This window comes from Mus caroli, unplaced genomic scaffold (genome assembly GCF_978045245.1).
Source record: "Mus caroli unplaced genomic scaffold, Mus_caroli_1 scaffold_8, whole genome shotgun sequence".
Lineage (NCBI taxonomy): Eukaryota > Metazoa > Chordata > Mammalia > Rodentia > Muridae > Mus > Mus caroli.
The window spans coordinates 58,227,524-58,299,612 of NW_028227263.1; the positions used below are offsets into that span (position 1 = coordinate 58,227,524).

General features: G+C 38.4%; 1 protein-coding gene across 1 annotated transcript; it reads right to left on the reverse strand.

Annotated features, from left to right (window-relative positions):
* Positions 1–6,455: 6,455 nt before the first annotated feature.
* On the reverse strand, positions 6,456–39,392 carry Ctsc (cathepsin C). Its single transcript, XM_021168580.3, has 7 exons — positions 39,098–39,392; positions 35,582–35,727; positions 19,968–20,134; positions 17,604–17,756; positions 14,917–15,032; positions 8,646–8,777; positions 6,456–7,371 (listed from the first exon to the last, which is right to left on the reverse strand). The coding sequence occupies exons 1-7, from the start codon at positions 39,267–39,269 to the stop codon at positions 6,869–6,871; spliced, it is 1,389 nt and encodes a 462-aa protein (XP_021024239.1). The 5' UTR covers positions 39,270–39,392; the 3' UTR covers positions 6,456–6,868.
* Positions 39,393–72,089: the final 32,697 nt, after the last annotated feature.

A 72,089-nucleotide genomic window follows, 5' to 3' on the forward strand; every position in this document is an offset into this window, starting at 1 on the left:
ACCTATGAAATAGAATTTCTACAAACAAGTAGTCTTTTAGGAAACAAAGTTCAAAAATTTAAAAAGTGCATGAGCTTGGCAAGCTCAGAGTTGGAGAGGGAGAGGTTAGATAAACTAGTTCTTCAACTTATTTTAAATGTCATTGGGCAGAAGGGATCTTGATAAATACGTTCATGAAGGGAAAAAAAAAAGCCACAGACGAAAGCATATGTTGCATTTCTGTCCTAGGACTAGAATATCTTTTGTGTTTCTTGATGCTGTCACCAAGCATAAAATGTGGCTTTACTAACAAGAAGGTTGGCTGAGGTTCAATTATGGTATAGTCTAGGCAATTTCATGCAAATGTGTACTTTGCTTCAAAATTATGATTCCAAGGGGTCATCCTATTCCAGCTAACATTTCATTAGGTACAATGGCTGCTCAGGAACCACATGTAATTTCAAGGTCATATAAACTTGAAATATACATATTGAAAGATATAAATATATATTCAATTTTAGTTTACATCATCTATATACTTCATCTATTATTTGTGTATGTGCAGGAATTAATGTATAATGGCAAATATGTGGAAGTCGGATGATCGCTTTCAGACATCTATTCTTATCAGAGGCAGGGTCTTTCTTGTTTCTGCGGCTGTGCTGGGTAGTACTCCAGCTTAGCTGGCAGAGAGACCATCCACCTAATTCTTTCTGTCTCCCACCTCTCTCAGAAGCCCTGAAATTGTAGATGAATTTCATCATATCAGGTTTTTATGTTGACTCCAGAGATTCAACTCTAGTTTTAGCCTGTGTAGCAAGCAATTTACACCCTGTCCCATTTCCTTTTCCCCAAGCCCTGTATGCTGGGTACCAGCCTCAGTTGAGGGCAGGGTCTGGAGAAGGGTGGATGCAAGAGTGGCAATGTAAAGGAAGGATCAGACATGGAACGTCATTCTCTTCATGAGAGAAGGGACAGAGAGGAAGCACGTTTCAGTATGGCTTTTCCTACTCTGACAACTCTTGTCTCTTTCAGGCTTTATTTATACACAAAATCATTTCCTCAGAAATTTTATGCACTGATTACACAGCTTTTCAAAATACGTATTCTTCAAAAGTCTTCCTGATTACATAAGAATATTAAAAGACAAAGCAAGCAAACTGCAATTTTATAGGAACTAAGAATTAACATTTGATAAGATCAATTTTCTTTAAACTCAATATCTTCTTCCTTAAGATTGGTGTCATAAAGCGTTGCGGTTACAGACATGCTTGATAGGATGACTCTATTTAAATTCAATTCTGTTTCAGTTTGACATAAGACTAATAGATCAAAAGTGATTTCCTACTACCTAGTATATCATATTTAACTTTTCACAGAAGTTCAACCTTTACTCAATTATTCCTTTCCTTCCTCTATATTTCTTTTATATTTGACATAAGACTACCGTCCCCTTTCTTTGATTCTTAAAATATTGTTCAGCCCCTTTGCTTAAGCAAGGCCAGTCATCAGTGAAGTTCTCGTCTGACAGGTTTGTTCAGGAAGGCAGGCAGTATTGAGCCAAGATGCCTTCCTCTGTGTCTCTGTCTTGAACCCTTGTTTCTATTAATATGACTCCTATCTTTATTACAGTTCTGTAAAGAACAGGAGAACACCAGGGTCCCTAAAACTGCTTACATTTGCCATTAGGAAGGTACCAAGGCTTGTCATAAACTTGCATGATCAAAGTCTCTTCCTATAATACAAGTTCCTTGTTTCTAAAATTAAACATAAGAAACCTAGCAATTCAATTACAGCTTGTCAGTTCCTAAAATTTCCCTAAGGTTTTCTTCTTAAATAACTCTTCTCAAATCCTCTTTCTCATACTAACAACACTTATTAGCATCTGTATATTCATTTAAATAATAAGTTTTTAGGACAGACTCAATTTTCAGTATAACTGGTTTTTCCAGGGAACTTTTGTTGATTTCATTCTCATATTCACTAGCTTTTTGTTATTGGAGAGAGGCCTCTAACAGTAAGAAGCATAAGTGTAGCAAAGGGTGTGCAGCCAGTATCCATCAAGAGTAGTGAAGGATCAGTCCAGACTGTCCAAGCACTGGAACTTTGTCAAATAATGCTTTCAAGGTGCACCAAAAGAACTTTGTCACACAGTGCCTTCAGCACACTTGGCATCGCCACCTGTAATTTTACTCAGGAACTTTCTTCTTGACAGCGTTAAAAATATAAACATTAACATCAGCATATTTAGAGGAAACCCATTCAACTAAGCTTTCTAACTCTCATCTATGGGTTGAATATACTTGAAGCACTTTGCCTCAAACAAAATATAAATTGTGAGAGCTAAAAAGAATTTTAGAAATGTGTTTACAGATAAGGATTATAAAAACCATTTGAAAATTCTGAACACATTGAGGTCTAATTGCCTTTCTATCAGGAACCTCCTTAGGCCTGTTATTTTGCCTCCCATAAACAACCTCCCTCTTTAATGAATTAATTTTATCTATTCATTTTACATCCAGATTCTTCTCCACCCTCCTGCTGGTCACCCCCTCACACAATCCTTCACCTACTTCCCTTCTCTTCTGAGAGGGTGGAGCTCACAATGCCCCCCACCCTCCTGTATATCCACCCTCCTTGGCACATCAAATCTCTGCAAGGCTAAGTGTATCCTCTCCCACGAGGCCAAGACATTTTTAAAGACAGAGGTGAGCTAGAAAATGCTTCAGTGCTGTAATGTGTTCATCTTTAGAGTATTTTTAGAATCTACTTGATGTTGGAACCTAAGAAGGAAAGTTATGAAAATCTTAGATTAACCTTAGCTTGCTCTGATTCAGTGTTGCTCTGCAACACTTTCACCGGTTTCCAAAGCCCCTTTACTGCCACACTTACTGTTTCCCTGGGTAGGAGCAAGCACCATAAGGGTGAAAAATGTAAAAACCTTAAAACAACAACGAAAATTAACCCAAACTAATTCAAATCAATAGCATCTCCTTCCCTAAGTTAAAGGTTAAAAGTCTTTTGAAGGTTTCTCTGTGGCTTCTTTCATTACTTTTTTGTGGATTCTTAAATAAGATTTAAAATTCACATGAATTCTCCCGTAACATTCTTTTGTTTATAGAATATATCTTAGCTCTTTTCCATAGCAAATTATTTAAAAGTTCAATTTGTAGGAAGATAGCTTGAAAGGTAACTAATATTTATACAGTCCTTACTACATGTCCAGGACTTTTCTGGATACTTTGTATATACTGAAGAGAGTATGTCAGTCTCGGAGATCTATTTGAAGAAGGTAACTGTTTCTCTTGCTATCAAATTCTACTCAGTTCCCCAGTTAAGTGGTTAGACATAAGATAGAGTTCCATAGGCAAATGCTTATCTAAAGAAATGGAATTACTTAAATCTATTTTAGCTCCCTTACTTGAATAAAATGGTTTTAGGTGAAAGGCCAAGATTTTAAGTAGCAAAGTAGAAAGTTTAATTTTAATTTTAATTTATGTATTTATTTGTTTTTTAACACAGGGCCTCACTATGTAACCTTGGCTAGCCTGGAACTCACTGTGAGGACCTGACCTCAGACTCAACAGAATCTGCCTGCCTTGCCTTAGGAGTGCTGGGATTAAAGGTGTGCTCCACCACACAAGTGCAATTTAAAAGACAAATGAAAACTCTTTCATGCCCTAGGATAAGACCTTAGAAGTAGAGAATTCACAGGATCATCACACATCCTGCATCTGTGTCAGGGAAATTGCACAGTAGACAATGGGATGAGAAGACTGAAGAGCCAGACTACCAATGACTTCTGTCATTGAAATGATTGCAGAAACAAGACTAAACAATGGCAATATCAACAGACGTGCTAATGAGTAAGGAGAGATATCTAACTCAAGGGCTCCCATCTCTAGACAAAGAATTACAGAGAGCTAATGACTGCTGGGAGAAGGGTAATTGACCTGTCTCAGGGATGACAACAACAACAAAAAAGAACTCAGCAGGTTGTATTTATATACTTATACATAAAAATGCATATATGCAACAATAGCGACCAAAGAGAGTGAAGTTATCAATTTGAAAGTTGTGAAGTGTGGTAAGAGTTGGAGGTAGAGAATGGAAGCAGCTGGAGGGAGGACAAGGGGAAAATGGTGTCTTCTATTTTAACTAAAAGTGTATTAAGATTAAAAAGTAAGATAAAAAGTTATATATTTCACAGACATGGAAAATCAGACAGGATAAAGAAACTTTGTAGGATTTAACAAATAATCAGCAAGAACCAGCAGATTCTAGACATAATGGCTCTGGGCTGTGCCAGACTTAAAATGTCCATTTTAATTTCCCCCTTTGTCACATGGACATATTCTAGAGACTTTCTGAGGCTTTGTTTGGAGAGGTTTACCGAAGAGCTCACTCTAGTTTTTCGAGGGCTCAGTGTCAGCAGACTATGATATTATGGTTTATTGGTGCTACTATAAACAATCTACAGACAACAGACCTTTGCTGCATGGTTTAGACTGGAAAGATGGTCCATCATTTTCAAGCTGTCTTTGCTGAACTCCTTTAACTGCAGTGCAGTGAGACAATTTCTGCCTTGTACAGAAAACTACCTCCTAGTATAGACTAATCTTCATTTTGAGCACAGAATAATTTCACTCTTGTTCTTGGCTATTCCTCTTGTTGCCTGAAAAGTTAGTGTCTTCAAACTATTGTTCTCAACTCCGCATGATTGTAAGAAGTGGTGCCCAGAGCCAGCTATGTTCAGTCTATATTATACCTTTGAAAAATTATTAAAATATTTCATGAAAGTCAGAGATTATACCTTATACTTCACAGAGACTTTCACAAAGGCAAAGCATTATATAAGAATAAAATTATATTAGCAACAGTCACAAAACCTTTATGTTTTGCTGAACACCTACAAAGTAATGACATTAGCTGTCTATGGCTGATTATCTGTTTCCTTATCAACACAAGACTGTCAAAGACCTTTGGCAAGCCATTAGATGTTCAAGAAGCTGCAGTCTAAACACAGTATGCCTGGGTTTGGTAAAGCAAATCTACAATCCTAGCACACAGGAGACAAAGTCAAGAGGATTATAAATCAAAGACTAGATTTGGCCACATGGTAAGGCCCTACCTCAAAACACTAAAACCTAAACAAACAAGCAAGCAAAAACCTAACCAAAATAAAAGATGAAGCCACAGTGCACATTTCTAGAGTGTTACTTTCCTTCACAGCAGAGAAAATGGTATTTTAGTCAACTACAATTTTTTAAAACAAGATAGTTGGGAGGCAGAGACACGTAGATCATTGTGAGCTTGAGAGTAACCTGGTCTACATAGCAAGTTCCATGGCAGTCAGGTCTACAAACAGAGCCCCAATATCAAACAAATATAATTATATAGGTTTAACATACCACCTCTGAAGACTCAGAATGCCAAGATACATTGAGCACACAGCTAACGTCTCTGGTGATTAGCTAACATTCTCAGTGCTCTAAGGTACTCTGGGGAAAAAGGAGTTAACATAGCTGGGTCTCAGACATGACTATATCAATTCTCATCTATGAGACTCAGGATAAAGTCCTTTGCCTTTTGTATAAATTCCTGTTTTTACCTGTGTAAGGAGCTTAGGTGATATGATGCTCTGGTTTTCTTGAGCCTCAGAATGCTTCTGGTTTGTCACATTGTTATGTAGCTCCAATGTCATTGCCTAATTTGCCTGTCACATTAATTTTAATAGACTAATATCATCTGTCTATTCAGCAGAGCCATTTCATGTCATTGTGAAATATCCACTGAAGTCCCAAAGAGCTACTCAAATCTCCACAGTTAATATTTCACTCACTATGCAACTGTTATTCATATTTCCACATGCAAAAGACACACAACAAGAAATAGTTTCAACACACTGACATTGTAAAAACTCCTCCTTACTTCCTGTCTGAATTTTAGGGTTCACTAGGTATTGTCAGAAGATCCTCTTTGACAAGGTTAAATGTTCTTGTTTTATTTAGTTATTTAGGTGTGCGCTCATGTGTGTATGGAAGCCCAAGCATAGACAGAAGCCAGGGATCAGAGGTCAACCATGGCTATCGCTTCTTAGGAACAATATATAACTTGATTTTGACACAGCTCACTCATTGACAGGATACTTGTTCACTGAACTATGTTAGTTAACCAGTAGGCTCCAGGGTTCCACCTGTCTCTGTCTCTCTACCGCTAGAATTACAAGTGTGTCAGCATAGCTGTCTTGTTTTTCTGACACAGATCCTGAAGTCTGGCCTCGGGTCCTCATGCTTGCACAGCAAGCAATTTGGCAGGTGATGAATCTTCACACTCCCTTGACTGTTTTATACATGAAATATTTTCATTGTTTTTTTTTTTTCTCCATAAAGAAGTACATCCATGGAGCACAATTGCTTCTAAGGAAAGAATTAGGTGGACAAAAATTCTTGTAAACACACATAGAAAGTCTATGGTACTGATTAAATAAACATTTATTTAAAACTCTTTGTAAAAAATTTAACTATTTTTTTTTTTGCCATGTTTTCGTGTGACTTACATAATTTAAAAATGAGCTTGTGCTTTTACATAGATTTTTAGAACTGAAACATCTGGTTGCATTGTAGATGACCTGCAAAAAATATTGGACAACTGAACCACTATTCATAAAGGTATTACTTAACCAAGTACTTTAAAAAGAAAAGTAGTTTGGTAGTTGATGGGGAAGGTATTAAAAGAAAAAAAAATCAAGGATGGTTTTAAATTCAAAAGCAAAATTCTTTAAAGATCTTAGTGGTAAGCTCCGATATTGCTCTGTAAAAGTCTTCAGCATGTGACTAAATCACTCTGTGAATGATAAAGACCCGTATATAACACTGGGAGCTATGTCCTATAATTTAGGAATCGGTATGGCCGCCACGGCTATACTCTCAATTGCACATTCATCAGTTCCTCTGCGGATACGGAAGTAGCCACTCTCCCCCCAGTTAGAGCCCCAGCTGTTCTTTATAATCCAGTATTCTATCCCAGTAACTGGATCTCTTCCATAGCCCACAAGCAAAACAGCATGATTTGTCAGCTCAAACGGGTTGAAAGGGTCGCTCAGCCCAGTGTGGTGATAGATTCCACTGTGGTAGTGTAGGAAGTCATCGTGGACTTCAAAGGCAACTGCCATGGGTCCATGTTTGACCAGCTCAAGCTTCATCAGAGCTTCATTGCAGCCACCATAGAAACCACCCACATAGTAGTAGTCAGAAGAATAATAACGGAGGCAATTCTCCCTTAGTTTGCATGGAGAATCTTTGGCTGTGTAGGGAAAGCAGCTTTCTTCCACCACCCCAAAATCTTGGGCATACTTCCCTGCAATGAGGTATGGGAATCCACCATCACAACCTAAGAATGAAAACACACATCATTATTACACTTATGTTGGAAGAAGGCAGGCACAACTTCTATACTCTGCTTTTTATTTTCTGTTCCCTGGAAGTTGTTCTATGTTTAAATATCATGTTATTCTTCCTTCCTTAGAAATTCATCTAACAGTTGCTGGCCCTATTTCTTTAACAGGAATTTATTTAATACTTAATAGTGAATATAGCTTCTCTAGCACTATGATTGAGTGATGAAGGCCCTGAGACCAAAATAGGTTCAAATCCAAAAGTGTGTACACCATTTAACATCTCTGTACCACTACTTACTTATATGTCAACTGTAGATGGTGACAACACCATCCTTGAGGTTTAAAATAGTTACTTCACATAAAAACAATCATTTTAGTGAACACTGTTACTGCCAAATACACACATACACACACAGAGACACACACACTTCCCAACTCCTCAAGCAAATCTTCCTTGAGAGCCTCCTACCAATAGACACCTCCCATCTCCCTCTTCACCTAGGACCTATGACACATAACACACCACCCATAGCCTCTTATCATTATAATTATTTAACTTCTGTTTCTGTTGCCCAATTGTACACTTGAGGAGCATAAGGAGAATTTTGATATCTTACAGCCTCCAAAGGCCTACACGTGACAATACAGTATTTAATATTTCAGAAAGAATGAAAATCTCACTCTGACAGTCATTCACCAGCAATTTCACCGGAGATCTGGAAACATCCTAGTGGCTACATCTAGACTGGCATCAGAAAACTTTAAAATGGTAGTATTTTAAAATAGTATTTCCTCTAAATCCTATTTGAGCCTTCAGTATAGCCTGTTCTGAAGTGTACAAAGGCTAAGTACAAAGTGTTAAATTCTCTTAAAAGAATAAATATTACTATAATTTTAGTAGGAACTGGGTTGTGAAAAGAGATGTTTGGAACCTAAAGCTATAATACTTTAAAGCTGTATCATTTTCATAAGATAAATTTGCTTATACTTATTTTTTGCTTTTGAATAAGGTCTATGTCTGCTTTGTTTGTACAGTTTTGTGCACTCTTAGTTGACACTGTAAGAGAGGCAGTATTCCCATGATGTGCTGACATCTTGCTGTGGGATGCAGTAGATTTCCTGAGAAACTGTCCACTGATAACTGATGGGGACAGACTACAGGCACAGCTCTTCTCTGCTATGCTACACCTTTACTTTTGCTAGTGATAGTTGATGATATACAGCCAAATAAAGAGTTCATAATACAGCTCTGAAATAAAACACTTACCTTGGGCATACGGGCTGCAAGATACAACCTCCTGAGGACTCAGGATTGGTGTCTGAGAATTGTTGGTTAATATACGAATTCTTGCTTCTAGCATACCCATAGAGGCAAATGAGTAGCAGCTTCCACAAGATTCTGTAGATAAAGAAAAAAAATATGCATATTATTTATTTAAAATTTCACAAACAGATGAAAATCTGAGTGAGACACCTTAATACAGGATTTATAATTAACATTTGTCATAAAATTCAGCACAGTATAGAAGACTTACTTAATAAGCACTGACCCCTAGGTCCTCAGTGACAACGATTTATGTCTGTGATACTTTCAGACATCAGGGTGAGAGAAATGTGGTGGGACCCTTGTGAGTTAAGTTAAAAAAAAAAAAAAGTAAACTCTAATACAGTAGACTGCTTGAGCTCACCCAAAAGTCATGTTGAAAGTCCAAGCTCCAGTGCTAAGAGGTGGGAGGCGTCACCTATAAAAGATACTCCTGGACCTATTGGCAAGGGCCAAAGGAATTCATTGAAAGCATATTCTTGGAAGCCAGGTGCCATTACAAGAAAAAGGAAATGCCATATTATGAAATAATGCATATGAACAATGTTGTTCTAAGTTTGTTCAGATTGCATGGGTAAAAATAAATAAACATATATAATAAAGCTTTGTAAAGCTGGCCTTCCCTTTGCTATAATTTTTAAACAAATGAATATAGCTTTATCCTTCTATTTTCTCACAACCTCTCCGATCTCGGCAACTGATATAAAGATTACATGGAGATATGCCTATACCACCTCTAAAATAAAGTCACTTCTACACACAATGCCTATCATTCAATTTATTATATTAGTTTACAATGCTATTAAAGTGATAAGCATTTCATTGTGAATGTAAAGATTTATGAAGTCAATTTAACTAATTTTTGAAATAGAGGTATCTTTAATAAATCTAATTATCAATAATTTGGTAGCCACCTTATTTTTAAAAAAAATTATGGAAATGTTTATGCTTTTACATGTTAGCAGGGTTACTGTTTTCCCTTCTCTAGGTAATGATTTATGAAGCACCCGGAAACAAAGAAAAGTCAGGATGCTGTTCACACTCTACTGCTGTAAACCCTATTTAAAATAGTTGGATTGGTTTTCCTCACACTAAGCCCAGCAATTCCTCAAGTGCTCTCTGTCTTGCCATGGGACACAGTGAAGGAGCTCAGTGCATGTTTGTGGAAAGAATGAGTCAAGCCATGATGAATAAGCACATATTTACAACCCAGAAATGATGGAAACTCAAGGGAACTGTCAGCCAACTACTTGTTTCTGAGCTCTAGAGGAAACAGAACTTTGGATGCTGATGCGAACCTCCTTTTACAGGGCTCAGTGCCACAAGACCCTGAACCCAATCTGCCAAGAACCTTTCTAATTAACTACTGTCGGTTCTGATCTTTTTCCAAATTCTCCCTTCTAAAACTCTCATATTTGTTCTTGTTATACACTGCTGCAGTTGATGAATGATCATCTAAATTTTAAAGATGAGAAGATAAACACCTGTAATGCTGACTTAGAAGTCATTACTTTATAATCTAGTCACTTGATATCTGAGGCCTAGAAACTGAGGCAATGACCTGTCTGTCAGCTAACCGATAACAGATGTTAGTATCCTATTGTTTCTCCTAGTGCTGGGTTCATGGCCTTTGCATGTTTTTAAAAATAACTGTAAGTTTAAATTACAACTTTGCTTATTTGGGAATAGAGGATAAAGCTCTGTAAGGGGAAAGACTGTCTATTCTTCTTCTTAGCCACAGAGCCAAACAAACAAACAAAAATAAAAACAAAAACGCACGTGGTTTTTTTTTTCATATTTGGCTTTTGTTTTTTTGAAGTCTATTTCAGCTCTTCTGTCCTTGAAACATAGACAACACACAGAAGATGAGTACCTGACTTGTTGGTTTCTAAAGCATTTAGAGAATACTTCCTCTGGACTATTCCTTAAAATAAGATAAGGTCAAAGAATAGATGTGTGACCAATTAACCAAAGATACTATTGCTCGCAAGAGACACCTAAACCCTATCTATAAACAGTGTAGCTTCTTCAGCTTTTAGCAGCTGCAGAGAAAAAACAAACAAACAAACAAACCTGTAAGTATTAATCATTAAACCCACGTTATCAGACCATCAGCAACAATGGGAGCGACAGGTCATAAGTACAGCCCATGGCTCAGAAAGCGCTTTGTTTTGAACTCATGGGAATGGAAAAAATTGCTTTAGGTATGTGACTTTCTGGGAAGATTGTCAACTGTTAATCAATGACTGCCTCCTTTCAAAAACATAACCTGGTTTAGACTCCCAAACATCCACAGTGTTTAAGATGACTATAATACACTAAGTGAGAAAGGGCCTCACTTACAGAAATCTCAGCAAATGATTCCATCTCCAAAGAGGTAGAACATGGTTTCCACATGGTGCACATCCCCCAGTAATAGGAATCACACTGCAGCCGCACAGAAGAGCCACAGTCCTTGCCTCACTTCTTTGCCCCTCATTAGCCATGTGAGCCAGGGCAAATCACTTAGCCGGTGGCATTTCTCTTCATTCTTGTGCAAGTATAGATTAGGTAGTGTGAACAACCTAAGGGCCTTGTCTAATGAGCAACATTTATAACCAAGACTTAAATAGAGTGGACTCTAAATATCAGGAAAATTCGCCACCATGCTTAATATGACCCCAGAGAGCCACTCTCATTCTCCCAGGAATAATAAGACCTGGAAGAAAAGAAAGTAAACCTATCTCCCTTAACTTTCTTTCTTCAATCCCCATTTATACCTCAATGTAAATCTAGCTATAAGGCATTTTTACAGCTGTTTTAAAGTGGAAACATAAAACTCCATTTGTCTTTCCAGTATTTCCTTTGACTTTAATCTTAATTTGTTCACCGCATAAAGGAAAGCTGTGAATTCCCTTAACTGTGCCTAATTCGGAATTCTGTGTTTCCAAGTACTTCAGTTAACAAGAAGAGACAGCAAGTACGTATTTTTCCCATTCTGAAGTATAAGAAAAGTATCAAAAAGTGAGAAGAGGAATGTCTAATTACATTATTTCCTCAGGCACCTGACATGACAGTGCAGGTGACAGATCAGTTGAAAAGCAATCAGTTCACAGATGACTTCTGTTTTGAAATTTCCATTGTTCTGCAGAAATTATATTTAGAACATACAAAGAATGGGGAGATTTGGGGACTATCAAAGCTTTTATCAATTGTCCAGGAAAGCAACACCAAAGAATTTCCTTCAAAATGTCTCATTCCCTTCCACTGGATTACTCTCATAGCACATGTTATTCTTCCATGTAGAGATAAACTCCATCCTTCTCCACTGAACTTTACAATCCAATTTCTGATGTTTTATGTGATGCTTTAAAGTTTTGCTTGTACATTCTTTTAAACACTAAGTCTTGGTTAGCTACTATTCTTTAAACACTCTGCTATTTAAAAGCTTAGGGGCTGGAGCTCAGTGGGTAAAGTGCTTGATATGGAAACACAAGAACCAAGAATCAGATCCGCAGGACCTGCATGAAAGCTGCTGTCGAAAAACTTTGTAAGCCCAAAACTGGGTTGATGGAATCAGGTTGGAGGCTTGCTGGGTATCACTGACTATAGAGAACACTAGGATAAGTGAGAGATAGTGTTTCAAAGGATAAGGTAGAATGTGATGAGGGAGACACCTCATCGACCTCTGGTCTCCACACACACACAAGTGAATACAACTGCACATACTTCACACATACACAAAAGCTTCCTAACATGTACTACCATAAGTGATGAGAAATGCAGCATCAATGTAATAACTGCTCACATTATTTGCCAGTTGGAATATGCCTGGCTGTCAATAATGAAAACAGAGGACATTCCTTACTTCCCTAATCTTCTTGAGTAGGTCTTGACAGAGATTCTTTTTTGTTAGGGTTTCTATTGTCCTGGTATAACACCATGGCCCAAGCAATTTATGGAAGAAAGGGTTTATTTCATCTTACACTTCCACGTAATGGCCTGTTTTGATGGGAAATCAGAGCAGGACCTCAATGCAGGAACTAATGTAGAAGCCATTAAAGAGGTCTGCTTATTGGCTTTTATTCTTCATGACTTTTCTCACAGTGCCCAGGTCCACCAAGCTCATGGCTGGTACCTCCCAGAGTGGTATGGACCCTTCCACATTAATCAAAGAAAAAAAAATGCCCTAAAGGCATACTCATAAGCTGGCGGAGGCATTTTCTCAACAAGTTTCCTCTTCCCAAAAGACTCTAGTTTGTGTCAAGATGACAGAAAACTAGCTGGTACCAGATGTATTTGACAATTAGGTAAGTTTTAATCCTCTGCAGGCTGGGTGAGTGATGAGAACATTTACAATTCTAAGAAACTGATTGAGAACCCAGGTTCTCTTGGGCTATCTTTAGTGGTCTCACCACTTATTTACATACCACAACTGTATGTGAACTGATATCTTTTGATTATAAGTTAACTACTTTGGAATGTGTTAATTATGTTAATAGTAAACCACTAGCTTCCATCAACCCCAAATCCAAGAATATCAGTAGATAGCACCTGAGACTTGCAATCTTTGCTGTAACCCACCTACTTTATGCTCCCACCAACAGATTTAGCAAAGTGAATTCATTTCTAACTTTTTCTTGTTCTGTGGCTACATAACATAAGATGTAATAATAGATCCCTACCATAGAATGTGTCATTCAGAGAAACCTGAATGTGTCATTCAGAGAAACCATGTCCCAGGCCATGGGCACATGCTTAGTTCCCAATGACCTATTCTCCTTTTATTTTGAGGACAGGACCTTTTTATGTATCAAAAATTTGGTTTATCAATTACTTGCCATTTACTTTCACTTCCCTCTCTAGAAAATGGCAAAGGTAATGTATTTCAGGATTTACGTCTCCTCTAGAGGAAGTGAGTCCCTGAGCCAAAGAGATAACATCATTGGCATCAAATGAAGGGCAGGAGTGTTTGTTTGTTTGTTTGTTTCTTTGTTTGTTTTTATTGTGTAAAGCCAGACCAGAGCAAAGCTTTGTACACTCGAAACCCCTTCAATGAGGATTGATCTGAAAGTACATGGGCTTAACAGTAAAAAGTGGAAGAAATTTAATACAAATATACTTGTAGAAAAGAGGAAGAATTTTTCTCTCAAAATCATACATTTCTAATAATAATCCTCATTTGATAAGAACCACAGATAATTTATTCGATAAGCTGAAAATGTTAGGAAACTTGACTATTTCCCCAAATTTATGAGGGTGTATGCAAAATTAACTGTCCTTTACCTAACGTGCAATGTCTACAAATAAAACCATTTTGTTATTGTTGATGTTTTATATTTCATAGTAACTAGCAAGAGAAATAAATTTTCAAAATGAATGTGTGCATATTTTTGCCAGTCGAGTGTATTTAATTTAAAAAAATCTTCACTCTAACATGTTAACAAACTTTGAAACTTACTTTAAGATCACACAATTTTTCAGAACGTTTCAGATTTGGAGCATTTCAGATCAGGTACATAAGCTGCATTGATGCGTCTCCATACAATTTTTAAGTAAAACTAAGGAAAGTAAGATCATCCACTCTCAAGTACAGTTAAAGGAAGTTTTGTAATTGCAAACTTAAATCAACTCCTGACTTAGGAAACTAAATGAACTGATTTCATCAGAAGCCATATTCTGATATAAAGTTAATTAAAAGATCCATATGCAGCTTAAGAGATCTGAGCTTGTGTAGTAACTAAAGATGACATAGTGGCAGAAATGGAGGGTAAGAAGCAGAAGGGATCCAACTAACCCGTTCAACCTCTTTTGGAAAGTAAACCAGTTTTAATTGTTTACAATTATTTCTTTTCACAAAGTGTCTCCTAGCACTCAAGTAAATGAGTCCTACTGACCACTCTCTTGAAATCGCTGAGAAATGTTGAGCTCAGCTAAATAGACCATGTTTAACAAATTTGGTTCTTGCCTAAAAGAATGGAGGAAGAATTCAAGGGCCTCATTTTTTTGTAATAAAGGACCATACTACATAGTGTAGGCTATCCACCAATGCTGGCTTCAGCCTATACATTGTATGCTACCACACTTGGCCTCCATCTCTTTGCTAAAGTAGAAAGACCATGGCCATTCCTTTCTTGTATCCCTACATCCATCCTAGAGCCCAACACACAATAAGTATTCAATTAACAACAGCTTGTGGTAACTTAATGAAAGCTTAGACATTTGTTAATTTTACCTTGGTTTCGAACAGGGCTAACATAATTGATGCCTTGGACGTTTCTCCAGTCCCAAGATTCTGGCAAATTTAAAATTTGTTGCTGTATTTCATCAGTCATCGGGGCAGGTTTGGGCCTAGAATAGAAATGGATATATAATGCCAATATAAAGTCCTTTCTTAAAAGATGGTCTCCTCACCTCTGATTCTAAGGGGTTGAGAACCAAAGAACACTTGTCCCTTGAGTGGTATGATGTGGCCATTACACAATGTTTTAGCTGCATAATGCTCCCACATAATCTAAGTAGCCTGTAGATTTTCAGGACATAGTCACTTTCCATATACAGTGAGAGTTACTTTTAGTATGCTTGAATATTTACCTTCTGTTACTTGTCAGATTTTAGTCAGGAAACAAGATACACATTAAGGATGCTTATTAGGGACTCTATAGAAAACATGGGACTAACTGGTGTTTGACTCAAGAGGTAGTGATGGTTTTACAATATGTGATTTTCTGCAAAGAACTTTATGTCACAAACTACAGTTTATGCTTATGAAAATAGGTGTGCTTATATATATTTCAAAGAGTTTTGACCAAAATTCAATGTAATAATAACAACAATAATTATAATAACAACTCAATAATGAAGACATATCTGTAAATGGCATCTATGATACTATACTATCACCATTACTATAGATGTCACTAAAAGTACTAAATAAGATACTGGCAATTTAACATACTTTTCTGACACCAAGTAGGCATTGAAATGGTAACTTCCATCTTCCTTCTATCCTATACAGCAGAGTGTTTAGCTACAACACACACATGTACACTAAAGAAAATGAAAGTGGGGAAAGCAGGTTATAAGAGCACAAACAAAGGAGGAAGGAGTTTAGGAGTACTATTGTGAGAATTAGAAACCCTTTTCAGATATTAGTTGTTATCTGGCCTTAATGCCTTGGGCCTCAGTATTTTAGAAATCCAGTGAAATGTCTTCATCAGAGAGCTGCTGAGAAGTGATGTTCGCTCATGATTTTAGCAGTTCCCTGGTTGCCAGCAGTTCTTAAGGCCCAGTGTAAGGATATTTGAGACTTTACACTACACAACCAAATATTTACAGCAGAATCAGTAGGATACAAAAATTCTACCGGAAATCAAGCAGCCAGACTTCCAAATTGGCTTTAATATTTCCTTCTCCATATGACTTCCATCTTATCTTAAACCCTCTATGGAGCACTAGTGGTAATAATAGCTTTCTATAAAGCAGAGACTGGTGTGTGTAGAGTCTAAGAGAAAAAGAGTCCCCTAAAACAAAGCATGTAACATATGACAAAACTGTAGTGTGGAGCACAGAATCTCAGACAGAATGAGCTCTTATCTCCAGTGCTTCTGATTTCTGTTAAACAGGTGTCAATTTTATGTCACAGACACATTAAAACCCTACTTCGTGGATCTAGGAAGGGGACATTGTGATGTATTCCTTGTCCCAGTTTAGACAAACCAGAATAGCTTATGCACTAGAATCCCCTAGAACAGGCTTTAAGAGATATTAGAGAATATTATTTTAAGAAAAAAAAAGAATGTTATTAGTCAGAAAAGAATAAGGCCACAATGTCTCATAATTAAATATTTCCATCAAATTGCATTCATTTGTCCACTGAGAAAAAAATAGAGATATATCTCAGCTAGTTTAAAGAGCTACATTATTATGTGGCTTATTCCAATCATAAAAAAATGTACAATATTCTATAGCTAGCCAGGAATTAACCTTTGAATGCTCTGAAAATTGGAGAATATTTTAATCTGTTAGAGAAAATAATCATCCTAAATAATTTATCAATACCTATTGATCTCTAGTTCCCTTTGGTTTTTCCTCAAGAAAGGTTTGGCATCACAGGAATAGCTTTGGATGCTTAACAAATGCTAAGGACCCACAAATCCACTCCTAAATCCAGCCACAGTTCTAGAAAGATAATTCAGAATACTCAAATCCTTACGCAGAAAAATACAAAATAGTATATATAATTTCCCAAAGCAGGAAAATGCCATGAGGTTACAAACAAAAGATGGCAAATTCTTTGAAAGCTGTGGCTAGGAGGAGATAAAGTGAGAGATGAGTGAGCTATAAGGAATTATTTTTTCCTGAACCTTAAAACACCCAGATTTTCAGATTTTTTTTCTCCCAGTGGCAAATTTAACAGTTACTATAAGCAAGCTGAGAGATACCCAAAGGAGCAGAAGTGGTGATATAAAATAGGAGTAAAATGAAGTTAAAGTTTTTAAGAATGTTTATCATAGTTTTTGAAAACTAGTCAAGTAGAAAACACAGCTATGGACTGATTTATATTACCCGGAATAGCAAGGATAAGTCTAGTCATTAGCTTGTTGTGAGTAACAGCCAAAGCTTGGGATAGGAGAGTGAACTTGCAACATTTCAAAGAATGGCTAAAAATGACGTTAAAGAGAAAAGACAAAACATAGGAATGAAAAGAAATTGAACAGGATGTGAACCAAGAGCATAGGAAAGACTCCAAAATATGACTTGGACAGTATGCACAAATATGAAGGAAGGTGAAAGAAAAAAAGACAACAGTAACAACACCCATTAAATTGGGATGACTGATAAAAAGTTCGGACATCCAGGTTGGGCCAGAAACAACAATACTGAAGTTGTTACTTGTGACAAGGAGAGGCATTGTGTTACCTTGGGATCCTTTGGCTGTGGCCACTTCTCCTTATCAGATCTCGCAGGCTCATTTTCTCATATTCCTTATATGTAGTTGCAGTCCAAGACTTCTGAACGGTATTGATGGCCTTCACAAAGTTGTGGTTGTGAGTGTAGAGCCTTTCAGAATATCTGCCAACAGCAAAGGGACATAGTTTCAGAGGAAGTCTTTTCAGGTAAAGCTAGCCTTCAATAAAACTGATACGCACACTTTGTGTCAAAGTTGGGAGTGGTATAGTCACTCAACACAGTTTGCAACAGAGGAAAGCTGAAAAATGTTATGGTATGTCTTACGTGTAATTTCTTCTTAAAGCCATGTTAATTTTGTAGTTGGCATGAGAGTATTATCTTTTCTGCATGCCCATTTTATTTATTTTATTATCTATCTATCTATCTATCTATCTATCTATCTATCTATCTATCTATCTATCTATCTATCTATATATGTTTCTTTTCAAGACAGGGTTTCTCTGTATAGCCCTGGCTGTCCTGGAACTCACTCTGTAGACCAGGCTGGCCTCGAACTCAGAAATCCACCTGCCTCTGCCTCCCAAGTGCTGGGATTAAAGGCGTGCGCCACCACCACCTGGCTATTTTATATTTTTTATACAGGATCTAGTCTCAAAATCATTATGTATCTAGAGAGGGCTTTGTACTTCTACTTAGTCTCTCCTTCCTAACTGATAGGATTATAGGCATGCATCGCCACATGGTTTATGCAGCATTAAGTACAGAATTCAGGACCCCATGTGTGCTAGGCTACCTGTCAAGCTATGATCTTGACCGCTATGTTGCCCTTTCAAAAGGCACTTTTAAAATCTGTTATATGAACAAAGCGAGTATATGCATACATGTTCTCTAAATAAGCAATTCCTAAGTACTATTCTACATAGGGAGTTTTATGCCCTTATTATTAAAAACTGGTATTAGCAGAAATATCACTGAAATCAGACTCTGAAATAAGTTCTTCATGTGATTCTTAAAAACATTAGCATGAGAATCATTTGTCTACTTTGTGTGAAATGTTTGGCCATGGGTATAGAAATAACACAGAAAGCACATGCTTACAAAAAAAAGTTAATTATCCACTGAATTCCAACATTTGTCAAACAAATGTTGGAGTGCACAGCACTTATATAAGTGCACAGCAATTATATAAGCAGTGCTTGAAAAGGTTCAATCTGGTTCACTAATTCAAAGCACACAAGATAAAAATGCAAGGTGAACTGCTTTTAAGAACCATACCACCTAAATCTACGTAAAGACTGAACTCAAAAGGAAGGGCTGGGTCAGTTTCCATTCTGGTTAGCACTTTGAGAAACAAGCAAACTTTCCAGTCACATCTACCATGAGCTCTCTGCTACAGGCATTCCTTGCTAGGGTCACTTAGTTTGAATGTTTAGTTCATGTGTACTTTTAGTGGCTTTTTCAACTAAATAAAATGGAAAAGAAAATAATACTTATTGATCTCCCTCTTTCAAAACTAATAATGTCTGAGAATTATTGTTTGTTTGGTTCCTTATAGCAGATATCTGAATAAAAATAGTAACTGCACATTATAGGCTGAATTTTATCCCTTGGAAAGAGAAGGGAGAAATATCATAATTATATTATAATCTCAAAAAGAAAATATTAAAAAGCCATAGTTACAATTCTTACCTCCAAATCTTAACCAGAGATTGTATTTACAAACAGGTCTTTAAAGAGCTAATAAGGGCCAAAGGAGGTCATTATTGTGAGCTCCGGTCTAATTTTACTAGAGTCCTGAGATGAATAGGTTAGGATACTTCAGGGAAGTCCAAGTGAGGACAAGGTGAGGAGGAGGAGCCAGCATCAAGTCAGGAAGAAACCAGGTTCTAGCCTTCAAAATCCAGAGTAAAAACTGCCCTTTAGGCCTCCCAGTCTGCAAGGCTTCTATGTGTCAGCCCTAGCAAATAAAAAACTGCAGCAACACCAAGGACTTTCATTGCTTTTTATGCTTGCACTTTGATGAGTTTGTAACTGGACACTAGTTGTAGCATTATCATATGCATGTATTATGCAAGTCACCACTATACCACAACCAATGAAATCATTTTTTCTTTACTAGTAATTTGCTATTTTGTGGTTCCTTTGATCATGTTCCTGTTTATAAGTTTTTCCTGATTCTTAGGTTTTGAAATGAGTTTAAATATTACTTTTTTGTCAATTCAGTCAGTCCACATCATTTCCAGTACAGTTTTATATAACACAGCTACGTTCAATTTACATAACATAGCAAAATTACAATTTCTAAAAGTAAACACACTCATTAAGCACAACATGAAGCAAAGCTAAATGGATACAACCCTTGTCACAACTCACTTTTCCTGGAGACCTCCAAGGTGTGCTGCATTCATATTAACCTTCTCAATGTGACTTTCCACCTTCTTGCCAACAAAGCAAGCCCAGTTCCGGCCCAGCACATCATGGACCCACCCAGTCATGGTCTCATGGCAGTAACTGACAGCTGTGTGGCCTCTGACTTCATACTGCAACCAAGAAAATAAATAAAAAACCAATTACAGCTGTGCTCAGCTCTCAAGTCTGTTTCCTCGGCTCTTATTTACCCTAAAGATGCATTGTCGCCCTCTGCCAACAAAAATAAAAACTTCGTCTAGCTGACGATGTTTTGATAATTATTCTGGAGATCAAAGAAACCATTTTTTCAAAGATTAGCATTGTCGGCCACCAAACAAATGTATTTCTAGGAATGAAAGAATGGCTATGGGAAAAAGCTCACAGATTTAAAGCAATTACCATACCCAAGGCATATTGCATTTAATTCTCCATCAGTCTATGAAGAAATTGCCATCCTATACTTCTGATTTTTCAGCTTCAGGGTATCCTCCTGAAGCTCACAGGGCTGTCAAGTGGTAGAAACAGAATTTTCCTCCTCTGCATGTTTGTCAAAAGAGGCTCCCATCAGTAGATTATAAAAACAGACAAATATTTCTGTATAGCTAAACAAAATCCTTTTTTGCTACTAATCTCCTGGTGCATTAGCATATGCCTATTATGAGGAAACTTAATTATTTGCTACATTTTATTTCAGTAATGTGACTCTTTGCATGTTTCTGTGTTAACCCTGAAGGAATACTGCTGTGATAGACCCAGCTTTGAATTCAGACACATTTGGCTCTAAAGCCCAAAGACTTTCATCCAGTGACAGCTCATTGAGGAGGAGCACATGACCAGAATGAGCAGGAGGGAGGGAGGCAGAAAGAAGAAAGGCATTGGCACAAGTTAGATTTGAAGACACCATAGTTATTTGTAAAACAAGGACATCAGGAATAAAAGAGATTACACACAGAAGTATAATACTGGGACTCCATGATCCAGTGCAAGTTGATAAGCTTGTCCCCAGTGGCCAAACACAAGTACTTTAGACTTTGCAGTGTCAGCACTTATTGTATCTGTTGGGTTCTTTGGCACACTTAGGCAGGTTAAATGTAATAAATGCATTTTTGACACAATTATTTCCCACTCACAGTGTACGTATCAAGATCTGAGCCAAGTTGAAATAAAGACATATTAAACAGTATGGAAACTCCATCATCAGTAGACTAAATGTTGGTGATGTTATCCAACCTGCTAAAATAATCCAGGTAGGCCTTGGAGAACCACTGACTCTTTCAGGAAGGCTGACTGGAAAGCAGCCTTAATATTTCAAGAGAGCTGAAAATTTCCTTACAGCAGAATGTCTTTCTGTCTCTCCATATCTACCTGTAGCAATGTCAGTAAATATTTATGGCAGCAAAATAGAAAAAGAAAAGGTAAAAAAGAAAAGTTTCAAATATGGAAATTGAGAATAATTTTATTAACTCATAATGTTTTGCATAATTAATGAGTTCTCTAAGAAAGGGTGAGGCAATCAAGTTTAGGAAAATTGGGAAATGTACCTCACAGTGCACAACACTTTTCTTGAACCCTGGGAAGCATAGACACCTATTAATATTACAATATCCAACTGCTTTTGTATCACAAAGGCAGAAACTCCCTTATTTATTTTATAGTCACCATACAGAATACTTATCAATACGAGGGGCTCAAGTTAACACAGAAATAATATATTCTCAGAGGGCAGAAATAAAAGACCTATGAGGTTTGTTAAACTAATACCAAGCACTCCTAGAACCAAACACTGGCCTCTATACCGTGCAGTGTTTCTTCATATACAGCTCCTTCAGAAATAGCTGGAATGGAGAATGACACAGAGGAGAGAAGCCCAGAAACTACAGAGCAAAGGCTAACTTCCTACTGATGCTTCTATCTGTATTATCTCGACCTCACAATAACCTCAAGCGATAAGGAGAATAGTTCTCTAATGTGGTACTGGTGTTCCTACGAAGAGTGAGAACGGGCAGCGTTTCACAGTTGACACTTGTTGGTTGTTGTTTAATTTTAATACAATGGATGCTCTAAAAATACTGCAGTTAAGTTGACTCAAGAGAGCTTTACAATGTGGCCCATGACTATTTCTAACTCTGCCATTCTTTGCCAAGGGCTTATTACTGCAGAGCAGAGGTAAAGGATACCTAAGACCTTTGAGGCTTGGAATATCCAGATAGAAGCCAGTTCTGCTGCTTTGTGCTTGTATGATCCTTGGTCAGTGTCTTCCATCAGTACATTCATTGATAAAATGGGGTTGATTGCAGTACATTCCATTCCACAGACTGCTTATGTGTCGTCCTTCAGGTAACCTCTATGAATATTCTTCCCATAAAGACATAGGCATTGTGAAAATAAGATTTTCATTGATTTACTATTTGAGAGCTTTCTGGCAGCAGGAAGCAGTTGATTATTGAATGAGTGAATAAGAAAAGAATAAATACATAAAGAAGAAGTCTTACTAAGAATGATTTCAATGTTGACTTACAGAAAATTCAGCAAAGGTACAGAATTAAAAATTAATAGTAGCACAACAATACCAAGTCATCCAAGTGCCAAGAAGTACACAGTATGCATGTGTGTGTGTGTGTGTGTGCGCACACGCACACATGTACATGTGTCTTCTGAAATGCCCATTCTCCTCTCCAAGCCTGTTTATGATGTAAATTCAGATTCACCTAGAAGTCCCAAATACCCACATAGAACTTCCAACCTGTACAATCTTACATCTGTGCTTCTATATACAATTAGCAAAGTCTGATAAATAATTGTTATTGCAGACACATTCATTTATGTACCTTGGAGTATTTTAAAAATCTGCAAGTTGGTTATTGTACCTCACATCCTTTAAGTATAGTAAAACCATCATTTGAGATTACTTCTGATGTATTAAACTCATGGAATCATTTTCTCCTTTAAAACTATATTTTGTATTATTCTGTAGCTAGAGAAATCTGAGTTTTCTTTTGTTAACCTGGAGTCACCCCATGAGAAGCAGGACAGGGTGATATAGAGCAGACATGTACAATGAGGTCCAAAGAGGTCAAAGTGCGGCATTGATTAGGTTAGGTCAAAGGTCAAGAGCTAGAAACCTTAAGCTGAATGACCTCCTCAGGGTTAATTCATTACTTCCTTTATTGGAAAGTTCTCAGGGACTCTTCCAGCTATAGTGAACTCACACATTTTTGTGAGGATTAAAAGACAGAAATCCTGGCCACATTATCCAGCAATAAATGTAGTCAATTTTTTTTTCTCCCAAAGAATTTTTTCATTTATGTAAACAGTGGTCTCTGAAGATTGGCTTGCACAGATGAGACACTTTAAGTTTCCATTCACTTTTGCCAATTCCTACTGCAAAGAAAAGGAGGGACAGCTACAATTGGAAGACCCCACAACATGTAGCTCTTAAGTTCAGAGAACTGCTGTCCCAGGCACTCTTCTGCTTCTTCAAAGTTCACATTAAATTGTCACATATTCTCCAAAGTCCTTAACCTCATTCCAACCACTACCATCACTACCATGGTTTCATCAACTCTCCTATAACTGCCTGGTAATATTGACCAGCTAGGTATATGCTACAACTTAAGCTATTTATCCTATAACTTTTTACTGTTTTTTGATACTGTAGCCTGTAGTTTTATGCTGTATCCACCTTTACCATGGGAGGCAACCATGCTACCAGGCTCCACGCAGCTTCCCTTGAATCCCTGGAAAGGCACACCCTTAATAATATTTTTTAGACAAAAAACTCCTCCTTTTCTTCCTTTCATCTGCTTTTTTTTCCTGGGCCTCAGAAGTCCAACCTGTACCTTCTGCCCAGCAATTGCCCCCCCCCCCAAGCTTTCTTTACTGATAGATCAAGAACCAATCTAGGAGAATAAGGAACAAGAACCTGTTCAAGGAGAACAGGACCTTAGCATCAGACCTGCCCCCTACATGATACTTTATAGATTTTTTTTAATTACTGTCCTTCCATTGCTTCTCTGTTTATACTGTACAGCAAATATGTGAATGCTTATTTCATCGAGTACACTAGTCAGGAGACACCAACAGTTTCACTTTTTAAATTCAAATTCTGTTGCTTATCACTCATGAAGCTTTGAATAAGCTACAGCTAGACAGCCTGTGTTTTTAACTGAAATGGGCAAGATATTTATGACTGATCATACTTTCCTTGATTGATAATAGTGAAGTTTAAAGAGTTTTAAAAGTTTAAAAATGCACCCCAAAAGTAACAACATAACCATGTACAAACATTTGTAAAGGCAAGAGAAAAGTAGCAGAGACATCATCTGTTGTTCTGAAGGCATTTATGTAACAAGGTTGTTTAACACTTTTTTTTATGCTTTCAGACAACTGACTCTTGGTTTCAAATTATTAATTGAGCTGTTTCTTTATTTCACAGACTGGTAGCAGTGCACACCCAAGTCTCTAGAGGCAAATGTAGGCAGTAAGACATCAACAGTACTTTCAGAAACAAGGTTATCATGACATTTTTCATTATTAATTGTATCTTTTGGAAATGACTTATTACAATATACACTGTTCATTTAATCACTGAATGTCTCATATATGTCTCATATGTGTTATAATATTACTATAGTGCTGCATCCATGTGGTTTCAAAAGCTGTCTACATAAATCATAAAACAAATAAAGATCTGGACATCTAAGTCTCCTTCCCAGAGTAGTACTTCAGAGATGTTTGAGGTCTGAATGATAAACACATGGACATTTGTGGCATCTGAGTAACACTCAAATCTAGGAAAGGGTCACTGAACTTTTTGCTTCTCCACAACCCTTCAGTCTCAATAGCAACATCAATGCAAATTAAAGCACTATATCTGCTGCTATGCTTCTAGTGTCAGGAAAGTGTTAAGAAACAACCAAGCTAATTTGACCAAATCCACATTTGGCTCAATACTGCCAGACTACCATACATTTCTCAGAGAGAAGCCAACTTCCTTAATCCTGTTCCAAGAATAAGCATGGGCTTTCTGCCTATTAACAAGACTAAACAGTTTATTTAAAAGCTGAATTCTAATCAAATGCAAAGCTGCCAGAAGTTGAAACCAAATGATGATACATTTTAAATAGAAAATATTGACATTTAGATTCAAATACAAGAATGGAAGATATAAAATTTGATTATTATCTATGCTTGAAGACACTTGATTTAAGCTAAAACATACATTCCAAAAATAGCTAAAAACCAAATTACTACCTACCACTCAGCAAAGTGGTCAGCATTCTTGCACTCATTCTCAGTTCCTGGTTCACAAAGTCTCAACTGTGAGGTTGGAAGAAAACCTGAAAATCCACTCAACTGTTAATTAGCTCCAATTAATTCTTATGCTTAGTGGCTGTGGAACATAAACTATTCTCTTCAGGCTACTAAAAACACACACACACACACAAAAACAAAACAAAAAAAAAACAAAACCACACAAAAAAAACCCAACAGACCCAGGAAACTTTACAGACATAAAATTCTCTATTTTCCTCAGGCACTAATAACCCCCAAAGCTAGAACTTTACTACTGTACTACTGAAAGCTTAGGCTTTTTTTTTTTTTTTTTTTTTGGCTTTATAAGTGAAAAAGTTTAAGGTATAATGAACACATACACACACAAAATGAGTCTGATCTCTTTTGTATTAAGTCATTTAACAAATGTTCCAAGGGCCTGCCGTAGCTTCTAAGGGCACAAAGGTAAGAACATTCCAGTAACATTAATAAAAACAATACCACAGTGAGGTATTTTTCCAGCTACTTTCTTAATGAATTATTTATTAACTCTACTTTTTCATGCTAGTTGACACATATTGCACAAAACACAGGTAATACAGTATTTTGTAATACAGAGTCAATAATTCCTCTTCTTACAAAGCAGAGTGGAATACAAACAGGCAATTATGACAAACGACCCTAAGCACCAGTGTATTGGAAGTGCTTCTGGCACACATCTACTATTTTGTACCCACTAATTTGCCCTCATAAACATTTATACACAAAACTACACAGAGGAAAGCAATTAAGGTTAAAATATTTTCCGTAGCAAGCCTCTCTCTCTCTCTCTCTCTCTCTGTGTGTGTGTGTGTGTGTCCCATGTCCAACAGCAGTTTTTGACCTTGAAAAGCAGCTTTAAAATATATAACTCTTTAAGGGCTCTGCAGGCAAGAAACTTTTGATAATATTTTTTAGAACAGAGAACAAAAGGGATATACCGCCATCTCTGGCCAGCGTTTCTAGAACCCAAGAAAAATGATGCATTGTATACTGGTTTGAATGAAAGTACTTCCCCTCCCCAGTAGGTTCATAAAATTAAATACCATTGTCTCCACTTGGTGGAACTCCTAGGGAAGGATTAGGAAGTCTGTCCTTGGAGGAGGCATTGGAAAAAGTGTGTTCTTAGAAGTGGGCTTTTAGGTTTCAGAAGCTACGTGATTCCCAGTTAGCTCTCTCTGCCTAGTGGTTGCGGATGAAGATATGAACTCTAAGCCATCCTTTCACCCCTCCATTATGAACTTTAACCCTCTGAAACTGTAAGCCAAATCACATACTTTCTTTGATAAATTTCCTTAGTCATGGTGTTTTATAACAAGACAAGAAAAGTAGCTGAAACTTTGTAGGCTAGTATTACTTATAAAAAGTCTGCAGAAAGAGAAGTGTATTTTACTCTCCGAGACCTATGAAGTGCTATTTGCATTAGTTATTAAAGATAAGGCGAGAAAAGCAGATGTCTATCCCAGAAGATAAAGACACCAGACCGTTACAAGTACAAGCTGGATGCAACTACAGAGGACAAGGGGAATTATTAATGGACTCTCTCTCACCAGTGAAGTGACAAATGCATCCTAGGTGTTGAAGACTATCAGAACCAGAAGCAGGATAGAAAAATAAAAGAAGATCAGCAAATAAGTAAATCTGACAAGGCATAAAACAGTGATTATGTCTCAGATACACCATCTTCTGAGCTAAGTGAACCACAGGAGAAAAGCAAATTGGATGACATGGACTAGGTACAAATGCCTTTTATGTCTCCCAAGTCAGCTGGAAATCCAGTGAGAAGGAAATGACTCTGCTGCTTATCGGGAACAAACTAGCAGATAGCAATCAGGCTGAACAATAGTGCAATTAAACAGAATCCTTTTCACGAGGGATTTCTTTGGGGTTGATACTGAAGTTTTACTGCCTGATTCCCAGTGTGTGAGACTGCTAAGGGGATAACCAAGTTAATGGTATCGGCTGAGTGCAAGAACTCTGGCTAAAAGCAAGAAGGTGAGTGGACTCAGAGGTAAGGAAACATAAAGTGGAAAGGGCCTTTCCTAAGACTTCAGTAACAGTCAATGCAATATACATTCTACCACCCCACTGAACTAATATTCACGGTGCCTCTGTGCTGGAATGTACCAAAAAAAAAAAAAAAAAATACCCAAATGTGGTTCTAGAAACCATCTACTTTGTTGCTCTGACTTTTCTTTACTTCTTAGCCCCAATGAAGTCCTTAGGTTTGAAAGATTAGGATGATCATTTTATAGTCAGAAACTGTAGGAGCTTCAGCTTTATGGGAGACTAACCATATAGATAACTGTAAAATGTGACTAGTTTCACCAGCTTTATAGGGTTTTCAGATTCATAGTATGTCAAAGCTAGCACCTAATTTAAAAACCAAAATGAAGAAACAGAAGAGGAAAAGAGAACAGAAAAAAGAAAAAAGAATAGAAAACAAAAAGTATTAACCAGACCGTTTTTTCTGTCTGGGAGCACTGCAGATTCACTGTCTGCAAGATAACATCTTTTAGTATATGGCTAAGAAAGCATCTTCCTTCTCTGTGGCATCCACAGGACCATCTCCCTTCTAGTAATTAATATGTCTCCAGCTCATGCCATCTCAAAGCCGTCTACCTTTGGGAGTATCTCAAAGTAATTTTAAAAAGTGAAGGCACGCAGGAAGAAACAAATTAACTGTGAGTAAAATTTTCAATGTGACAAAACACAGAAAAAAAGAATAGGTCACAAAATCAAAAATCCAAATTCTGTCCAGTTTGGAGAAATTATTTCAGCACAACAGTATTCAAATAGGAAAAGAAAAAACAAAAACCAAAAAACAAAACAAAAGGAAAAAAAAAACACATGATGTGTTATAAATTGTCCCCTTATGAAAACACTAAATGCTGAGACCCCCCCTGAGGCTTCATCTCTTCCACAATGTTTTTCCTTTATTCTTTGCAGTTTCTGGTGGTTCACATTCCACAGTGGTGATTACTGTTTTCCAAGAAATCCTTCAGGAGGGCAGTTGCCTTGGTAGGTCACCAGGACTCCTCTGCATTTTACATGCAAACAGATTCCAGAAGGGATTGTAGCTGCCATGGCCTCTGCTAGCTGCTAGAGGTAGATCCAACTGTTTGTCTCTTAAGCCAAAGTCTGCTCTTGGCTGTGGTTTTAAAAGAGCCTCTCAACAGACGATCTATTTAATAACTACAAAACAAAAACTAGGGTTACAAGAAACAAAGATCATACCACCTTTTAACACTTTATCATAGTAGCCTTTGTTAATTTAAAAAAAAAGCAATACCAGCACTAATAAATTAGGTGTTGGTAGTTTTAAATTACTAAAGACATTCGCATAAAATTGCTACTGAGTTCAATGCTTTAAAAAGAGAATTACGCATCCAGGCAACATGCTTGCAAAGCACATGCATCTGAAAGTGACTGCCTCTCTACAAAACTATTGTGATTTTAAAGTATACTGAAGCAACAAGCTAAATTCTAGCATCTTAGACCCCTACTACCTGTCTCATACACATTTAAATGTGGTCCTCATGAAGCTTAGATGTTTGCCTAAGTACTAGGGTATATACCTCAGATATGAAACAGACTAAGGTTAACTTTTCTACTGGTAGATGTCTCTCCAGAAAAGTAGAAGGAAGGTTGAAAGATTTAGGGCAGAATTCCATAAATTGTATTGAGAAACTAATGATCCACTTTGGGGAGGTTTCCCATTCAATCTTCCTCCTAAAGTAGCACCCATGCAACAAATTAAAAGTTCTGTGCAGTTCTGAACTTCAGGAAACAAACATATTCTCTACTTATTCAGTTCCCTGAAGAACAGAGACACAGCTCATTTATGTCAATTATGCTCACTCACACTGAGCTGATTTTAGAGGCTTCCTGACTGTCTAAATTTTAAGATCCAGTGATTGAGCAGCCCCGGGACAGCTCCTTTCTGCTCTTATGGATGCTGCAGACCTATTACAAAGTCCAGTACAAAGCCTGAAATGTGGCTATAGAGTGATGATGGTGTTTCAAGACCTGTTCTCACTTCTCGTTTGTATCATCAGACTTTCAGGGATTAGTAACCAAGAAAAAGAAGGGCAAGGAGAACCAATATTGTTTTAAAACCTGATGAAGTTTAAGATATCCCATAGATTCTATTTGCTCTTCATCCGTTATTCCTACCAAATTTTATGTGAGTAGTAATTTCCATATTTATTCTGAAAATATGGAATGAATGAGCCAAAGGGATCATTCTTTTCCCAGTCAACATTCTATGCTTTTAGAAGAAGCCATGATAAAGAAGATGAATGACAATTTGGTGATAAGTGACTAGCATGCCAATTCATTTTGAAAGAGCCATATTCTCTCTAAAAGATACGTTTGAAAAAACTGTGACCTCAGTCTTGCACCTTAGACCCGTAGGTGTGTCTGCTGTCCATGTTAATGTGGTAGTAATGTTGCTTGGATGTATGCGCAGGTACTAGGATATATACTATACATGGTTCTCTCTTGAAATCTTTGGGGAAAAGACTAAGCAAACTAGGAATGCTTAGTAATTTTACAACTGTGAATTGTATGTTAGCCAACCTTTGCCAGGTTGTTCTTCTCCTTTTTGAGTTCATCTCTTCTATGGTTATATTTACGACACTTGGGATTTGATGGTATAAACACATGAGAATGGAACGTTACATAAAACGGCAGAGAAGTTAAAGGAAGCAGAAATGCAAGCTCAAGCAAGATGCATAGGAAATTAACAATCTATGCATTTTCCCTTTCTTTGAAGAATAAATAGGCACTGATTTGCGTATGACGACAGGGCAGGAGAAAGCTGGCTTAACAATGAAGATAAAAGATATTTCACTTGTGCTCACCCAGTTTGTTCCTCAGATGTGGCAAATCATACATTCCTACAGTTCCCAGCTGCATGAACAACTGACTGATAAAATCAGTGACATCCTATAAGAGTTTACAGTGGTAAACTGAGTCATAACAAAATATCAATAAGATCAATAAGAAAACACAAATGAGGCATAAATCAAGATGCTTTTGATACCAAAAGTCTTAAAAAGAAACTTCAAGTTTTAAAACATAAATCTCATGTCTAATATACAGAGTATATATTTTTTTAAAAGCACATCTACTGCAAAAACAATTGTTCTAAAATTGTGTTATTTTAAAAATAATCTCAGGAGGAATAGTGAAAAAAAATGAGTGCACAGCTCTTATACCCTTTATTGTGGAAACACAATTGACATTTCTGGTTGTGGTGAATAGTTTGAAACTTTCAAATTGCTGGCACACAAGTTATGGAATTAAAAACCAGACACTGTTGGCCAAGTTCTAAATAATAGCTTGTTTTATAAACCCAATGGTGGTGGTCTCTTTATTATTGTTGTTAGTCTATAATTCAATTAAGACCGAAGAGCCCAAAAAGAAGCTCAATAATCATAAAATTCAGCTTGACTATCACCAAATGAAATGCAAAGCCATAACAAGGGTTGAGTGAGATAGCTGAAAGCAAGGGTGATTACTGCCAAATCTGATGGCCTGAGTTTAACCCCCAGAACCCACACTGTGGAGGGAATAAACCATGGGTCCCTTCTATAGGCTGCCTTCTGAGTACACTGAAGCTGTGGCTCACAAATAACTCCCCAACCCCCACCACTATCCACAACTCCCACAAATAAAGAATTATAATGCAAACATTTAACTAAAATTAGTCTATTTTCCTCTCTATTTTTTTCACCCTTTGAAAATCTGTCTTCAAGGCAAGATGAGGTTTTTTTCTACCCTTCTCTTCTTCACTGCCTCAGAGGAGATAAATTGAGAAAAAGTCAGGGATTCGTAACTTGTTCTCCTTGAAGACACTGTTTGAGGCTTACTTTGTTTATATGACTTCCTCTGGACCGTTTGGCTGAGGTGGAACTTTATATAGCTTTTCATAAAAGTTAATGAAGGCACATAAAGGCACAAGGAAAAAGAAAGTGGTCACTTACCACTGATCACATAAAGTTAGAGGCATCATCTCAGCTCTTTATATTCTACTGGGTTTTGTTGCCTTTTTTTTTTAAATAAGTAGCCAGCTGCTTTTTAATATGCAGATGCTTCAAAGAGGTGTAAATGTGCCACAGGGACAAGGAGATCCAAATGATTCCTATCATTATAATCCAACAGTGTAGGACATGCCTGCAGAGAGTACCTTTATTCTCCACTGCCCTATGGTTTCAAAGAATATTTTCAAGAAGTTTCCATTTTGTCACAAGTCTAATTACTCTCTTCTCTTTTATAGGAGGCTGTAAAGGCTTAGGTCTCTGCCTAGATGGCAATACAGGTCAGAGATTGCTTTAATGAATTAACGAAAAGAGAACCTTTAAAAATAGATAGTCACTGGATTTCTGTTCAACAGGAACTATGCAAGCTTGAAGGCATACGCAAATCCACAGACTAGCCCTATTTCAACCTACCATATTTTAACTAATTAAAAGCCAAGTTTTTGTCTTCATTGTGTTTTGTTTTGAATGTTTAGGAATCTTAATGTCTTGAAACACATTAATCTTTCAGCTAATGCCTGAATAAGATGTAAATAAAGCAAGATGCCAGCAAAGAGACTGACATTAGTCACCCCCAAGTCAAGCCTGGATGTAGAGAATGAAGGGAAGGCCATGTCTGCTGTTGTGCTATAGGATACAAAAGGAACACGTGATGAGCATTCAACATAATCACCACCTACTCCAGAGACTCGGGCAGGATGACTACTAGGCATCCGAGAAAATACATCTCACAAATCAAATGGGAAGCAGATGGTCTTAGGTGTGTTACTGAAAGGAGGTGTAAATCCAACTGTTTTCTAAAATAATAACGGACAGAACTAAAATGGTGGGTGTACACAGTAAAACTTCATTAGATATTTATGCAATAGTTGGGGTCAGTAAATTTAGTTTACATATGACCTTTAATATTGATGCTATTTATCTATTTTAAGCCAGGTCTGTTGGTCACACATATAACCCCAGTACTTAAAAGACTGAAACAGGATTTCAAGTTCAAGGTTAGCCTGGTACACATGTCAAGACCCTGTCTTAAAAATACAAAAGAAATGAGGGCCTAAGTTTTAAATGTCAGTTGAAAAGATACATTCTATGCCATTAGAAAAAAGTTAATGTGCTTTTTTCAATGAAAAGGTTTATTTTCTATTGAGTCATATATTCCTTGAAATATGGTTTCCCAGAACTGTAGAAAATACCCTAATGCTTGTGGTAAAATCCAACTAGATTTGGGTTAACAAAGTCACCCAAAAATCTTGATTCTCCTTTTATGTAAAGTCATTTCACTTTACATTTTCCATAAAAATGTAAACACTTTCCCCTATTAATACTTCTGTATTTGCCATTAAAATACATTATTTATTTGTTTTTGTTTGCTTATTTATTTGTTGTTGTATAATAAAAGAGGAATGTGTGTAATGCTACATGTGTCAAGGTCAGAGGACAACTTTGTGGATCTCCATGGCTTTTAGGATCTAACTCAGGTCACCAGGTCTGCAGACAGTTTTGCAAACTGCTCATCTGGGACTACCTGATTACATTAAAACATGTTTCAGAAACAAAAAATCTTTTACATACATTGTCTGTTGTGTTATCTTTATCACCAGTCAAATAAAACACATTGCTTGGTTTTTCAGCAGTAAGACAAAGCATGGTTTTCTAGAACCAAATCATTCTGGAAAATGGCTCTGTGTGTGTGTGTGTGTGTGTGTGTGTGTGTGTTGAGTAAAAACCATCTTCCTACTTAGTGGTAGAATAATCATTTGTCTAACAGCATCCAGAAAGGTATAAGACATCTGCCTAATCATTTAGTAGTCATTTACATATACTTTGTCTTTCCTGTAAACTTGAAAACACATTTACCTGTTTTTGGCTTTAAAATCAGTTCTTTTGACCTAATGTGATTAATAGCCTCCTGTTCTGGCAAAATACTCAACTGATTTGAAAAGAAAAGTACTGTGTGCTCCAATCCCTCATTCCACTGTCAGATACTCCCCAGATCCCTGATGATAAATACCGTGCGGAATTGCCATAGCCTTATTTCTGATTGTTATGCCTCTGATAATTAATAGTTAATTTATTTGTTTTCTGGCCAGTATTTTACAGTCTAGATAAATGGGAAGTTTTGTTTTTTAAAGACGTATATAAATTAATAATTCATCTATTTTTATCCCATTCCCAACTTCTTAATGATTTGTTCAACTATTTCCAAACTGAGTTCAAGTTCATCCATTCCATTCATTCTTTTTTTTTTAATTTTTATATTTTTATTGTTTATTTTTTTAGAAAATACCAACTATTTCTTAGTGTGTCAATAAAAAATAGAGGAAGAAGAAAACCAAACAATTAATTATGGCCCATCTCAGGGTTCATAATATAAACTAAGTATCTCTTTTTTTTTTTGCCCATGATTGTCAAGTCTACAAATTTGATCTGAAGGCAAAAAAAGGAATGTGGCTGTACAAGAGGTCTAAAAACCCTCGCCCTGAACATGAGCTGAACACAGACAACAACAATGAATGTGTTGGAGTGGTCTAGGGAAAGGCTCTGTGGCTTCAACTCTATACAAATAACTACAAGCAACTAAGGAATTCTGAGACTGGGAGAAAGTCTTCCTCAGTGAAGGGCACACCAATTGGTTATTCAAAACCAAATGGTCAAGCCTCAAACCATACACATATAGACTGAGGAAATTATACACATACTTATGAACATGTGTGTGTGTGTGTGTGCGTATATATTAAGAAATAAAAATTAGAGGCCATGACTTTGAAAAGGAGAAAGGAAGGGTATATAGGCAGGTTTGAGGGGAGAAAAGAGAAAGGGGGAAATTGTGTATCTCTAAAGCATACAAACAAAAAACAACATAGTCCCATTCAAATACACACTGAGAACTAAATTCAGATTTAATACACCTACCACATCCATCATGTAACTGAAACGAGATTCAGATACTGTTAGGATGGATTTAGTACAGTGCTTAATGTTGATAGTAAAAATAATTAACAGCGGGGCAGTAGTGGTGCCCGCCTTTAATCCCAGCACTTGGGAGGCAGAGGCAGGTGGATTTCTGAGTTCAAGGACAGTTTGGTCTACAGAGTGAGTTCAAGGACAGCCAGGGCTATAGAGAGAAACCCTGTCTCAACACCCCTCCCCAAATAAATAAATAAATAAAATTAACAACTAGTCACACTTGTCCTTGAACTACTCAAATGGGCTCCTAACTAACAATGCATAGACTGATTCTTACTAGCTAGCTGGCTACTAGGTAGGAATTGTGCCACCCTCTCAATCCCTTGTTTTATTTATTTATTTAGTTAGTTAGTTTTAAAGAGAGGTCTGTATTAAAATATCTCTCTGGAAAGTTATTCTAAGAAATATGTTTGGCTCAGAATCCTACATCCTGGTGATGATAAATCAAGTCATGAGAAATCACACTTAGAGGTCAGGCTGTCTGTTAACATTTTTAACAGATATATCACCTAGTTTCCCCGGAAGTGTCTATAATCGGGTCTATTCTTACCAGATGCACCAGACTATGAAAAACTCTCTCTATATATTCTATGTATAATGAGAAACAGCTGCTTCAGATTCCATTTACTTAAAGCATTTAATAATAAACCTATAGGAAAAGTTTCAGCTTCTCCATAAGATGAACACTTGGGAGACACGGAATCTAGGCAGTCCCACCCATTTTAACCCAGAGAGTTGCTTATAGCTTGGAGCACGGTGCTTGAATACAGGGACAGACAATGGTTCTTTACTCGGCAGAGAAGTAAAATTCCAGCTGTGTAGGCTAGTGGGCCATTTGCTTTAAAAAGCTCAAGAAGCATAATGACTTTTATGAATTCTATTTCCCTCTCTAGCCAAATAAATTATTCACATTAAAATACGCAATACATTTTAATACAGCAATGAGTCCTTAAGGCCAGTACAACATGGTTAGAATAGAATGAACTCTAGAAAATGGAATCTATCATCTCCCTATCCTTCCTATAGGTTCTCTACAATGCCAATGATTAAGGGAACACTTAAAATATAAATACAGAATTATGCATTTTTAAACTTACTCAAAGTTTAATTTTTCAATGTCAAATTTACAATTGTTGACTACTCTTAGAAAAGTGAGTGTCTATTCAGGTTATGTTCTTGGTCTAAAAGGAACACTCCAGAGGTTCCTAATCAGGAGAAATTTTAGGTAAGAAATGACTGGTCACAGAAACTAACCTTGAAAAACGCAAACCATTTGTAGTCATTCAACACAATCTCGAAGCCTTGGTTGTAAATGAGGGTAAAATGCCCAGAATTGCCCAGCTCATCGTAGGCAGTATCCAACTTCTTAAGGTGTACCACTACCTTTTCTTCTGTTGCTTCTAAAGAAAACAAAATATATAACAAATCAAAGTTAACCCAACACCCAGTACCCACCTCCTCAATATTCTATCGTAAGGTACTTTTCAACCTTGCAACCTAACTGGGATTCATAATTTGTGTCATGTAAAAAATAAGTCTCTCGGGGCCGGGCGTGGTGGCGCACGCCTTTAATCCCAGCACTTGGGAGGCAGAGGCAGGTGGATTTCTGAGTTCGAGGCCAGCCTGGTCTACAAAGTGAGTTCCAGGACAGCCAGGGCTATACAGAGAAACCCTGTCTCGAAAAAACCAAAAAAAAAAAAAAAAAAAAAATAAGTCTCTCCTGGACCTAACAGGACAAGTATTAAATTATAAACTCAGCACTGGGGATCTGGAGACAGGCAGATTGTTAGGAGACTAGCTTGAACTACATAATAAATTCTAGGTTCTCTAGGAATACATAGTGAGACTTTGCCAGAAAAGACTTTTTTTTTTCATTTTTTTAATTGGTTATTTTATTTATTTACATTTCTTTTTTTTTTCTTTCTTTTTTTTTTTTTTTTTTGGGTTTTTCGAGACAGGGTTTCTCTGTGTAGCCCTGGCTGTCCTGGAACTCACTCTGTAGACCAGGCTGGCCTTGAACTCAGAAATCCGCCTGCCTCTGCCTCCCGAGTGCTGGGATTAAAGGCATGCGCCACCACGCCCGGCTCTTATTTACATTTCAAATGTTATCCTCCTTCCCTGTTTCCACTCCGGAAACCCCCTATCCTCCCCTCCCTCCCCTTACCTCTTTGAGAGTTCTTCCCCACCCCACCACCCACTCCTGGAGTCTCAATTTTGTTCCCTCTGTATAGTGATGAAGAAGCGCTCCTAGCAAGTCTGTGAAGAACATTGTGGTGTCAGTTAGCACATTGGCAGAGAGATCACAGTGCAACCAAACACTTAAAATATCTCCCCAGCTAGGTGTGTTAATCCAGAGTCAGAAGTAGGTGAGTTTAAATCAAGCCTGGTCTACATACTGTTACCTCCAATCCAGGGCTATATAGCAAGGCACTGTCTCAGAGAGAGAAGGGGGACCTGGGAGAGGGAGACAGAATATTTTCTTCTTGTAAAAAATGGGGAGGGGACTGTTCAAAATTAGAGAAATGGGGGCAAGCTAAAAAGAAAAAGAAAAAAACTGATCAAAAAAAAAAAAAAAAAGACTACATAAAAACACTGACTTAAGCGCTTTTAATCCCAGCACTTGGGAGGCAGAGGCAGGCGGATTTCTGAGTTCGAGGCCAGCCTGGTCTACAAAGTGAGTTCCAGGACAGCCAGGGCTACACAGAGAAACCCTGTCTCAAAAAAAAAAGCCGGGGGTCGGGGGGGGAGGGGGGGTGGTGGCGGACGGGACGGAAACACTGACGTAAATGTTACCTCTCTCCTCAAAGATATAGAAATAATTTGAGTTGATAGGTACTAATGTTTAACTTTCATAATAGCAGGGTCTTTTTTGGTTTGGTTTTTCGAGACAGAGTTTCTCTGTATAGCCCTGTCTGTCCTGGAACTCTCTCTGTAGACCATGGTGGCCTCGAACTCAGAAATCCACCTGCCTCTGCCTCCCAAGTGCTGGGATTAAAAGTGTGTGCCACCACTGCTCTGCTTCTGTGTGTCTTTAACTGTTGTGTTAGAGTTAAAAGTAGATTTATAGGCAGAGGCTATTCAGCTGTGTCCATCTTAAAGAGTTTTACACATTAGTCTATTTCTCTCTCTCTTTCTTTCTTTCAGATTAACAAGCTAGATAGAGACTGTTGGATTTCAGCAAGCCCCCCCCCCCCCCAGGGGTGCTGAAGTGCATATTTTACACATCAAGGCAGGCCTGACCTTCAGGTTCTTCCAGCATCCCTATGTCCCTACCTGGTGTACCAAATCTTGAACTTTCCAGCCTAAGGGCTGGGCTGCCCTTCCACCAGAGGCTCTTCCCTTTATAATCCAGACATTTTGGTCTCTTGTCCTTTATTTTTGGTTTTTTTTTTTTTTGTTTTGTTTTTTTTTTTTTTTGTTTTTTCGAGACAGGGTTTCTCTGAGTAGCCCTGGCTGTCCTGGAACTCACTTTGTAGACCAGGCTTGTCTCGAACTCAGAAATCCGCCTGACTCTGCCTCCCAAGTGCTGGGATTAAAGGAGTGCGCCACCACTGCCCCACCTCCTGTCCTTTCTATCTTCAGACCTTCTCTCCCTGGGAACTTTCAATCTCTTCCCCTTCTCCTCTGTCTCCCTTCCCAAGGCTGTTTCCCTGACCAGTGATCTTGCCTCCCCTGCCAAGAGCAGTTTCCCAATAAACCTGAGATATAGATAGATAGATAGATAGATAGATAGATAGATAGATAGATAGACAGACAGATAGGTAGATAGATCCCAGATCTGGCTTGAATTAGCTCATTTTACCGGTGAAGGAATAACTTATCAGAGACTTCATATGATAAGGCGATGCAAACCTTTTCTCTCCCTTCTGCCTCATCTCCATGATCAAATTTAGAAAAGAAACAATTGTAGACACCGCCCAGGATTAAGCTAAACCCAGTCACCTGGAATTTAGTAAATGACTCCTTGTTGGAGGCGGGGGGGAGGTGGGATATATGACAGCATTTATTCTACTCACAAGAAAACTCTAGTTCAGAGTTGAGTTTCTCTGTGCAACTCAGACTGACTGGGGAGACCAGACGTGTCACTCTTCTTATCTGTACTACTGTTTTTCTATATCCGAGGCACGTGGAATGCCCCAGTCTTCACTTACTATGTACTCACTGAGGGCCAAGAGTAGGCATTCCGTTTGCTTCCGTCATTTCCAAAGACTACTGGGTAAAGTGTGACAAAAGTTACAGGAAAAAGCTTTTGTATATCTCTCGCAATTCCTTAAACAGGGCGTCCAGAAATGTCAAGGGAAGTAGCAGATAAAACAGTTCCAGTTTGAAGGTGGTCTCTTCCCACTACCTCACGGGGAAAGAAGGAGCGCCCACATTAGAAAGAAAAAAAAAAAAAAAAAAAAAAAGAGGCTAACTCCTAGAGTCTGAGCTCAGCAGCCCAGACTCTGAATTTTAAAACCAAGAACCTGTCAGACCTGAGTGAATGATCAAGAAAGCAGTTCTCCACTCGCTTCTAAGAAATCAAAGCAAATAAAACAAGTAAAAAACCAGGGGTAAGTTTCCTTGAACATATGAGTTGTGAGATAATCAGGAAAGTAAGTGTAAAGTTAGAAGTTCTCAGCAGCTCGAATTCAACTTAGCGGCCCTGGCTCTGATCCCCCAAGGGACCGGTCGTCAGCTCTTAAGTCTCCAGTCACCCAGAAACGCCGGCCCCAAGGCAAGGACTCAGGGACAGAAAAGGACAACTCGGGACCCTGGGAAGCCGCTTACCCATCACCGAGCAGTTAATGTCGCTTCGGGAACTTCTAGGGCCCACCTGGAACACCCAGGTGCCCAGCAGATCAGGGTAGGTGCAGTTGGCAGGAGTGTCGGAGCGCACGGTGCAGACTCCCAAAAGCACCAGCAGCAGGACGGCGCGCAAGGAGTGGGTCCAGGGACCCATGCTGACGGCGCCCGGGGAGCAGATGGCAGAGAAAGCAAGTACTGGAACACCACTCGATGGGAGTCAGGCGACCCTAGTGGCTCCCGCCTTAAAATACCCAAGAGCCCGGAAACCCAGGGTCCGCGGGGCGGGGTTACAGGGTGGTGAGAACAGAATGAGGTGGGGGAGGAGTGACTGTGAGGACGGGGGCGTGGAGTGACTGAGTTGTGCGGAGGGACAGGGTGTGACTAGGTGAGGCAGCACGAGGTGGCCTGAGGAAGTTAGTGACAGTGTAGGGTGGGGGCAGGCACCACTAGGAGGAAGAAGGAAAGTGGCCTTTGGGGACCTCTGCCTTTCAAGGAACGCTAAAGCTGAGAACTCTGTTGCGGTGTTTTGTAATGCCAGTGTGATTAAAATAGAATCTACCCTGTGCAATACAGGGTTGACAAGAGTCTTAAAGTCTACTGAGGCTAATTCTCTTTCCCTTGTTTTTGGTGCACTTTCCTGCATTTCTGACTCCGTGGAAAAACTTTACTAGCTAACCTAAGATAGTCTTTTGAGAATTTCTGTTCCATTTCCCAAATCTAGCTTTTTATCTTCATGGTTTTGTTTGATTTCCGGTCTGTCTGTTTACCGGAAGATTTCAATTGTAGTGAACATTTGCAGGTTCGGTGAATCTGTTTTGTTTTCCCTCCCTGGAACTTGATTAGGATTAAGTTGAGTGGGGTGGGGGTTGGGGGTGACTGGGGTGATCACATTGTGATCACTTTGCTCAAGCCCTTTCTGTTTTCAGAGTGAAAGCAAGAATTAGAGAAAGAGGAAGTAGCTTGCTCTGTCAGGCTTTCCCAAGGGCGAGCTGAAGGGAGCATAGTTGAACCTTTCCTCCTTTGTCAGTCTTCTTGCCTGCAATTGTTAAGTAGTTATCTTTAGGGAAGCATCCTGCTCTTGTGAGAGCTGTTTTGAGTTGCCTAGCTGCTGTTGGCTGGGATCATGTTCATTCTGAGCTAATTTGAGAATACAGAGATGAACCAGGCAGACTTGTTGAGCCTCTTGGACCTACTTCTTTCTTTTTAAACCCCATCCCACAGATCACAGATATTTATGTGCAGACTTTTTTTTTTTTTTTTTTCCCACTGAGTACATGCAGTCTGAGGAAGCAATGTGGTTGAAGAACAAACCACTTCTGTCTCTGAATTCTTTAAAAACACTCAGGCTTCTAAGCCTGAAGGCACACTTTGATAGGGGTCCTTCTTGATAACTAAGGGGCTAGAGTGTTCTTTCATATGAAATTAGGCTACAAGAGCTAAATGGGGAGGAGCTGACACCTTTTAGATCTCAAAAGCCTTTATAGGATTAAGGCATTGTATAATTAAGCTAGCATTTTCTTTTAAAGGCCCCATTACAGATAGCATCACTTTCCTAGATTTTTACAAAGTTTGTCGTTGTTGAAACATTTTACTAAATGATCCATATCTTAGAGCTAAACGTGGGATCTGGGAATTCCTTTGATGGACATAATCAAAGTAGAACACTTACTTGTTAAAAAGAAATTAAAGCAGCCTTTCTAAAATCAATGACAAAATTGTGGGTCACTTTGGATTAATGAATGCATCCTGATATTAGGAAATGGAGATTTAGAGAGTTGAATCACTTGTCAAATGTCATTGCCAGTTAGGGAGAATCAGCAAGAAACATGTGCAAGTTGCACGCCCCAAAGTTTAGTATATGTTGATTGATATAAGATAATATGAGTTTCTAAGCAATACACACTTGTCCTTGGGCTTCGGAGATGGCACTGTATAGTGTGGCTCAGGAAGTGTAATTCCAGTGCCAGTTTATAAACTAAGCTATGCAAGTTCCTGAGTTTTACTTTATACCTCTGCCAAACTAGAGAATGTTGAAGTAAATTCCAGCATTTTTCTTCAGCAGTGTATTTTTTAACAGTCTTTTAGATGATACAAATCAATTTGAAGTTTAGGGAGCATCTTCAGGAACTTTCTCAGACTCAAGCTTAAAGTCTGGCTGTGGCACAATCTGTAGATCTGTTACTGTCTTTTGGCTTCTTCCTTCCTTCCTTCCTTCCTTCCTTCCTTCCTTCCTTCCTTCCTTCCTTCCTTCCTTCCTCCCTCCCTCCCTCCATCCCTCCCTCCCTCCCTCCCTTCCCTTCTTCTTCTTCTTCTTCTTCTTCTTCTTCTTCTTCTTCTTCTTCTTCTTCTTCTTCTTCTTCTTCTTCTTCTTCTTCTTCTCCTTCTCCTTCTTCTCCTCCTCCTTCTTCTTCTCCTCCTCCTCCTTCCACTTCTATTTCTCCTCCTCTTCTTCCTTTTCTTCCTCCTCCTTCCCCCTTTTTCTTTAATCTATAAGGTGTACGTAATTATATCTCAGCTGGTTTTACAGTGACTAAGTGAGTCAGTAACAGATAATTTCAGGTATCACACACATTTGCCACTATGTATATTTATGGTTTTAGAACCATTTTTCTTCTCTTAAGCTTTTTTTTTTCATTGCACTTGTATATTGATTTTGCATATGTAGGAGATACACATAGTATGGAGTAAATTCCAGCCTTCTACCGAATGGGTCCCAGGTTTAAACTTACATATTTAGGCTTGGTGGCAAGCACTTTTACCCAGTGAGGTATCTACTAAGACTGTCACTATATATCTTAGTTAGGGTTTTACTGCTATGAACAGACACCATGACCAAGGCAACTTTTATAAGGACAACATTTAATTGGGGCTGGCTTACAGGTTCAGAGGTTTAGTCCATTATCACCAAGGCGGGACCATGGCAGCATCCAGGCAAGTATGGTGCAGGAGGAGCTAAGAGTACTACATCTTCATCCGAAGGCTGCTATTGGAATATTAACCCCCAGACAGCTAAGATGAGGGTCTTAAAGCCCACACACACAGTAACACACCTACTCCAACAAGGCCACATCTTCTAATAGTGCCACTCCCTCGGCTGAGCATATACAAACCATCACACTGTATAAATTTCTATTAGACATCTTTCCCCTGTCATTAGATCTCTAAATTCTAGTTTCCAAAATAATTCCTAACATACAACTAATTCTCCACATATTTGTTAAAAGAATGAATGATATAATGATATTTGGCATCATGATTCCACAGTCTGCCTTGTGAATAAATGTGAAAAGCACCATACTTGAATTCACATCAAAATAAAAGAACTTAGAGGCAGAGAGAACATGGGACATATCAACTCTGGATGTGGGATTTGTTGTTACAAATAGTTCTGGCATTGGTGATAACAACAATAATAGCTTTTTTTTCAGTGTATTAAATTTTATTAAGGCAATATACTATCCTATTTAATAAACAGCACCAAGGCAATAAACACAAGCCTTCCTATATAATAGGTATAGTATAATTCTACTCAGTAGCTATTTTGAAATTCGATCTTATTCTTAGTAAATCTGAGGCTTAAACAACTTACTTGAGATTAATGTTTAGAAAAGTAAAAGTGAGAAGGGAATATGTATAGACAGAATCAAGACAAGGCAGCAAAGAAGGTACTGCTTAGAATTGGGGATGAGAGGTGCACAAAAGGAGAAGTTGGAGGTAATCAGAGTCAGTCCAGCAAGGAATTTGGGTTCCAGGACAGCCCATATAGGAGTGCGACTTGGGCAGAAATGGTCAATCTCTGACGTGGGAGCTGTACTTTCAGTGACAGGCCTGAATAGGAATCTAAGATGGATTCTGGAGTCTTGAAGTGAGCACAACCACAGTAGGTACTTGTAAAAAGAAAGGGACTGACTGTGTGTGACCACTGTGCAGGTCATGCTGGGGAGACTGGTTCAAAATTATCCTCAACAAGATAAAAAGAGACAACAGTTTGTTAGAGTGTTATAATGTCCTGCCTGGGTTTGGTACTTTGTTTCTATCCTTATTGCTACACACCTCTTCAAAACTCCTCATCCTGCTGCATTTGTGTGGTTCCTTCTAATGATAATGATTGGCTTTTCTTCCACACGTCATGCTTTTCCACCATAGGACTGTATTAATTTTGTACGTCAAGATTTATCACAAAGCTCAGCCAATATCTTTCCATTCATTTCCTCCATGGAATGGATGAAAGAAAGGAAGGCAGGAGGAGAGAATCATGAACCTGATCTGAACCTGCAGTTAGTGAAGGCTATCTTTGTAATGCTGCCTGGTCCTGGTCCATTAATTGTATTGTTGCATTATTTTCCAAACTCTTCTCATAGCTCAGGGTGCCTTTGCCTTCTTTCTTTTGATAAGATCTCACTATGTAGTCTTGGGTGGCCTCGAACTCATACTCACTATGTAAACCAGGATGACCTGCTACTCATAGACATCTCTGCCTGCCTCTGCTTCCCAAGATCTAGAATCAAAGGAGTTCTGCCATGTTCAGTTTCATGAAAACTCCAAGATAATGCTCATTCTACTATGATTGGAAAGCGTTTTTGCTCTTGTTGTTGTTTTTAAGAAAAAAAAAAAACTATTTATTTAACCATAACGGCAATAACATGAAATAGAACTAGACAAACCCCAAGCATCAATTCTGAGAATGTCTTTGGTAGAGGCCAGAAGAGACTTCTAGTTTTTGTGTCTTCATCTTCACAGTGAGCACTATGCCTAAAGGCTGCACTTAATTACATGACTACGTGACTACTGACTGAAACCTACAAAAGGCCCCTGTACACCTGGTTGGGCCAATGGGCCTGACCAGTTAAACTCCCTTCTCATGTCTCACTTCTGTTTCTGTCATAAGCCCTTTAAGCCTCACTAAACTAGCAGTTCCATGGTACTCTATGTCCTGGGAACCACACTTCTCCATCTCTGTTTTTTTTCTCTCCTACCTATACATCTCTAAAAAACTTCTCTCTAAACCCCATCCTTTATGGTCCATGAAGTTTGTTCTTCAGATTATTGAAAGTAGAACCTGAAAAAACACTGGCTCAGGGCAGTATTGGAGTTTATAGACACCTAGACACACCTGCCCCACCATCCCCTATAGCTAAGCCCCACCCAAGTACTGAGAGAAGCTCTGTAGTTTTCAAATCTTTGCAGTATCCTCCTATCAATAACAGTAAAATGAAGGTGCTAGATGACATACTTTTTTCAAAGCCAGTAGTGTGTCTCTTCACAGTAGTAATGTATCCTGAGATGAGCGCCGTCGAGTTGTTGGCAAACATCATGGAGTATAATCATAAAAGCCTAGTTTATCTAGCCAGATATTTTCAATCTTCCTAGCACTTTGACTTTTTAAAATTCCTCATGTTGTGGTGACCCCCCAACCATAAAGTTATTTTTGCTATTGTTTTGAATTTTATTACTGTTATGAATTGTAATGCAGATATATGATATGCAGGATGCATAATATGTAGCCTTTATGAGAAGGCCATTGAACCCCAAAAGGTTTATGACCCACAGGCTAAGAACCTCTGATCTAGACCAATGACTCTGTATGGTATTTTGCTACAATGAAAAACCATGGTAGATTCAAATTTGACAAAGCTGTTACACTATTAACATGATTGATATACTATACTATGTTACAGTAATCCAATTAAAGAAGAATTGTCTTGGAATGCAGTGTGTTGACTACAGTATCCCAGAACTAGAATGCCATTACTTGAGAGGCTAAAAGATCAAGAGATCATAGCTACTCTGAGTTACAACTCAGACTTCATCTTAAAAAACAAAAAAGATAGTTGTTTACTATCACTGTTAAGTAGCATCACCATGTGGTTCAAAATCTTGGTTTTATATGACTAGCAGCAATGTTGATTTCATGTAACTCCCATAAACACAGGAATAACATACTGTGAAAATAGCTTAGCTATAATAACTTTCTCCCTGACATCCTGTGAAGGAATCTGACTCAAATTTGTGTGTCCTTGCTCAGAAGACAGCAGAGATGCTTAAGCAGCAAGTGGTTATAAAACCACAACATGAATCTAAGAATTGAAGATCACAGAAAGTACACTCCCTGTTAGTTCTGGGTTGATAGCCTCATTTTTTACTATGAAGTATGGGAATACTCTAGTTTTGTTCAAATAATGTACAAGAAATATATGATTATCCTTGAATTTGATGGAATCCTGAGCATAAGACATTTTAAAGAAATATTCTTGATATTTTAATAGATTTAGTTGTATATAATATAGGCACCTTTTAGGTCAATCTGAGGTAATCTCTCAGAATTTACTACTTCTGTTGATAGATAAGGAAACAGAAGCTTAGAAAAGTGTTTTTGTTTGTTTGTTTGTTTGTTTGTTTGTTTTTTCGTGGGTTCACTGCTGGCAGCTATAAACCCAAATGAAGAAATGAGGTTTTACATTCGAATGTTAGAATGCAGCTAAGAAAGTGAGGCGTCTCTAATGATTAATTCAGTCAAATACAAAAGAAGAGAAACAGGTTTTACAAGTGAGCTGTGCAGACTGGAAGCAGCTGAGTTGTGAATTGCTGAGCTAATCTGTATTCTGATTTCACTCCCACTTCTTTATCTACATGTATTGCATCAGCCTGGGCTTTTGAAGCAACAGTTTAGAGAAGCATTTATTCCACCAAGAGTAAGATTTTCCCGTGGGCCACAGAGAGCCCTTGGCTGATCATGCTTCTTGTCCAATGTACCATCATCACTTCTTCCTGTTACCCACAGGTACTACTTCCTATTATCACAAAGTATTCTTTGAACTGATGCACAAGACAAGAACCTCAGTGTCTCACCTCATATTTTCAGCTCCTGTCTCTCCCAGCCACTTTCTCATCCGATCACTAGTGTACCCCAGGAATCCTCACCACTGCACATTTTTCCTTTATCAAGTAACTCCCCTGTTTAAAACACCTTACTGAGTTGTTTTTTTGTTTGTTTGCTTGTTTGTTTGTTTGTTTGTTATCATTTGGGGCAAACTCCTATGATCCCCGTGTGTCTGAACTTACTAACCCTTTAATCCTCTGGTTGCTCACTGTCCTAAAACATTTGACAACCAAGTTGTCCAGATCCCTTTTCTCCACAGTATCTTTATGTCTTTCTGTCCTCTCTGCCTGCAATACTTCAACACATTCTTTTTTTTTTAATTTTTAATATTTTTATTATATATTTTCCTCAATTACATTTCCAATGCTATCCCAAAAGTCCCCCATAGCGCCCCCCACTTCCCTACCCACCCATTCCCATTCTTTTGGCCCTGGCATTCCCCTATATTGGGGCATATAAAGTTTGCAAGTCCAATGGGCCTCTCTTTCCATTGATGGCCGACTAGGTCATCTTTCGATACATATGCAGCTAGAGACAAGAGCTCCGGGGTTCTGGTTAGTACATCATGTTGTTCCAACAATAGGGTTGCAGATCCCTTTAGCTCCTTGGGTACTTTCTCTAGCTTCTCCATTGGGAGCCCTGTGATACATCCAATAGCTGACTGTGAACATCCACTCCTGTGTTTGCTAGGCCCCGGCATCATCTCACAAGAGACAGCTATATTTGGGTCCTTTCAGCAAAATCTTGCTAGTGTATGCAATGGTGTCAGCGTTTAGAAGCTGATTATGGGATGGATCCCTGGATACGGCAGTCTCTAAATGGTCCATCCTTTCATCACAGCTACGAACTTTGTCTCTGTAACTCCTTCCCTGGGTGTTTTGTTTCCAATTCTAAGAAGGTGCACAGTGTCCACACTTTGGTCTTCATTCTTCTTGAGTTTCATGCGTTTAGCAAATTGTATCTTATATCTTGGGTATCCTAAGTTTTGGGCTAATATCCACTTATCAGTGAATACATATTGTGTGAGTTCTTTTGTGATTGTGTTACTTCACTCAAGATGATGCCCTCCAGGTCCATCCATTTGGCTAGGAATTTCATAAATTCATTCTTTTTAATAGCTGAGTAGTACTCCATTGTGTAAATGTACCATAATTTCTGTATCCATTCCTCTGTTGAGGGACATCTGGGTTCTTTCCAGCTTCTGGCTATTATAAATAGGGCTGCTATGAACATAGTGGAGCATGTGTCCTTTTTACCGGTTGGGACATCTTCTGGATATATGCCCAGGAGAGGTATTGCTGGATCCTCCGGTAGTACTATGTCCAATTTTCTGAGGAACCGCCAGACTGATTTCCAGAGTGGTTGTACAAGCTTGCAATCCCACCAACAATGGAGGAGTGTTCCTCTTTCTCCACATCCTCGCCAGCATCTGCTGTCACCTGAATTTTTGATCTTAGCCATTCTGACTGGTGTGAGGTGGAATCTCAGGGTTGTTTTGATTTGCATTTCCCTGATGATTAAGGATGTTGAACATTTTTTCAGGTGCTTCTCTGCCATTCGGTATTCCTCAGGTGAGAATTCTTTGTTCAGTTCTGAGCCCCATTTTTTAATGGGGTTATTTGACTTTCTGGAGTCCACCTTCTTGAGTTCTTTATATATATTGGATATTAGTCCCTTATCTGATTTAGGATAGGTGAAGATCCTTTCCCAATCTGTTGGTGGTTTTTTTTTGTCTTATTGATGGTGTCTTTGCAGAAGCTTTGTAGTTTCATGAGGTCCCACTTGTCAATTCTCGATCTTACAGCACAAGCCATTACTGTTCTATTCAGGAATTTTTCCCCTGTGCCCATATCTTCAAGGCTTTTCCCCACTTTCTCCTCTATAAGTTTCAGTGTCTCTGGTTTTATGTGAAGTTCCTTGAAATGACAACTCATTTGCACTTCTTTGGAAATTCTTTATTGTGAATAATTTACAGCCACAGCAGCTCCTCCCCAGAGCAGAATAAAAAGAGTGTTGCTAGTCAAATTTATTACTTTGCTTTTTTGCAAATATTTCTTAAAGCCATGTACAATTAATCTCTCTGCTTTCTTGGAACAGAGGCAACAAGCTATCTGAGGTTTGGTTGTCTCGTCAACAAGAGATCTCCAGCAAGTATTATTAAATGTCGATTGAGAGTATACTACTTTGTTCTCCAGCTTTTAGAAAAAGATTTGCCAGGAGCAGATTTTTACAGGATTAATATTAACATTAACAAAGGATAAATTTGGTAGCTCTTACTCTATACTGTTTACTTTTAGACAAAGTCATCCAGCCTAAGAGAGAAGTTGTAAAAGTTGACCCCAAACTACTTAACAAATAAGATCGTGCATGAAAAAAACTTAACAACATTGGGCAACAGGACAGCAAAGCTGTGTGTCATCGTTTTATTTTCAAAGCTTTTCAGTGTAGGTTGGCTTCCTTTTATTGTTATAAGCAATGCCAGGAGGAAAAGATAAATTCGACCAAGTGAATTCTGAAATGGCAGAACTACATCTTTACAAGGAGAGACCAGAGCAAAGCCATCTGGCTTACAGTGACAGAAATGAAGGTCAAGACAGTCATCCTTTACAAATGGAGAAAGGCCTTTCCTTTTCAGAATCAGATCCCTTCCTCTATTAATGCCATGGTGAATTTAAACATTTAATTTCCATAGTAATTGAAAGGACAGAGGGATTTATGTGTTCTGCCTCCACATCCTTAAGGTGAATGCGTAGATAGATGATACAGGCTTGATTAGATAGATAAATAGATAGATAGATAAGATAGATAGATAAGATAGATAGATAGATAGATAGATAGATAGATAGATAGATAGATAGATAGATAGATAGAACTTTAGAGCTCATGTTAAAATTAGGAAGCCCTACAAAAGGGCAGGAGAGGTGGCTGCTTACTAAGTAAAGTGCTTGCCATGTAAGCATGAGATCCTGTGTACTCCACAGCCCCTCCTCCATGCAAAAAGCCAGGAGTAGTGATGCCTGCTGTTATTATAGCACTGGGCAGGTACAGAGAAGTACCTAGTGTACACTGGCAGTCGGCCTAGAAAATGGGAAAACTTTTGGTTGAATGAGAGACCCTGAGGTTTTAAATAAATTATTATGTGAAATATTTAGAATGGCTGTGCCATAGATTACACATGGAAAACAATACTTTCTTGATGATGCACACACACTCATGCACACATACATGCGCACGACACATGCACACATACAAACACTCACAGGTTAAGCCCATTAAATGGTAACATGTTCAATATACTTCTCCTCATTCTTATTTTCATTCCTAATAAAATACTTTCATTAAATTAACTTACAGAAAATAATTGTACAGTGCTAAAGATCAATAATAAATCTATTTAACAATTTCCTTATTATTGGACATTTGAGTTTATCTCTGAGTATTTCAGCATTATCATTCTTCACCACTATAAACAATGTCATAATAAAATTTTTTGAACATGTATCTTCCCGAAAAATACATTCATTTCTCTTAAAAAGTAAAAATTGAAAGCCTGTTGTCTTTCTTGGGTTCAGAAGTTTCTACCATCCTCACCATTCTCCCTGCTGAAAAACTCCTTTTTCTGAGTTGTTTTAAGTATTTCAGATTTTTACAGTTTGGTTGAAATATTTCAGATATTTATTTATGTAATTTATTTAGGTTTTTTTGAGACAGGGTTTCTCTGTGTGACCCTGCCTATCCTGGAACTCACTCTGTAGACTAGTCTGGCCTTGAACTAAAAAATTTGCCTGCCTCTGCCTCCCAAGTGCTGGGATCAAAGGCATGAGCGACCACTGCCCCACTGATACTTAATTATTTTATTTGAACCTTGCATTTCTAATTTATTTGTATGAGCTTTTAGTAATAACAATATATTAGTCCCTCCAGTTTCTTTTAACAAAAACTACATCCCTTGGTGCTATTTTTTTTGTAATTTTAAAAATATGGCTTATATTGGATTCGCAACTTCCTCTCTATGTTATTTAAGAGAATCTGTTTCTTATGTTATGAAGTTATCTTTAGTGAAACAATTTGTTATCAAGCTCAGACTGTTCTGGAATGTGGTCTGTAGAGTTTAATTTAAAATTTTGTTAATATCTTCTTTGTGGTTGAGTTGATTTATCAGTTTATAAAATAAACTTATAAAAATCTTACACTCTTTTCTGTTCAAAATAATGCACTACAAATTGAATATGTTCTTTCTGTAACCTTTTTAGGGGCTGGAAAGTCAGGAGAGGGTCAGAATCTAATTGAAGTATTCCTTGTTAATTTCAAATCAACTTTGCAGTTTATCAAATTATTCTTAATATGTCTAGTTACTATGCTATTTGCTGTATTTATCTATTTTATGTTTAAATTCAACAGTGCTTTTAATGTGTTCGCCAAGAAAGATAGATTGCAACATTGTAGAATCTTAGAAGAGCAACTGATGGGCAGTTAGAATCAGACTTGGGTGTAATCCCCCCCCCATTGGTACTCATATATATTACATATTTTTTGAAAATGTGGTATTCGCTTATTCATAAATGTTCTAAAATAGTTTTCTTCCCTGGAATTTCTACCTAAGCTTACAGCTCTAATATTCCTTCCAAGTGCTTGATGGTTTGCCAGTCCCACACATGAGTCTGAGACTAAGTTGAGGGAGTGTGCACAGACACAAACTTTTTTACCACTGGCTGCTTTAATTTTATAATTTCTATTTTTTTTTCACTTTTAGATTTTAACAGAACTTTGTTACAGGGCAAGTCAGTGAGGAATTTCCTCTACCTTGTATTCTTGCTGAGTCCATCTCTAGTTTAACTAGAATCTGATCTTGCCATTGAAAACTACCCAACTCTGTTCTAGGAACCAAAGGTCAGGAAGTCCTAGCCAACTTAATCTTAGCCTTTGTTAAAACTGTCTGTTTGTGCGGAACCCCCTCCAGTGAACTTATCTTATTTTCTACTAAAACTGCTTGCTTCAAGCTGTTTACTTTTGCAAAGACCCATGCAGCTGCTGAGTCAGAGGCCAAGACACAGTCTTTGCCAATACAAACCCAGTGTTCTGGAGACTGAACCCAGATCCTCAAACTCTTGAGTAGGGTTCCAGACTGCTAGATAAAATAAAGACTTTTAATTGGCTATACACTGTGCCTGAGTGGTCATCTCTGGTAAGTTCCCCTTAATATTTCTGAACCATTCAGGGAGCACAGTAGCCACAAGTGTGTTAACAGTGAGCTAAGACCCGAGAAAAGGAATTAAAAATGAGAGCAGTAGGGTGGGAGAGATGACTCTATGGTTAAGAGCAATTGCTAGACACACATAAGACAGCTCACAATCGCCTTTAGCTCCAGTTCCAGGGTATCTGACACAGTCTTCTGGCTTCAGCAGGACATGTACACAGATGGTACAAATTTATACATACATGCAGTCTCTCTCTCTTTCTCTCTCTCTCTCTCTCTCTCTCTCTCTCTCACACACACACACACACACACACACACACACACACAAGAAATATAAAATATTTAATAAATGAGAGTAGAGAGTCAGAAAGTCCTAATAGTGATTACCAGTTATTGAGGGTATGAGATATTCAGACACTATGCATGTTCACAGTATGTAATCCTTAAGTTGCAAAAATGCATTTATAAATGCTAAGGGCTGGGAGTTTTGCTCTGTGTAGAGGGCTTGGCAGAGTGCATGAGAGTAGAATTTAGGTATGAAATGTTCTAACAATTCACACCCCTGACAGTGTATTTGAACACTTGGTCTACATGTGGTTGAGCTATTTTGGGACACCATGAAGCACTTATGAATTGGGGGTGAGGGTTGTCTCTCTGAAGAAAATGGGTTGCTTTGGATAGGTATTATGGATTCTAACTCAGTCTGTGTTTTGGCTTGGGTTTCTTCTCTGATTTCTGACAGCTAAGGGGATAGATAAGGCTAACCACTCTACACTCACAACCTTATAGCTGCAGGCTGTGAGCCACTCCTAGCACCATGTTTTTCCTACTGTGATAATTCTATCTTCTCAAACTGTGATCCAAAGGCATTCCTCTCCTGCCTTAAGATGCTTCTACAAGATCTGGCTACAGTAAAATAAAATAGAAGATTAGTGCCAAGAGTGGGGTCACTGCTATACTAAAACCACACTGTGGTTCATGTAGTTTATGTGGTTCATAGACCTTGGAACTTGCTTGTGGAAGGAATGTGGAAGAATGACTGCTGGGCATGTGAAAAACAGTAGTCTGCTGATGAGGTGTCTGGGGGGTTGTTTCTGAGGGGAACGTAGACTCCATTGGAACTAGCCTAGAATGGAACAATTCATGTTACATCTTGACAAACCAGCTAGCTACATTCTACTCAAGCCCTCAAAATTTAAACCAGATTGGATTAAAAATTATGCCCTGCTTTGTTTGGCAGATAAAATTCAAGGGAGTATAGCATGCAGGCTGTGGCATGGCTATTGCTCACTACCTTTATCTGGATTTGCAATGGGGGAACAGAAGCTGAATCAGAAAGATGTGGAACACATGTGGTTTGTTGAAGAAAAGAGTATGAGTGATAGCTGTGAACAGGTCAGATAAAATTTGTGCAGACAGAATGGTTTACACAGTTCATGAGACGCTGTGAAGATCACTGTAGGAAAATAGGGTTGGCCCTTGACACTATACACTGAGGCCTCTAGAATTTAAAATGGGAAATTCATTTGAAAACATTCAGGTGAAATAAGACTGTCTTAGCAATGGTAGTCTGCTTGACTCATGAATTTACTGCCTTCAGCATATTTTAGTGTATGCACCAGCACAGCTGCCAGAGGTGCACTTTTGGAAAACAACTGTCTATGGAAATGATTTAACCAGCTCAACTACACAGTCAATTGACTACTGCTGCTTTGGACCAAGAGGTTCCAACTACACCTCAAACTGACAGCAGCACTTCTTGGTGGTTTCCATGAAAGGTAAGTTTTAAAGAGGGTTTTGAAAGACAAACAAAAATCCCATTTTGGAATGAATTGCAGCAAAGAAAGAACGGTGTGATATAAGTATGGAAGAGGAAAATTTAAGTCTAAAATTTGATGAATAATGTGTGCTCCCAACTAACCCCAGCTCCATCCAAGTTAAGAGACAACTTTTGACTTCTACCTCTAAAACCACTTCCAAAGTGGGTACTATTCTCTTGGACTCAAAGCAGATTCCCAGTTTAGTGAACACAGATCTTCAGTTGACAGTTTCTAAACCAAGAGACCTAGAGGTCAGCTGACACTGTAGTGTGGCCACCTTGCTGGACATCACTGTGGGAACAGGCTCTTTTACTTGTTGGCTCTGTGGCATAGAAGGAGTAGAACTGATAAGGTCCATTAAACCGTTATACCACAGTGAAGCACACCAGGATGCTTTTCAACTTAATCTGATACGAGCTTGTCATTTGGTCATCCTTAGCAAATGATACAGAAATTAACTATCTCAACTTTCCGGTTCCTTAGAATTTGAGTAAAGATGGATAAGACAGACTTATTGTGGCACATTGGCTGTCTTCATTGTTTGCTTTTTCTTTTTCTTTTTTTCTTTTTTTTTTTTTTTTTTTTGAACACTTACATGTTGTGGGCAACATATGTGTTGCCTAATTACAAGGGCTAATGAAAAACTCATCTGCATCTGATTTCATTTATGGCAGCCGAAAGAAAAACATGACTTAATTATTTCTCTTGCAGAGTCAAAGCCCCTTGCACATCAGGAGCTGAAGCTTTGTGCCTGCATTCACTTCTCACCACAGGGTTCTGAGGGGAATCAGTCACAGAATGTGATCTCTGAAACGGAACTAAAGCCAACCTTTTCTTCTGGTAATCTTATCAGTGTCCGGTGTGTGTGACAGTAACAGAAAGGAGATCCAAACCTGAGAAACTCTCAGATGAAGATGCCTGATCTTCTTCCAGGCTTTCTGGTAAACCTGTGTGTCACCCCTCTGTAAATAAACATTAACCCTACTCCTGTGGAATGTTTCCAGGAAGCAGGAAGTGCCTCTCATTTTTATCACCTTGTTTAGCAAATACATGTGTCTTTTGACCTGTGGAGACAATGATTAACTTCTTAGAGACTTTCTGTCATGAGGTGAACAAATGAAGAGAGATGTTTCCTCAAAGGTTTTGTTTTTTTGTTTTAGTTTAAATGACTTTTATCTAGTAAATACTAATATAACTTCAGCAGTGATTATGATAGCAAGAATACAATTGAATCGAAATTGAAATCTGGCTACAAAATAGCTCAGATTGCCTTATCCCATCACATATAAATGTTAATAAATCTAGAAATCTTCCTACCATTAATTAGATGTAGCAACTTCCCCAGCCCTGAGTTTTTATTAAATGACATGGCAACTGTCTAAACTCTACCTTAAGTTACATGGTTAATTACTTCTTATGTAGGAGGAAAAAGGTTACACATATGTGACTAGAATAATCAAATTGTTTTATTCAAATTAGTTATATAACCATGATATTGATAGTCTATAAACAAGTGTAAGCAAATGAAGTGATCTAGTATATATATATATATATATATATATATATATATATATATATATTGATAGTGTGTGTGTGTGTGTGAGTAAGAAGGGCTTTATAACTAAGTTTTAAAGTGAAACTGAAATATTTTGATTCTATTAATTACTTCAAATACTCTTGGAACAAAAACTGAGCTGTAGCCTTGGAAAAAATTATTAATACAATTTGGGAAATAATAATCAGAAACTTTAATATGTAAGAATAGTTGTGACAAAGACTTAAATGTGAGGAGGTCAAGTCAGTCTTTTAAAGTGACAGGTTTTATTAAAAAGAGGGAGGTGGAGTAGAGGGGGTAATAGAGAATGAGAGAGAGACAGAATGTGTGTGTGTGTGTGTGTGTGTTTTGTGTGTGTGTGTGTGTGTGTGTGTGTGTGTGTGTGTGAGAGAGAGAGAGAGAGAGAGAGAGAGAGAGAGAGAGAGAGAGAGAGAGAGGCATCTTTGGTAGGATGGAGGGTGGCAAAACTAGTGAAGATATGAAACCTCTACTTTCTGTACTAAAGTTTCAGTGTAGCAAAATAAGCTATAGTGGGAGGTCTTAATATCAGGATTACCAGTAGCTTATCACTGATGGTATCATTTCACTCTTAGGATGAATTCCTCTGAGGTATTGAGAATGTCCTCATTTTAGTAGAACACAGACATCCACATTTTCATATGCATGGGTACATCATCCAGTCCCACCTCCCACCCCTCTCTGAGTTGTGTGATTTATTTCACTTGTTTATTTACCTGTGTCCCTCAGTGGACTTCTAGGTGGTGGACATGCAACCAAAGAGTTGTAATTTGTTGTATATAGGGTGGGGATAAGTTTTAATTGGTGTTTATAAATCAAGTTGCTTTTGGTTAATTCTGCATACTTCTGACAGCTGTAACAAAATACACCTTCCTTATCACCTTTCCATGAATAAAATGAAAGCCACTCTGATTTCATCACCTATAATTTCCTTATGCAATCCCTTAGTGATTCGGTGAAAGCAGTAAAGAGAACATGCTACAGAGGGAGAGCCCTGGGCCCTCAGTGTAGGAGCTGTCCTGCGATGGAGACAGGAGAAAAAGTTACTGACTGCTTTTACTTTTCCAAATACTATTTTTAGCGTCTTCCTTCTCTGTCTTCAAGAGATTGGCAGTATTTTGAGAAGAAAAGTATAATAGGAAAAACCAGAAAATTAGAAAGACATGGATGTCCAAGTCTTTCTAAGATATTGTATAAAAGTGTTTTAAGGAGTAGAAGAAACAAAATGTTCAGACAAGGGCAGACAGGGAAAGGGCCTTGTCTGATGATATTTCTTATGTATATATTGATACTTTAACATTGTGAAATATAAGATTAGAAGATAAAATAGAGTTGATTGTGTCAATCGTATCCTCATACCTCCCAAATTAAATAAAACCAGGAGGCTGTGAAGAATGGGTTCCTACATTTAATACTTTATACTGTGATGTAAGACAGCTACCAAAGTCATCTTAACTACGTACAATGAGTACTTGTGTAAAGAAATGAGCCAGGGACTGTTCTTTCAGCCTTGGATGCATTCCACTCTCATTTTTTCATTCTTTATTAATTATGTTTATGTTCAGAGACGAGCATCTATGTGTTACAATGTGCATGAGGAAGTCACAGGCAAACGTGTGTGTGTCAGGTCTCTCCTTCTACCAGTGGCTTAAAGGGATCAGACTTGGTGGCAAACACCCTCCCTACTTACTGAGACACTTCATAGCCCCTCCTACTGTGATTTAAGAATCTTTCCTAAGCTGAGCAGTGGAGGCACACAGCTTTGATATCAGCACTTAGGAGGCAAGAGGCAGGTGGATCTCTGTGAGTTCGAGGTTAGCCTGGCTTACAGAGCAAGTTCTAGAGCAGCCAGGGCTTCACAGAAAAACCCTTTCTCAAAAAACAAAAGCAAAACCAACAACAACAACAAAAACTTTATCAGTAAAGAAACATGTGTCAGAAAAAATTCAAAGGTTGTAGCTCAAGGCAGAGCACTGTCTACCACATCAAAGGCCCTATGCAAAACACTATTCCTATTAACTCTGAGAATTTCCATGAACATCTGAATGAGAATCGCGGTGGTGGTCTGTCTCTGCAGTAAACAGAGGCATAAAAAGGACAGACCAGAAGGTCAGGGAGAACACAAATACATTTTGGTGGCTTTATAGTACCTAAGTACTGTTTCCACTGTGGCTTAACATGAGTCATTCAGACACATTAGTAAGCACCACAGTTCGCTTTTGTTTTCTTTTCATTTTTTTTCCTAGAAGTTTTCTGTTTTTAAATTAATTTATTTTAATTAATTAATTCACTTTGCATCCCAATATCAGAGCCCCTCTCCTCTCAGTACCCCTTTCACAAGTTCTCCCACCATCTCACCTTCCTCTTCTCTTTTAGGGGAAGACCCCTCTGGATGTCATCCCTCCTGTGATGATTTGTATATGCTTGGCCCAGGGAGTGGCACCATTAGGTGGTGAGGCCTTGTTGGAGTAGGTGTGTCCCTGTGGGCCTGAGCTTAAGACCCTCATCCTAACTTCCTGAAAGTCAGTCTTCCACTAGCATCCTTCAGATGAAGATGTAGAACTCTCAGCTCTGCCTGCACCATGTCTGCTTAGATGCTACTGCCATACTCCCACCTTCATTATACTGTACTCAACCTCTTAACCTGTAATGAAGCAGTTAAATGTTGTCCTTTATAAGACTTGCCTTGGCTGTGGTGTCTGTTCACAGCAGTAAAACCCTAAGACAATGCCTCCACTAACTCCCCCTCTCACTAATCAAGTTGCTGCAGGTCTAGGCATATCTTCCACTGAGGCCAGTCAAGACATTCCATTTAGGGGAGTAGGATTCACAGGCAGTCAGGGATGCCACAGGCTCAGGGACAGCCTCCACTCCAGTTGATGGGGGCCCCATGAAGACCAAGCTGCTCATCAGCTACATATGTCTGTCCATGACAGCTCTTTGTTTGGTGATTCAGTCTCTGAGAGCCTTCAAATGTCCTAGGTTTTTGACTCTATTTGTCTTCCCATGGAGTCCCTGGCCTCTTCAGATCCTTCAATCCTTCTCCCAAACTCTTTATTAAGACTTCTCAAGCTCCATCTAACGTTTGACTGTGAGTCTCTGCATCTCTTTCAATTGACTGCTGGGTGGAGCCTCTGAGAGGACAGTTATGTTAGGTTCCTATCTGCATGCATAAGAGCACCATTAATGATGTCAGAGATTGGTTCTTGCCCATGAGATGGGTCTCAATTTGGGGCAGTCATTGGTTGGCCATTCCCTCAGTCTCTGCTGTTTTATTCCCTGTACATCTTATAGACAGGGTACATTTTTGGTGGAAGGCTTTGTGGGTGAGCTTCTGTTCTAATCCCTCCACTGGACGTCCTGCCTGGCTACAGGAAGTGGCTACTTCAGGATCCATATTCCCCACTGCTAAGAATCTCAGCTAGAATGGCCACAAAGACCCACTGGGGTCATCCTCTATCCTAGGTTTCTGGCACATCCTAGAGTTGCTTCACTGAAGTGGAAATTCTGATTTCTTTGGAAATTCAGTTATGTCATATGACGTTGGCTGGGGCAGGCAGGTGAAAGAATGTTTTGATGAAACAAACACAGGTAAAAGGTTGTTTTTGCTGAAGGAGACATGTGATGTCTAGAAAGATTATAAATATTACCCCACAGACAGTGGGAGGAGGCTCTGGCATTAGTATACCTTGCTTTGCCTTGCTAGTCTTTGGTAACGATGCTCTGGCATTGGTTTGCCTTGCATTGAATTGATGATCTTCGCTTGTTGTGACTTAGTGAGTAACTCTCCAAAGAATTTCTCATGATATTCTGGCAGCTTCCTGCCCCTTCTGAGGACTTAGGCTGATTGGTGGAGTCTCCACCTCTCTTCTGGATCAAATTGCTGTTGCTGGTTTGTGAGTGGTGATTGCTAAGAGGACTTCACTTGCAGCGGCTGATTAGTGTTGGTGTTTTGCTACAGGACTGGACTGCTGCCAATGAAGATTGGAATAACCTTAAAGAATGACTTATAAACAGGTTCAGAACTCCAGTTTCCTATTAACATTTCTTTTCCAATACCTCTGGTGAGTGGTGGACTAGAAGGGTGGTTGAGGCTTTTAAGAACATTTATTAAAGTGGGGTTTGAAATGGAGGAGTTAGGGGAAGGAATGAACCAGATGAAGGTATTTGCAACCTGAAGAACCACAATATCAACCAGCCAGACCCTAAAGCTCCCAAGGACTAAACCACTATCCAAAGAGTACCCATGGAGGGAACTGTGTCTCCAGCTGCATATGAAGCAGAGGATTGCCTTGACTGGCATCAATGGGAGGGGAGGGAGGCCCCTGGTCCTGTGAAGGCTTGATGCCCCAGCATAGGGGAATGTTAGAGTAGTGAAGTGGGAGTGGTGGGTGAGTGAAGGGGGGAGCACACTCATAGAAGCAGGAGGGAGATTTTAAATTGTTAAAATTTATTTTAACAATAAAAACAGAAAAGATTCTAAGCTGACAGTCACCCCACAGTTGATTTCCCTTCACACTCCCTTACCCTGCCATACTCCCCTTCCTGTCCCCTCTTCCAACCAGTTGTCTCCTTCCATCAACCTCTGATAACTATTTTGTCTCCACTTCTGAGAAAGAATAAACCATCCTCCTTTGTGGCCTCCTTGCTATTCAGCTTCTTTGGGTCTGTTGATTATAACAAGGCGAGCTTGCACTTTGTGGCTAATATCCACTTATAAGAGAGTGGATATACATACATATTATACATATTATACATACCATGCATGTCCTTCTGAGTCTGGGTTACCTGGCTTAGGATGATATTGTCTAGTTCTATCAATTTGCCAGGAAAACTCATGATGTCCTTGTTTTTAATGTCTGAGTATTATTCCATTGTGTTAATGAATCACATTTTCAATATCCATTCTCCAGTTGAGGGACATGTAGGTTGTTTCCAGTTTCTGGCTATTATGAATAAAGCTGCTATGAACAAAGTTGATCCAGTGTGTCCTTGTGGGATCTTTTGGGTATATGCCCAGGTATGGTATAGCTGGGTCTTGAGATAGAGCTATTCCAAATTTTCTGAGAAACTGTCAAATTGATTACTAGAGTGGTTATACAAGTTTGCACATCCACCAGCAATGGAGAAGTGTTTCCCTTGCTCTGCAACTTTGCCAGCATGTGCTGTCCTTTCAGATTTTTATCTTAGCTATTCTGATGTGTGTAAAGTGGAATCTCAGAGGAGTTTTGATTTGCATTTCCCTAATGAATAAGGAGGTTGAACCTTACTTTAGGTACTACTTGGATATTCACGATTTATCTGTTGAGAATTATCTGTTTAGTTCAGTACTCCATTTTTTTTTATTGGGATATTTGAATTGCTGGTGTCTGTCTAGCTTCTTGATATATTTGTATATTAGCGCTCTACCAGATGTAGGGTTAGTGAAGATTGTTACCAATTTGTGGACTCTCAGTATGCCTTAATGATGGCATCTGTTGACTTACAGATGCTTTTCAGTTTCGTGATGTTCCATTTATTAATTTTTAACCTTATTGCTTAAGTCATTGGTGTTCCATTCAGGAATTTGTTTCCAATACCAAGAAGTTCAAGGCTATTTTTTCACTTTCTGTTCTATTTGATTTAGTGTATCTGGTTTTACATTGAGGTCTTTGATCCATTTGGAATTGAGTTTGGTGCAAGGTTTTAAATATGAATCTATTTGCAGCATCATTTATTGAAGATGTTTTCCTTTTTCCATTGTATTATTTTGGCTTCTTTGTCAAAAATCAAGTGTCCATAGGTTTGTGGGTTTATTTCTCAGTCTTTGATTTGATTATACTGCTCAATCTGTCTGTTTCTATACCAATACTATGCAGTTTTTATTACTACTATTCTGTTGTACAGCTTGAAGTCTATGATAGTGAAACCTCCAGAAGTTCTTTTATTGTTCAGGATTGTTTTAGTTATCCTGGGTTTTTTGTTTTTCCATATGAAGTTGAGAATTGTTCTTTCCAGATATGTAAAGAATTGTGTTGGAATTTTGATGAGGCTTTCATTGAGTCTGTAGAAAGCCTTTGGTAAGGTGCTCATTTTTACCCTATTAATCCTACTGACTCATCATAAGAAATCTTTCCTTCTTCTGATATCATTCTCAACTTCTTTCTTCAGAGACTTGAAGTTCTTGTCGTACAGATATTTCACTTGTTTGGTTAGAGTTACAACAAGATATTTTATATTATTGTGGCTATTATGAAGGGTATTGTCTCTCTAACTTCTTTCTCTGCCTGGTTATTGCTATATAAAGAAGGGCTAGTGATTTCTTTGAGTAAATTTTGTATCCATGTACTTTGCTGAAGGTGTTTTTCAGCTGTAGGAATGCTCTGCTAGAATTTTTAGTTCCCTAAAAATTTGCTTATGTATACTATTATATCATCTGTGAATAGTGATACTTTGACTTCCTCTTTTACAATTTGTGTCCCCTTGATCTCTTTTAGTTGTCTTATTGCTCTAGCTAGAGCTTCAAGTATATATTGAAGAGACAGGGAGAGAATAGGCAGACTTGTCTTGTCCCCAGTTTCAGTGGAAATGCTTTATATTTCTACCCATTTAATTTGACGTTGGTTATTGGGTTGCTGTATATTGCCTTTAGGAATGCAACTTGTATCCATGATCTATCTCTCAAAGACTTTTAGTATTAAGGAATATTAGATTTTGTCAAATGTTTTTTCAGCATCTAATGAGATCTTTTGTCTTTTCCGTTCAATTTGTTTATATGGCGCAATGTGTTGGCAGATTTTCATATATTGAGCCATCCCTACATCCCTAAGATGAAGCTTCCTTGATTATGGCGGACAATGTCTTTGATGTGTTCTTGGATTCAGTTTAAAATTATTTTACTGAGTATTTTTACATAAATGTTTGCAAGGGAAATTGGTCTGAAATTCTCTTTCTTTGTTGAGTTTTTGTATGTATTTTTGAGGTATTAGGGTGACTGTGGCCTCATAGAATGAGTTTGTTAATGTGCCTTCTGTCTCTATTTTGCTGAATATTTTATAGAGTATTGGTATTAGCTCTTCTTTGAAAGTCTGGTAAAATTCTGCACTAAAACCATCTGGCCCAGGGTTGCTGTTGTTGTTTGGTGGGAAGGTTGGGAGACTTTTAATGACTGCTTCTGTTTCTTTATGAATTATAAGACTATTTCAGTAGTTTACCTGCTCTTGAGTTAGCTTTGCTAATTGGTATCTTTCCAGAAAATCTTTCCTTTCATTTAGATTTTCCAATTTTGTGGATTACAAGCTTTTGAAGTAAGACCCAACGATTCTTTGACTTTCCTCATTGTCCATTTTTATGTCTCCCTTTTCATTTCTCATTTTGTTCATTTGGATACTGTCTCTCTGCTTTTTTAGGTAGTTTCACTAAGGGTTTGTCTATCTGGTTGATTTTCTCAAAGAACCAGCTCTAGGTTTTGGTAATTCTTTGTACTGTTCTCTTTTTTTCTAATTGATTGATTTTAACCTTGAGTTTGGTTATTTCCTGCTGTCGACTGTGTCTATATGTATATTCCTTTTTTTTTCTTGAGCCTTCAGATGTACTTTGAATCCATTAATATGAGAACTCTCCAATTCCTTTATAAAGGCACTTAGAGCTGTGAATTGTTTCTTAGCACTGCTTTCATTGTGTCCCATATATTTGGGTATGTTTGCCTTCATTTACATTAAGTTCTAGAAAGTCTTTAATTTCTTTCTTTCTTTCTTCCCCTACCCAGTGATCATTGAGTAAAGAGTTGTTCAGTTTCCATGAATATGTAGGCTTTCTGTTATTGTTGAAATACAGCTTTAATCCACAGTGATCTGATAAGAAGCAAGGGGTTGTTTCAATCTTGTATCTTTTGAGGCTAGCTTTGTGAATGATTATATGATCAATTTTGTGAAAGGTTCAATGAGGTTCTGAAAAGAAGGTATATTCTTTTGTGTTTAAAGGAAATGTTCTGTAGATAGCTGTTAAGTCCATTTGAACCAAAACCTCTGTTAGTTTCATTTTTTCTCTCTTTAGTTTTTGTCTTGATGATCTATCCAGTGGTGGGAGTCTTTCACTATTTCTTTTGTGGGGTTAAATTGTATGAATTAATCTTTAATAATGTTTCTTTTACAAATGTGGATGCCTGTGCATTTGGGACATAGATGTTCAGAATTGAGATATGTTCTTGGTGGATTTTAATTTGATGAGTATGAAGTGTTTTTCCTTGCCTTTTTTGATTGCTTTTAGTTGAAAGTATATTTTATTAGATGATAGATTGGCTACTCTGGCTGGTTTTCTAGTTCTGTTTGGTTCAAAAAACCATTTTCCAGCCAAAGATGACTATCTTTGTTGCTGAGATATGTTTCTTTATACAGCAGAATGTTGGATTGAGTTTATATATCCATTCTGTTAGCTTGCATCTTTTTACTGGGGAACTGAGTCCATTGATATTGAGAAATCAATGACCAATTATTGTTACTTCCTGTTATTTTGATATTGTTGGTGGTAATGTATGTGTGTTTTTTTAATTGGTTTTAATTGTGTGAAACTATATATTGTGTTTTCTTAAGTGTACTTAGCCTCATAGTGTTGGAGTTTTCCTTCTAGTATCCTCTCTAGGGCTGGGTTAGTGGGAAGGTGTTATTTACATTTGTTTTTTGTCATAGAATATCATGGTTTCTCCATCTACAGAGATTTAAAAGTTTTCTGAGTCTGGCCTGACATCTGTGGTCTCTTTGGGTCTTCTAAACTTCTGCCCAGGTCCTTCTAATTTTGGGAGTCTTAGTTGAGAAATTGGGTATAATTCTCAGAGGTCTGCCTTTATATATTACTTGGCCTTTTTTTCCTTTCCAGCTTATAACTTTCTTTGTTCTACATATTTAGTGTTTTGATTATTGTGTGGTGGGAGATTTTCTTTTCTGGTACAATCCTTTTGGTGTTCTATAAGCTTTTTTTTTTTTTTTTTTTTGGTTTGGTTTTGCAAGACAGGATTTCTCTGTATATCCTTGGCTGTCCTAGAACTCACTTTGTAGACCAGACTGGCCTCGAACTCAGAAATCCGCCTGCCTCTGCCTCCCAAGTGCTGAGATTAAAGGCGTGTGCCACCATGCCCCGGCTCCATAAGCTTCTTGTATCTTTATCTCTCTCTTTTTTTAAAAAAAGATTTATTTATTTATTATATGTAAGTACACTGTAGCTGTCTTCAGACACTCCAGAAGAGGGAGTCAGATCTTGTTATGGATGGTTGTGAGCCACCATGTGGTTGCTGGGATTTGAACTCCGGACCTTTGGAAGAGCAGTCGAGTGCTCTTACCCACTGAGTCATCTCACCAGCCCCTATGCATCTCTTTCTTTAGGTTAGGAAAATTTTCTATTTTTTAAAATTTATTTATTTATTTATTTATTTATTTATTTAATTTTGGTGGATATTTTTTGTATTTACACTTCAAATGTTATTCCATTTCTTGGTTTCCCCTCCAGAATCTTCCTATCCCATCCCTCCTCCCTCTGCTTCTATGTGGGTACTCCCCTCCAACCTACCCACTCCTACCTCACTGCCCTGGCATTTCTCTACACTGAGGAATCAAGCCTTCACAGGACCAAAGACCTCTCCTTCTATTCATGCCAGACAAAGCCATCCTCTGCTAAATATGCAGCTGGAGCCATGGGTCCCTCCATGTGTACTCTTTGGTTGGTGGTTTAGTCCCTGGGAACTTTGGGGGGGGGCTGGTTGGTTGGTATTGTTGTTCTTTCTTTGGGGTTGCAAACCCCTTCAGCTCCTTCAGTCATTTCTCTAGCTCCTCCATTGGGGACCCTGTGCTCAGTCCAATGGTTGGCTGTGAGCACTTGCCTCTGTATTTGTCAGGCTCTGGGTTAGCCTTTCAGGAGACAGCTATAACAGGCTCCTGTCAGGAAACACTTCTTGACATCAGCAATAGTGTCTGAGTTTGGTGTCTGTAGATGGAATGGATTCCCAGGTGGGGCAGTCTCTGGATGGCCTTTCCTTCAGTCTCTGCTCCATACTTTGTCCCCGTATTTCCTTTAGACAGGAGTCATTCTGGGTTAAAAATTTGGAGATGAGTGGGTGGTCCCATCCCCCAACCTGAGGCCTTGCCTAACCTCTGGATATGGTCTCTACAGGTTCTCTCTCCCCTTTGTTGGGCATTTCAACTAATATCATTCCTGTTGTGTCCTGGGAGCCTCTTGCTTTCCTGGCATCTGGGACTTGCTGGTGGCTAACTCCAGTTCCCCACACCCTATTGTGACACACCTTGGTCTAAATTCCTTACCCTCTGTATATCAATCCCAGTCTCTGACCATACCTGATCCTGCTCCCCTTTTTTCCCATCCCTCTCCTCTCTTCCTCCCAACTCCCTCCCACCCTCTACCTCCCTTGAGTATTTTGTTCCCCTTTCTGAGAAGAACTGAAGCATCCACATTTTGGTCTCCCTTCTTCTTGAGCTTCATATCGTCTGTGAATTGTATCTTGGTATTCCAAGCTTTTGGCTAATATCCATCAATGAGTGCATACCATGTGTGTTCTTTTGTGACTGGGTTACCTTCTATGATTTTGTTGAAGAAGTTTTATATGTTTTTGAGCTGGGAATCCTTTCCTTCTATTCCTAGTATTCTTGTGTTCAGTCTTTTCATCCAGTTTCCTGGATGTTTTGTGTCATGAACATTTTTAGATTTTCTGTTTTTTTTTTTTTTTGACTCATATATTGATTTGTTCTATCGAACTTTCTACACCTGAGATTCTCTCTTCCATCTCTTGTATTCTGTTGGTGATGCATACATCTGTAGTTCCTGTTCTCTTTCCTAGGTTTTCCATCTTCAGGATTGTCTCAGTCTATGTTTCTTCATTGCATCTGTTTCCCCTTTCAGATCTTGAACTGTTTTATATATTTCTTCTCCTGTTTCCCTTGCATTTTCCTGTATTTCTTTATATTTACTTGCTTCCTATTTTAATGCCTCTATCTGATAGAATGTATTTTTCCTGTACTTTCTCTATTGATTTATTCATGTCTTCTTTAAAGGCTTCTATCTTATTTATAAAACTGGATTTAATATCCTCTTCTTGTGCTTCAGTTTCATGAAGATATCCAGCTGGGCTTACTGCTGCCATATTGGCCGTGGTCTTATTGATTGTGTTCTTATATTATCCTTTAGGCATCTGGTTTTCCTTGGTGTTGTCTGGATGATCCTCATGGCAGCAGGCATTCTAGAAAAGGTGGAGGTTGCTGTGGATTAGACAATGGAGGTCAGGGTACCTGACTCTACTGGCTGTGCCTCTAAGAGTACTGACTGGCAAGGGATTGGTGGAGTAAGGTTCCAAGCTGGTTAGTCTTGGGGCCCCTAAAGGTTTCTATGAAGAAGCAGGAGACTCTTGGGTTCCCTTTGGACCCCAGGGCTCCTCAGTGCCAAAGAATGAGCCCACAGCTAGGCAATGGGCCTCAGGACCTTAAGAAACTTCCCTCTTTCCACTTCCACTTTTAATCATTATGTCTGGGAAGAATTCTTTCAAAATCACTAATGCAATTTTCCTTCCTTTTCTGATTTTAAATCTACTTCTGGTCTTGTCTACTTCCCTTAATGTTTCTGAATGTCTCCCCATTTTATTGTGGCCCCCATATTCTCTCTTTCCAAAAAAGTATTAGTTCTTATTGGAAAATCCTTCTCTAATTGTTTTGTTACTTTAGATGTTCAAAATCCTGTTAATAATATATGTGTGTGTACATATATATATGCATATATGTGTATGTATTTACATATATACATGTATAAAATGATCATATGTATATATATGCATATATACATAAATGTGTGTGTGTGTGCGTGCCTGTGCATCTGTGTGTCTATGTGTTTGTGTGTCTGTGGGTTGATCTTTTGAGACAGGGTTTCTCTTTGCAGCCCTGGCTGTCCTGGAGCTCAATCTGTAGGCCATACTGACCTTGAGCTCAGAGATCTACTTACCTCTGCCTAAAGGTGTATATAATTATCACCCTGTATCAATATGAAATATTTATACAGTTCTTTAGTTAAATTCTTTTTTTCTTCTTACATCTATCTATCTATCTATCTATCTATCTATCTATCTATCTATCTATCTATCTATTTTTAATTTAAGCTCCAGATTTTATTCCTCTTCCAGTCCACATCCCATACCTCCTTCCCACTCCATCTCTATGAGGATGTCCCCACCCTCCACCCCCACCCCAACTGAACTCTAAACTCCCTAGAGACTCCAGTCTTTTGAGGGCTAGGTACATCTTCTCGACTGAACCCAGACCCAGAAGTCCACTGCTGTATATGTGCTGGGGGGCTCATATCAGCTGGTGTATGCTGCCTGGTTGGTGTTTCAGTATCTGAGAGATCTCAGGGGTCCAGGTTAATTGAGACTGCTGGTCGTCCTACAGGGCTGCCCTCCCCTCAGCTTCTTCCAGCTTTCCCCTAATTCAAGCACAGAGGTCAGCAGCTTCTGTCCACTGGTTGGATACAAATATCTCCATCTGACTCTTTCATCTGCTTTTTTGGGTCTTTCAGAGGGCAGTCATGATAGGTTCCTTTTTGTGAGCACTCCGTAGTTTCTGTAATAGTGTCTGGTCTTGGGGCCTCCCCTTGAGCTGGATTCCACTTTGGGCCTGTCACTGGCTCCTCTCTATTTCCATCCCTGAAATTCTTTCAGACAAGAACAATTATGGGCCAGAGTTTTAACTCTGTGATGGCAACCCCATCCCTCACTTGATGCCCTGTCTTTCTGCTGAAGGTGGGCTCTATAAGTTCCCTCTCCCCAATGTAGGGCATTTCATCTAAGTTCCCTTTCTTTGAGTCCTGAGGGTCTCCCATCTCCCAGGTCTCTGGTACATTCTAGAGGGTTCTCCAAACCTCCTACCTCCCGAGGTTGCATGTTTTCATTCTTTCTGCTGGCCCTCAGGGATTTCTGTTCTTTTCCTCCACTCAATACTGTAAATTCTTTAACAACAAACTTTGAATTTAGTTTATAGATTACCAGTGAAATCTTTGTTTTTAATTGCTTTAAAATGATAATTTTGTTTAAGTAAATGTAGAAATAATTATTATATGTCATCTTTGAGATGACATTGGAAATTACAAATGGTACTTTGCACGACAAATTATCAAGATTCTAAACATTTAAAGTTTTATTATTTACATTTCAGGATAAGACAGTCACTTTCATTAAATATGTTTAATTTCATGTATTTGGTAATACATTAGGAAAACACAATCTGACAAAAGACATGAGTTAGGTGTATCCCAGTGCAATTTACTGAGATTGTAGATGATACCTGGCTTACAAGCAATGGTGTCAGCACTTAAATCCTGGTCTGTGTCCAATTCTACATGATTTCAGTGTCTTATACATCTACTTTTATTACACAAAACTATAGGGAAAGTCCTTATGCCTCACGATCTGCCTCAAACACTTTTATGGGAGTGTTTGCTCTCTGCAGATTTTACCTTGTGGGAATGGCACTTCAGGACAATCAGATTAGACACCTGCCTCTTACTTTAGGGAGATCTCAAAGTCAACAATGAAGCAATCTGGCAGAGCTCACAAAACTACAAAAGAAGGTCTCTCATCTTTTGTCACATGTCACTTTGATGTAAGAGCAAGTACTGTCCATGTGGGTCTCACAGGAGAGGGTGGAGGAATTGAGGCATGGGAAACTGAGAGGATGCAGAAAATTCCCGTATCATCTGAAGAAATGCAAAATTGACAGTGTGGTGGTGGTCTGATCATGAGAGGAATTGATTTCTGTCCTTTTGGATCAAACACTCACATGTCCTATATGAACATATTGAAGAGGAAGAAAATTCAGTCAGAAAAAAGAAAAAATGGAAAGTTTGCTGTGTAACATTTAGTAAAAGTCAACTGGGTCTGGCCATGGAGATGGTTCAGTGGGTAAAACATTTGCTGTGTACTTGGGAGGACCTAAGTTAGATCCTTAGAATTGAGGTGAAAGCTGCTCTGGGGTAGGTGGGCAGAGTGTGCCCCAGTGGGAGTGAAGCAGGGAGAGAAATCCCAGCAGAGAGCTGCCTAGCCAGATTAGCCAAAACTGGTTCAGACAAGCCAAAATTGGTGAGCTCTAACTCAGCAAGAGACCCTGTCTCAATATGTAAGGTGGGAAGTGATAAAAGAAGCCACTGGAGGTCAACCTCAGGCCTTCATGCATACACATGTATATGCACATGCACATCACACACGTGTGTCCAGACATTGTAAGTAAATACAAACACATGCATGTGAACCACTCATACAAAAGTTTGTCGGGTCAAAAAAAAAATAGTAGTTGTTTTACGATTGTTCCATCTGCTAAATGTATGCCAGGACACATTTCTAACAGACTCCCATCTTTCTGCCTATTCCTATGCTGACATATTTCCCCAGTACCCTGTGTATTTGAGTTTGAGACCAGCCTGGTCTATAGAGTGAGTTCCAGGACAGCCAGGGCTATACAGAGAAACCCTGTCTCAAAAAACAAAAACAAACAAACAAACAAACAAACAAACAAAAAAGCCGGTTCACCTACCTCCGTTCACATGTCCATCCATTTACCTGCCATTATCTCTCAGCCAACAAGAACTGTGTTCACACCTGTAGTGTTGCTGTGCTCCGTTACCTGTGGGAATGTTCATTTTCATTCTCTGAAAATCTGAAGTGGTTGAAGAAGCTTTGGCCCCAGTAGAAACCTGAAAGCTCTGCCTAGCTAATACTTCAACTGTGTTCTGGCTTAAATAATCACACACATAAATGGGGATTTCTCTGTTAATGGGGAAGGACTCAAAAGGCTGCTATAATTATAATTGTCAATTTTGAACTCGTACTCTCTCTGCTTCCTTCATGGATTTTTTCCCTCTGTCTATCTGTAAGTGATTTATTACTCCCAGAAAAAAGAATACAATTTAATAAGGGTTTTTAGCAATTGCATTTCAATCTCCCCTTTGTACAAGTAGATGTTCTTCACTGATAATGAAGGAAAACCCAATTGAAAAATGAAGCAAGGTTATGAATTGGCAGTTTAAATGAATTTAAAATATTATAATTCTGATCAATAATTCAATAAGCAATGTAACCTTTAAAACTGCTTAAAATTAATATACTGAACACATTCAATTTGTGGGGAGATGAGGGAAGTTGGAGATGTTGCTATACTTTCTTTTTTTTTTTTCCACTGTTTTTTTTTATTACATATTTTCCTCAATTACATTTCCAATGCTATCCCAAAAGTCCCCCATACCGCCCCCCAAATGGGGAGAGAAATGAAAATGGTCTCTTTCGAAGAGCAACATGGAACATCGGTCAGAAATGTAAGTTTATGTGGCTGCAATTCCATGGCTAAAAGGCATATTGTATAACTGCTTATGAGAATAAATGCTGAGCAATATGAATGTGGCTCATAATGGAATATATATAGGCTATCAAAATAGAGATAAATACATATGGGAATACCTAAGATCCATTGTGATGTGATGAATAAATATTTTAGTGTTCTATATGGGTATAAATGTAAACACTCTCAGAGAAGCTGACAGCTCCTAGCAATGTTTGTTGTGGGTGAGGGTAAGGAAAAGGCTACACAACTGTCTTTTTTGTTTGTTTGTTTGTGTTTGTTTGTTTGTTTGTTTTTGTTTTTTGAGACAGGGTTTCTCTGTATAGCCCTGGCTGTCCTGGAACTCACTCCATAGACCAGGCTGGTTTCGAACTCAAAAATCTTCTTGCCTCTGCCTCCCAAGTGCTGGGATTAAAGGCATGTGCCACCACTGCCTGGCCAAGGAAAAATCTACAATATCTGTAATTTAAAGGAGAATTATTTCTAATATTCTATATGTTATTATTTTTATCACATAGTTTTTACATAGTAACTTTTATAGAGAAAATTTAAGGAAGAAATATGCAACCGTAGCTTATTTGCTGCAATTGCTTTTCTTGCACTATTGCAGATGCCAAGAAGTGCTTGCTGACAGGAGCCTGATATAGCTGTCTCTTGAGAGGCTTTGCCAGAGCCTGACAAATACAGAGGCAGATGCTCACAGCCAACTATTGGACTGAGCACAGGAACCCCAATGGAAGAGTTAGAGAAATGACTAAAGGAACTGGAGGAGTTTGCAACCCCATAGGAAAAACAACAATATCAGCCAACCAGATCCCCCCCCCCCCAGATTTCCCAGGGACTAAACCACCAACCAAAGAGTACACATGGAGAGACCCATGGCTCCTGCCATATATGTAGGAAAGGATGGCCTTGTGGGACATTAATAGGAGGAGAAGCCCTTGGTCCTGTGAAGGCTCGATGCCCCAGTGTAGGGGAATGCTAGGGCAGTGAGACGGGAGTGGAATGGGGGGGGAGGGGGCAGTAGGGAACCATCATCATAAAAGTAGGAAGAGGGAGGATGGGATAGGGGGTTTCCAGAGGGGAAATAGGGAAAGGAGATAACATTTGAAATGTAAATAAATAAAATGTCCAATAAAAAATTAAAAACATTTGAAAAAAAAGAAAGTAAAAGAAGATAGAATCTGTTAGGAACACAAAGAGGGCACTGTGATGGAATTTGATCTTTCTTGTTGCCACCAAAACACTGGAAGCCCTTAGTCTTCCATTTAAAAAAAAATTAGTATAATAATCTACATAACACTTTCCCTTCCATTTTGATGGATAACAGAGGAAAGGAAACAATGGACCTGGTACTCTGAAGTAATGTGATGTGAATGAGCAAAATCAAAGAGATGATGAGATGGATTTCATGAAGGATTTGAGCACAGCTGTATTTTTAACATTGTGTGCTAAGGAGACCATTCCTAAATCAAAGCTTATATTCCAAACACAAACCTAGGTCATCAAAAGCAGTCCACATCTGCTGTCCCATAACATCTGTCTTTACACACTCATTTCTTGGAGTAGTTGTGTCAATCATCTTGATTGTGTGTAAGGATTTAGGTAGAGCCTGAGATAATTTGCTTCCTCGGATGTAGGAGAATTGTTATGAACACAGAGTTTGAAATGAAAGGATTTAGAATAGAAGCATGGGGTCTGCTATGATTTGGTTGGGCAATGTATGCCATATTTCTGAACCAGTTTTGTGAAATGAACATAGCTAATTTTAATAGAAAGTGTTACTTAGCATTCCTTGTCTTTAATCATCATCATCGGCTATAGTCATCATTATCTGGCAGGACAAAGAACTCTCACAAGGGGCTGTAGAGATGGCTCAGCAGTTAAGATAATGCTCTGGTGTAGGACCCCAGTTTGATTCCCAGCACTACCATCTGGAACTCCAGCTCCTGCAGACACACAGGCGATTACAGGCAAAAACACTTCTACATATAAAATACAAATAAATGATAAATTTTAAAACCTTTATAATTTTTGTTGGATTATGATATCCATTCTTCTTGCTGTTTAGATTTATACTTTATTATTACACATTACATTCCCACCTCCATTTTTTAACCTAGGGACAAATTCTTTGCATCTTTTTCTACT

Excerpts from the sequence above, each read along its gene's own strand:
- Ctsc (XM_021168580.3), bottom strand. The coding sequence starts at position 39,269 with ATGGGTCCCTGGACCCACTCCTTGCGCGCCGTCCTGCTGCTGGTGCTT. Across the intron at positions 35,728-39,097 it reads CATTAACTGCTCGGTGATGG|AAGCAACAGAAGAAAAGGTA; the intron begins GTAAGCGGCTTC and ends TGTTTTCTTTAG. Across the intron at positions 17,757-19,967 it reads CTTGGAGGTCTCCAGGAAAA|ATATTCTGAAAGGCTCTACA; the intron begins GTGAGTTGTGAC and ends TGCTGTTGGCAG.